Source organism: Triticum aestivum, chromosome 6B (genome assembly GCF_018294505.1).
Source record: "Triticum aestivum cultivar Chinese Spring chromosome 6B, IWGSC CS RefSeq v2.1, whole genome shotgun sequence".
Taxonomy (NCBI): Eukaryota; Viridiplantae; Streptophyta; class Magnoliopsida; order Poales; family Poaceae; genus Triticum; species Triticum aestivum.
Window position 1 is genome coordinate 403,537,061 of NC_057810.1, and position 72,089 is coordinate 403,609,149.

The following is a 72,089-nucleotide window of genomic DNA, read 5'->3' on the forward strand; positions in this document are numbered from 1 at the left end:
CTCTTGTTGGGTCCCGATAGCTCCTCAGAGATGGATCCAGAGACAGATGACCAGTCCTATTCCCCCACTGAGGTGTATGCTCTAACTTGGCACGGTTATACTGCTCATATCATGCATACGGTGTCTTGCATTGCATAGTTTAGACATCATATACACAATATTCAACACCATGTTCTTAGTTTAGACATCATATCGAATGCCCTCTGTTTAGCATATAAATCACATATGTGAATTAAATGATGCGATCCTGATTACTTAGATAACAAGTAGGTGAATTATGTCATGCGATCCTGTTTAGTTATTCATCATATCTTTGAATTATGTTATGCTATGCTATCCAGATTATATAGACATCATATATGTGAAATTATGTCATGCTATCCGTTTTAGTTAAACAATATACATGTCAACTATTTCATGCCCTCTTTTTTCCAGACTATCTATTGCCTTTGTCTCTCATACAATGTGTGTACATTCAACTATGTTTCCTGTTTATCAGCCATTTGAATTGGAGCAGGTGATGCCAGTACCTAGCGGAATAAAAACACGGTCTTCAAATAAAACAGTGCTACCTCTTGGTGGAGATAGCACCCCGGTTGTACATGCACAAGAACCAGCCCTACCACACATAACCCAAACTCTCGCAGATTGTACCCCTACTACGACGGACAGAGAACCAGCTTCACCCAATCTAACCCCAACCCCAGCCGATAGTAACCCAGTTCCTGTTGACACAGCACCATCTCCACCACAGAGCTCCCAAACAAGAGCAGTTAGTAAGGCATCTCCAGTGCCCAAAGGGCCAGTAATATCACGGCGAACCCCAACTCCACCAGTTAGTACGCCTATTCCTGTGGAGGAAGCACAACCAGCCAGACGTAGTTTAGAATCTATCGCATTTGATGTTGTTAAATCGTATGTGCGTATCTTCCCATCTTGGAAATATTATACTGAAGATGAATGAAAATGCCAGTTGCAGGTGTTTGTCCAGGAGTTATGTGTAAGTAATGTTATTCATGGCAATTACTTTGCTTCGTCCTATACATCCTACCTCCATGATGGTTATAATACAGCAAATTTTCCCATTTTTCTCTATAGAGAAGGACCGATTTGGAAACTCAGGATGAGGTAACCTGTGCTAATACCTCTGCTATCTTCAACAATGCTTGGTGGTAGTATCGGAATTACCTGAAGAAAACGTACTTCACCGGCAAAGAAACTCATTAAATTCCCTTACGTTCTCCCGAGACACAGTTACTGGACGATGACTGGGAACGCCTTGTTCTGTACTGGCCCCGAACCAAGAATGTGGTAAGGTCTATGAGCTCATTTTCTATTTTTAAGTATTTTATTCTTGCGTCTTACTGTACTCTGTTCATGTAGAACAAGTGCCTAAATCTGAAGAACAAGTGTTCTATTTCAAGATTCCATTGCTATCATAGTTGAAAAAAGCGCTAGGCGTTAATTGTGTGTTTTGCCACTGCCTTGTGCTTTACTGATCAAAGCGCATGCTTATGCGCAGTTATGCATAGATTATGCGTAGTTATGCGTAATGCGTTTTGCCAACGCCTAGAGCCTAGGGGCGCTTAACCGCTCGCTTAGGCGCGCCTTTTTTAACTATGATTGCTTTGCTCTTGTATCACTGTATTTACTCATACAAACTTATTTTTAAATTGAAGGATCCAATCGAAACTCCAATGGCACAGCAGGTATGTTCACGCATGTTTCTTTAACAGGTTTGCTCTTATCAATAGCTTTGTTGATTTCAATTTCAATTGTGTATACAGTTGACTTTCATATCATGCACATTACTAGCATCACAACAGAGTCAATAGTGTTGTTGTACATGTAGACCCGTGGTACCCATATGAAATCTTGTTGTGCCGTGTAGTTTCCCACGCTTTGTCTTCTTTCACTGTTGCTTTGTCTTGAACTGATATGATTTGAACCGTGTCTCTATTTTGATTTGGCAAGACAATGCAGTGACCATAGGACATAGATATATGTTTGTTTGATGCTTTTATTATGTACTAGTACTTGGCAGTAGAAGACTTGGTAGTTTAATCCTGTCCACCTTACTAATGAACTGGTTCACCGAAATGAGTTTCATATACTAGTACATGCTAAACTTGTTATTTGGCTGCTTATTTCTTCTTTTAGAATGCTGACAAAATATTGGGGAAGAGTGCCTTATTAAGCAATGGTAAAGGAAGTAATGCAGATAAGGTTCAGGATAGTGACACATCCTTGTTGGTCTCCAACAAAGCTGATAAAACATCTAAGGAAGACTACCTTGAAGACAGCGAGACAACCCCAAAGTCCTGTCTTGGTTTAATGTTCGAGTTACTGGCCACTACCGCATGCACAAGCTATTCAAACTCACTGTCTGAATCAGTTCGGTTTCTTGAGTCTCAACTACAAGATGAAAGACATCGATCAGCTGTGCTGCGACAAGAAGCGGAAGGACTGCGGAAGTCCCTGGAGCATTCAGATGCATACTTTCCGGTGCAACAACAAGCGTTGGAGGATTTTAGCGCCAAACATGAAAAAGCTAATCAGCTTGCTAAGCTTATTGCCAGCATGGTGGATACCCAGGATAACGTTTCTTGAGCTCTTCTAAAGTTGTTTCAGTTATGCTCTTGTTTTTCTGCCGTGTTTATTTGCACTGGTGGCCAATTTTGACGGCCAGTGTATGTAATATGCTTCTTTGTTCCTTATATTTGCACTGGTGGGGAACTTTGATGCCAAGTGGATGTAATATGTGTAATAGAGGTAATAGGCTAGCCTTAATTGCTTGCTTATTTATTTCCTTATTGTCTTGTTTAGTTGTTTGCTTGTAGTCACTATAGTTCTTTTTCTGTGTTTTTCTAGTGGCCACAATAGCCTATTTTTGGTAACTAGGCCAAAATAATCTTGGCAACACACGGACTGTTGTAACCATGGGCCTCCTGCAGGCCGTATAATCCATGGGCCTTCGTTCGGCCGTAGGATCCATTGGCCTTCTATACGGGCCGTAGGATCGATCGACCTTCTATATGGGCCTTAGGGTCCATAGGCCTTCTACGGGCCGTAGTGTCCATGGGTCTTCTATGGGCCGTACAATCCATGGGACTTCTATGGGCCATATTATCTATGGGCCTCATACGGGCCGTAGGATCCATGGGCCTTCTACGGGGCGTATCATCATTTTGCCAATCATGGGCTGTACTATTCGTGGACCATAACGGGCCGTTAATAGGCCGTATTTGATAACTCTATGAAAACAACCCAACGGGTTTTTTTTGACATGAAAACGGCTCAATGTATTAACGGTCCGCAAACGGGCCGACTGTAACGACAGGCTGAATTTGGCCCACAAGCAGAAAATGACATTAACGGGCCGTATGTAACCGAATGCTGCAAATGAGCCCAAGAATCAATGGGCCCTGAGAAGGCCGAAAGATAACTTGGGCTGGAAACAGCCCAATGGAGTAACGGGCCGTTAATGGGTATAAAGTGATACACTGTTCATTACGGGTCAGTTTCACCACGGGCCGTTAATAGGCCAAGAGTTACAAAGGTCCTCATATGGGCCGAAAGAAGTCATGGGCCACACATGGGCCGGAAGTTAAAACGGGCTGAATCATATTGGACGGCCGAGATGACGCTACTAGGCCTAATTCGGATAGGGCGTAACGGGCCCTGGGTTAGCGGGTTGTAAATGGGCTATATGCGAACAGGCCGTTAACAGGCTTTCCATGGGCTGGGCCGCCACCTTTTGACCAAGTCAAACGGGCCGGCCTTTTCACAGGAATGGGCCTCTGTTGGGCCGTGCCACGTGTCGTCGTATCATAGGCGACTTCGGTCCAATGAACGGATGACATCTGTCCCAACGGTGAGCCGACACGTGTTTCCTCTAGCCAATGATGATTTTACACGTGGAAAATCCCCATTGGTCGGGGCTATTAACGGGTTATCGGAGCCAAAACCCGACCCGATAGCTTAACGATGTTCTGTTACGGTGGATGCCACGTGTCGGTCACCCTTGACGAAAGCACTTCTGTGACGCGCGATTTATCGTCATGGAAGGGGACACTTCCGTGATGATAATTTTGATAATGTCATGGAACACTTCTACGATAGCACAGGTATGACTATCTTGATTCTGTCATAAATTTGTCATGGATGTACATGCATGACAAAAAACGCGACCTACTGTGACAAACACGTATCATCACGGAAGTGTATTTTTTTGTAGTGAAGAGTCTCCTGACAAAGAGAGAGACTTTAATGAATTCAGCATGTCGCCAAAAGGCGAGTGCTGGAAGATATCGACAGTGGTGAACTCCATTACCGGAGCCCAACCAGATTCGGCGGGCTCGGGGATGCGTGGTCTAGAACCTATAGCCGGATACAAGTCCTGGGGTCCAGTGACATAGACTTCATTGGGGATGGAGTCTGTGTTCGGCTCTACCGCCGATGAGTATGCGGCCTCCGGGGCGGGGTCCATCCACCCGTCCTAGGACGACACGCTCTGCCCCGGATTTAGGTCCGAAGCTCTTGCAGGTGCGACATCCCGAGTATTGTCCGATAGCAGGTCTAAGCCATGCTCGTCGTGACTGTTCGACGCTCCTGGCGTAGGACCGAATCCGTCGAAGATCAAGTCTCTACGGATATCGGCCGTGTAGTTCAAGTTTCCGAACCTGACCTGATGGCCAGGGGCGTAGCTGTCAATCTGCTCTAGATGGCCAGGCGAATTGGCCCGCAGTGCGAAGCCGCTGAACACAAAGATCTGTCCGAGGAGAAAAGTCTCATCCTGCACCGCATTGTTATTGATGATTGAAGGAGCCATTGAGCCTTGCAACGACAACACAAAGGAACTCTCAATGAAAGCACCAATGTCGGTGTCAAAACCGGTGGATCTCGGGTAGGGGGTCCCGAACTGTGCATCTAAGGCTAATGGTAACAGGAGGCAGGGGACACAATGTTTTACCCAGGTTCAGGCCCTCTCGATGGAGGTAAAACCCTACGTCCTGCTTGATTGATCTTGATGATATGAGTATTACAAGAGTTGATCTACCACGAGATCATAGAGGCTAAACCCTAGGAGCTAGCCTATGATGATTATGATTATTCTTTCCTACAGACCAAACCCTCCGGTTTATATAGACACCGGAGGGGACTAGGGTTACACAGAGTTGGTTACAAAGAAGGAGATCTAACATCCGGATCGCCAAGCTTTTCTTCCACGCAAAGGAGAGTCCCATTCGGACACAGGACGAAGTCTTGAGTCTTGTATCTTCATGGTCCAACAGTCCGACCAAAGTATACAGTCCGGCTGTCCGGATACCCCCTTATCCAGGACTCCCTCAGCGGCACTCGGGCTGGCGGTTCGGCCGGTGGTGGCTGGCGGCTCAAGGGGGTGCAGGTTGAAGATGAACTGCAGGCCCTCCCTAAACTACATGTCAAGTGCCTCTCTACTACCATTGTGTTCAGTTTCGACAGTAAATATTCAGATTCCTCTGTAAATTTCAGTTTCAATAGTTAAGTTCAGAGTCAATAGTTTTTACCTCATTTGTTGTAGTGAGGTGGGTTTTTGGTGACGTAAATTTTACATCTATTTTACATCATCTATTGGAGATGCTATTAGAATCCCACTTGAGGTTGACGATGTCTGTCTTGTGCTACTTCAGCCTTGACGTCTTACGGCTCATCAGAGCTGCTCCAATGACAGAACGATCCATCACAATGGAGCAGTGCCCTAGAAGCCGTCTACAGACTCCTCAGATCTTCCTCCACACCTCTGACAACCACCTCTGCCTCAACTGCTTCAACGACCAACCCAATGATGCCGAGGTCGACACGGCTACGGCAAAGAGGTTGTAGACTTGTTGCATCACTTATTACTTTACATTCATGTCGATCCATTAGGGCTATTTTGGTTCAATGGAAAAACATAGCAATAGGGAATTTTCCAATGGCACTCTACTATTCAACTATTCATGCATTTTGTTGAAAGGGATGAAGCAAAACATCCACCTCGACCTACTTTTCAAAGTCCTATGCATGAAAACAAGACCAAGTGCAGTGGCAGAATAACATTCTAACTGCGCACGCTTTCAAATGGTTTCACTTTATTTTGGACATGTTTCTTTGCATTCCTCTGCTCTTCCAATTCCTGTAAACCAAACACCCAAGTTGACAGAAATCCTGTCTTTACAAATGCTCTGTTTACCATGTGCATTCCTATCCTATTCTGGTGTTTTTCCTATCCCTACGTTTTTAGAATCATGCAAGCCAAATGATCCCTTACAGAATTACTTCAGTTACAGGTAGGTGTTGAAGGGAACTTTGTGTGGTTTGTCCTACTCCTGCCACGACGTCGTCCACCTCACCAGAGCTGCTCCAAAGATAGAAGCATCCACCAAACCATACATCACGACTCCTGACCATCTTTCACCGCCTCAGATCTCTTTCCCTGCCGCCGGCACCCACCGCAACGGCATCACCATCATCGACTCAGCAGATGAATCTGAGGAGTACACGGGTCCACAAGAGAGGTTGCACTCCTTTGTTTGTGCTTATGTTATGCGTTGCTTAAAATTACCTGCTACTTTATCATCCTATTCACCTCTTGGACTCCGAGTCAGGTCCAAATTAATGTTCAAACTTGAGTTCTAAATTAGTTGTGGGGACATATCGAGGCAGCAATGAGTAGTATGTCTGTCTAATATCTGGTTCACCTAGGGTACGCCTATGTTGTTCATCTTGGGTGGGAAACAAATAGTAAAGCAATCATCATCTGTCTTTTTATTAAAGTAAAGCAATCGTCAGCCTGCTATCATTATTTTGGATCCATCCACTGGTTGTTACCATCACTCTAAATTCTGCATGCTCTCCTTACATAATCTCACCATATTTTTTCGTATGCATGTCAGAAATTTTACACAGTCATGCTGAACATGTAGAGAAAAAGAGAAGAGTTTTGCGTGGCAATACAATGTCATGCAGACATCGCTCCATGGTGGGTTCAGTGGCAAACCCTTCCCACCCCTCTCCGGATTGTAATCCAGAGGAAGATATCTGTTCTGAGGCGGATTCAGACGCCGCTGACCACTCCTATTTACCCCCCAAGGTGTTTGCTTTACATTGGCATGATGATGTTTGTCATATCATGCATATGTTGCCTTGCAGTGCCTACTTTTGACATCATATATGTCATCTGCTTAGTTTAGACATGTTATGTAATGCCACCTGTTTAGTTTCTATATCATATATGGGAATTATGCAGTCTCATGTCTTTTAGCCAGCAATAATATATGTGAAATGTGCAATGTCATCCTGTTTAACCAGGCATCATATATTTGAATGATATCTTGCCCATCATTTTGTTCATTAAATTTCCATTTGTCGACAATGTTTGTACATTAAACTACTCTTCCTGTGAATCAACCATTTGGGTGGGAGATGGAAAAATCTGGAGTGAAAACAAGGCCTTCAGAGCAGACAGTGCTACCTGTCGAAGCAGATCTGTTGTTGGGTCCCGATAGATCCTCAGAGATGGATTCAGAGATAGATGACCAGTCCTATTCCCCCACCGAGGTGTATGCTCTAACTTGGCACGGCTATACTGCTCATATCATGCATATGGTGTCTTGCATTGCATAGTTTAGACATCATATACACAATATTCAACACCATGTTCTTAGTTCAGACATCATATCAAATGCCCTCTGTTTAGCATATAAATCACATATGTGAATTAAATGATGTGATCCTGATTACTTAGAACATGTAGGTGAATTATGTCATGCGATCCTGTTTAGTTATTCATCATATCTTTGAATTATGTTATGCTATGCTATCCAGTTTAGATAGACATCATATATGTGAAATTATGTCATGCTATCCGTTTTAGTTAAATAATATACATGTCAACTATTTCATGCCCTCTTTTTTCCACACTATCTATTGCATCTGTCTCTTATACAATGTCTGTACATTCAACTATGTTTCCTGTTTATCAGCCATTTGAATTGGAGCGGGTGATGCCAGTATCTAGCGGACTAAAAACACGGTCTTCAAATAAAACAGTGCTACCTCTTGGTGGAGATAGCACCCTACTTGTATATGCACGAGAACCAGCCCTACCACACATAACCCAAACTCTCATAGATTGTACCCCTACTGTGATGGACACAGAACTAGCTTCACCCAATCTAACCCCAACCCTAGCAGATAGTAAACCAGTTCCTGTTGACACAACACCATCTCCACCATAGAGCTCCCAAACAAGAGTAGTTAGTAATGCAGCTCCGGTGCCCAAAGGGCCAGTACTACCACGGCGAACCCCAACTCCACAAGTTAGTACGCCTATTCATGTGGAGGAAGCACAACCAGCTAGTCGTAGTTTAGCATCTATCGCATTTGATGTTATTAAATCGTATGTGCGTATCTTCCCATCTTGGAAATATTATACTGAAGATGAAGGAAAATGCCAATTACATGTGTTTGTCCAGGAGTTATGTGTAAGTAATGTTATTCATGGCAATTTCTTTGCTTTGTCCCATACATCCTACCTCCATGATGGTTATAAACAACAAATTTTCCCATTTTTCTCTATAGAGTAGGACCGATTTGGAAAACTCAAGATGAGGTAACCTGTGCTAATACCTCTGCTATCTTCAAGAATGCTTGGTGGCAGTATCAAAATTACCTGAAGAAAACGTACTTCACCGACAAAGAAACTCATAAAATTCCCTTACGTTCTCCTGAGACACATTTACTGGACCATGACTGGGAACGCCTTGTTCTGTACTGGTCCTGAACCAAGAATGTGGTAAGGTCTATGAGCTCATTTTCTATTTTTAAGTACTATATTCTTGCGCCTTACTTTACTCTGTTCATGTAGAACAAGTGCCTAAACCTGAACAACAACTGTTCTAATTTAAGATTCCATTGTTATCATAGTTCCAAAAAGCGCTAGGCGTTAATTGTGCGTTTTGCCACCGCCTTGCGCTTTATTGACCAAAGCGCATGCTTATGCGCAATTATGCACAGATTAAGCGTAGTTATGCGCAATGCGTTTTGCCAACGCCTAGAGCCTATGCGCTCCTTTTTTTAACTATGATTGCTATCATGCATACTGCTTTGCTCTTGTATCACTGTATTTACTCATACAAACTTATTTTTAAATTGAAGGATCCAATCGAAACTCCAATGGCACAGCAGGTATGTTCACGCATGTTTCTTTAACAGGTTTGCTCTTATAAATAGCTCTGTTGATTTCAATTTCAATTGTGTATACAACTGACTTCTCATATCATGCACATTACTAGCATCACAATAGAGCCAATAGTGTTGTTGTACATGTAGACCCGTGGTACCCATCTGAAATCTTGTTGTGTCGTGTAGTTTCCCACACTTTGTATTCTTTCACTTCTGCTTTGTCTTGAACTGATATGATTTGAACCGTGTCTCTATTTTGATTTGGCAAGACAATGAAGTGACCATAGGACATAGATATATGTTTGTTTGATGCTTTTATTATGTACTAGTACTTGGCAATAGAAGACTTGGTAGTTTAATCTTGTCCACCTTACTAATGAACTGGTTCACCAAAATGAGTTTCATATACTAGTACATGCTAAACCTGTTATGTGTCTGCTTGTTTCTTCTTTTAGGATGCTGACAGAATATTGGGGAAGAGTGCCTTATTAAGCAATGGTAAAGGAAGTAATGGAGATAACGTTCAGGATAGTGACACATCCTTGTTGGTCTCCAACCAAGCTGATAAAATAGCTAAGGAAGACTATCTTGAAGACAGTGAGACAACCCCAAAGTCCTGTCTTGGTTTAGTGTTCGAGTTACTCGCCACTACCGCTTGCACAAGCTATTCAAACTCACTGTCTGAATCAGTTCGGTTTCTTGAGTCTCAACTACAAGCTGAAAGACATCGATCAGCTATGCTGCGACAAGAAGCGGAAGGACTGCGGAAGTCCCTGGAGCATTCAGATGCATACTTTCTGGTGCAATAGCAAGCATTGGAGGATTTTAGCGTCAAACAGGACAAAGCTAATAAGCTTGCTAAGCTTGTTGCCAGCATGGTGGATACCCAGGATAACATTTCTTGAGCTCTTCTGAAGTTGTTTCAGTTATGCTCTTGTTTTGCTGCCGCGTTTATTTGCACTGGTGGCCAATTTTGATGGCGAGTGTATGTAATATGCTGCTTTGTTCCCTATATTTGCACCGGTGGCGAACTTTGATGCCCAGTGGATGTAATATGTGTAATAGTGGTAATAGGATAGCGTTAATTGCTTACTTATTTATTTCCTTATTTTCTTGTTTAATTGTTTGCTTGTAGTCACTGCAGTTCTTTTTCTGTGTTTTTCTAGTGGCCACAATAGCCTATTTTTGGTAACTAGGCCAAAATAATCATGGCAACACACGGACTGTTGTAACCATGGGCCTCCTGCGGGCCGTATGATCCATGGGCCTTCTATGGGCCGTAGGATCCATTGGCCTTCTATACAGGCCGTAGGATCCATGGGCCTTCTATGGGCCGTACGATCCATGGGCCTTCTACAGGGCGTATGATCCATGGGCCTTATACGGGCTGTAGGTTCTATGGGCCTTCTACGGGGCGTATCATCATTTCACCAATCATGGGCCATACTATTCGTGGACCATAACGGGCCGTTAATAGGTCGTATTTGATAACTCTATGAAAACAACCCAACGTTTTTTTACATGAAAGCGGCCCAACATATTAAAGGTCCACAAACGGGCTGACTGTAACGACGTGCTGAATTTGGCCCACAAGCAGAAAATGATAGTGACGGGCCGGAAGTAACCGAATGCTGGAAATGAGCCCAGGAATAAATGGGCCCTGAGAAGGCCAAAAGATAGCTTGGGCTGGAAACGGCCCAATGGAATAATGGCCGTTAATGGGTATAAAGTGATACACTGTTCATTACGAACCAGTTTCACCATGGTCCGTTAATGGGCCAAGATTTATAAAGGGCCTCATATGGGCCGAAAAAAGTCATGGGCCATACATGGGCCGGAAGTTAAAACAGGCTGGAATCACATTGGATGGCCTAGATGACGCCACTGGGCCTAATTCGGAGAGGTCGTAATGGGCCCTGGGTTAGCGGGTTGTAAATGGGCTATATGCGAATAGGTCGTTAACAGGCTTTCCTTGGGCCGGCCCGCCACCTTTTGACCAAGTCAAACGGGCCAACCTTTTCACAGGAATGGGCCTCTATTGAGCTGTGCCACGTGTCGACGTATCATAGGAGCCTTGGGTCCAATGAGTGGATGACATCTGTCCCAATGGTGAGCCGACACGTGTTTCCTCCAGCTAATGATGATTTTACACGTGGAAATCCCCATTGGTCAGGGCTGTTAACGGGTTATCGGATCCAAAACCATACCCGATAGCTTAATGACGTTCCTTTATGGTGGATGCCACGTGTCGGTCACCCTTGATGAAAGCACTTCTATGACACACGATTTATCGTCATGGAAGTGGACACTTCTGTGATGATAATTTTGGTAATGTCATGGAACACTTCTACGACAGCACAAGTATGACTATCTTGATTCTGTCATAAAATCGTCATGGATGTACATGCATGACAGAAAACGTGACCTACTGTGACAAACACGTATCATCACAGAAGTGTATTTTTTTTGTAGTGCCCCCGGGCGCGCCTCCCTAGCTTGTCGCCACCTCGTGTGCCCCCTGCACTCCATTTGCTTGTAGTACACTCCTTTTGGTCAGTAAAAATTCATTATATAATCTCCCAAAGGTTTTGACCATCGTACCACGGCAAAATCCTTTGTTCTTGTTTTCAGCATTTTTTCTGACAGATCTAGATCTCTATGACGTCCCCAAGTGCTCCGAAGGACAAGTTTTTTGAGAAGGTCCTCAACCCCTACCTTGCGAAGGTGCTGCAACACCCTCAAACCATCAAGATGCATGAGGGGGTGCTGCACATCCACGATGTTCAAGGGCCAAGGAAGGCCGGAAGCGTGGAGACATGGCTTGAAGCAATGAAGCAGTAGGTTTTCAAGTGCCAAGGGATGGTGGAACATGGACTCAACGCCAATCACTCCATGATCATAGAATTTACCCGTGACCACAAGTTGGACGCCAAGAATATAGGAGAGACCATCTTCAAGCTCCACGACAATATCGAGCATCTCCAAGCCCAGATCTATGACCTGCAAAACCAAAACTATGAGTATGAATACATATTTAAAGGGACGAGTTTGGCTACAGATTTGAGGATCCCGGAGACCCGTTCATATTTTTATGATGGTGAGCCTATGCCCTAGAAGATGGAGGACAGGCCTACAACATCATCAACTTCATCACCACTACCTCTGAAGAAAGAGATCTAAATACATGGGTATGGGCACTCCCCTTGGCAACTTCCAAGCATGGGGGAGGGGCCCCGGTATCGTATCATTATCACATCTTCACCTTTATCATTTTTCTTAGTTCGATCCTTTTGGTTATATCTCGGTTTAGTAGAATAAAAGTTTCAGTATGATCTAGTCTTTGAGCTTTGCTTTGTGTTCCATCTATGTAATCGAGTCCATGAGTTATATAATAAACAGTAGTTTTGAGTTGAGGGCTTTTCTTTCTTGCTATGATCTTCAGAAAAGAAAAAGAAGTAAAGAAGTAAAAAGATCATATAATGATCTTATGAAGAGTGATGACTTCACATATAAGAAGTACGATGAATAAAATTTGTTGAGAGTTGGCAGGCATAGTTTTTTGTTCATTGTTGCAATTAATAGGAAGTAATAAAGAAAGAGAGGTTTCACATATAAATATATTATCTTGGACATTTTTTGTGACTGTGACATGTCAAAAAGTTGATGTTGGAAAAGGAAGGCAACATAATTGGTTATGTTTTCTTATATCCGAATAGAAGTTATATTATCATGGTTCCTCTAACATGTTGAGCTTGCTTTCCCTCTTATGCTAGACAAGTCTTTTGCACCAAGTAGAGATACTACTTTTGCATCCAAACATCCCTTAAACCAGTAGGTTATCATAAAGTATTATTGTTGACATTACCCATGAGGTAAAAGGTTGGGAGGCGAAACTATATTCCCCTATCTTTCTTTGTGTCCGATTGAGACATTGAACCCATAAATATCGCGTGAGTGTTAGCAATTATAAAAGATTAGATGATAGTTGAGTATGTGGACTTGCTATACAAAAGCTCTTACATTGACTCTTTCTGATATTATGATAAATTCCAATTGCTTCAATGACTGAGATCATAGTTTGTTAGTTTTCAATGGAGTTTCTGATTCATACATTACCTTGTGAACGAATTGTCACTTTAGCATACGAAATGTTATGACAATATATGTTGTTGTTCTAAATATGATCATGATGCCCTCATGTCCGTATTTTATTTTATCGACACCTCTATCTCTAAACATGTGCAAATATTTATCGATTTCGGCTTTCGTCTGAGGACAAGCGAGGTCTAAGCTTGGTGGAGTTGAGACGTCCATTTTGCATCATGATTTTATATTGATATTTATTGCATTACGGGCTGTTATTACACATTATGGTACAATACTTATGCCTTTTCTCTCTTATTTTACAAGATTTACATGAAGAGCGAGAATGTCGGCAGCTGGAATTCTGGACCGGAAAGGAGCAAATCCGAGGGACCTATTCTGCACAACTCCAAAAGTCCTGAAAATTTACGAAGAATTATTTTGGAATATATAAAAACTATTGGGCGAAGAAAATACCAGAGGGGCCCCACTAGGAGGCCACAAGCCTGGGGGCGCACCCTACCCCCCTAGGCGCGCCCTTAGCGCTCGTGGGCCGCCTGGCAGGTCTCCGGTGCCCATCTTCTACTATATGAAGGGTTTTGACCTGGACAAACTCATAAGGAAGCTTTCGGGATGAAGCGACGTCGTCTCGAGGAGGAACCTGGGCAGAAGCAATCTAGGGCTCCGGCAAAGCTGTTATGTCGGGGAAACTTCCCTCCTGGAGGGGGGAAACCGAAGCCATCGTCATCACCAACGATCCTCACATCGAGAGGGGGTCAATCTCCATCAACAACTTCACCAGCACCATCTCCTCTCAAACCCTAGTTCATCTCTTGTATCCGATCTTTGTCTCAAAACCTCATATTGGTACCTGTGGGTTGCTAGTAGTGTTGATTACTCCTTGAAGTTGATGCTAGTTGGTTTATTCGGTGGGAGATCGTATGTTCAGATCCTTAATGATATTTAATACTCCTCTGATATGAACATGAGTATGCTTTGTGAGTAGTTACGTTTGTTCTTGAGGACATGGAAGAAGTCTTGTTATAAGTAATCATGTGAATTTGGTATTTGTTCGATATTTTGATAAGATGTATGTTGTCTCTCCTCTAGTGGTGTTATGTGAACGTCGACTACATGACACTTCACCATGATTTGGCCCTAGGGGAAGGCATTGGGAAGTTATAAGTAGATGTTGGGTTGCTAGAGTGACAGAAGCTTAAACCCTAGTTTATGTGTTCCTTCGTAAGGGGCTGATTCGGATCCGCATGTCTCATGCTATGGTTAGATTTATCTTAATTCTTCTTTTGTAGTTGCAGATGCTTGCGAGAGGGGTTAATTATAAGTGGGAGGCTTGTACCAATAAGGGGAGCACCCAAGCACCGATCCACCCACATATCAAATTATCAAAGTAACGAACACGAATCATATGAGCATGATGAAAACTAACTTGACAATAATTCACATGTGTCCTCGGGAGCGCTTTGCTTTATGTAAAAGTTTGTCCAGGCTTGTTTTTTTGAACCTGTGACCATAGAACAATTGTTCTATAGTATTTTCATTAACATAAAGCATAAGTACAATGGAAATTACAAGGGGTGGATCACCCTTTACCAGTTTTAGGTAACAACAAATCAAATTAGATGTTCTGTTCAATCCAGAGGTCTATCTTGTCTACTTTGGCTTGCTTTTACCTGAGCTTCATATTCTGTAGTCCTTCCTGTAGATAATATTTCCATGATTTTAAGTGAGGCGGTGCAGCTCTGAAAATTTCATCATTCCTAACCATCCAGATACTCCAGCATCCCATAATAATGACATCCATTGCAATGTCCTTAGGCAGCTTATTCTTACTCAGCAAAATTTCATCACATGTAGAGATTCCTCTCTTCCTGGTGGGGAGCAGGCTATTCCAACAGCTAAGTGAGAAAGGGCCGTTCTAGAACAGGTGAATTAGTGTCTCTTCTGTTGAATCAGCACATAGAGCACAATTGTAATCTGGTAAGTGCAGGTTTCTGCATTGTAACAGATTCCTGGTGCTAACTCTATCATGCAGTAGCATCCAGAAAAAAAATCTTGTGTCTGAGTCTGCAGGCCTTTTTCCATTGTTGGCTAAAGATGGAGTGAGCTTCAGTCTACTCCGACATGTTCTTGTACATCTGCATTGATGAGAATTTTGTTCATGCCCATGGGTATCTCCATTGACCCTCCTCATCTGTCTGTGTTCTGCTATGAATATGGTCTTGAAGTAGGATTGGGCCACTTTGTCGCACCTTTGTTACACTTACTACTTGTTACCCGTTACGAATTATCTTATCACAAAACAATCTCTTATCGATAATTTTAGTGCTTGCAGAGAATACCTTGCTGAAAACTGCTTGTCATTTCCTTCTGCTCCTTCTTGGGTTCAACACTCTTACTTATCGAGAGGAGTATGATAGATCCCCTATACTTGTGGGTCATCACCAACTAGTCCTTTGGTCATCTTTGATTTGGGAATGAGTGCATTTCTGACTAGGACGCAGTGCTTGTTTTCTCTGCGATAGATGACAGGCTCGTCCCTGCACCGCAATTAGGAATTAAACGTATGAATCAACTTCTTTTAGATTGCGTTGGTCATTCTACCTAGTTACTACCACTGTAGGAATACCTGGAACACGGGTGGCTAGACAGCGGGAGGTAGGAACATCCATCTGATTTTGTGTAGTTCTACTAAAATTGAGGTATGCGCTTCGGATTGCACAGATAGAAACGATATGGAGGTAGATGATAACCCACAAGCATAGGGGATCAATTGTAGCTTTTTCGATAAATAAGAGTGTCAAACCCAATGAGGAGCTAATAGTAGGATTTATATTCCCTTCAAGTTCTATCAACCACCGATACAACTCTACACACACTTAACATTCACTTTACCTAGAACATGTATGAAACTATTTTGTAGGTGTGATGCTAGAACTACTTTGTAAGAATAAAACTACGGGCACTTTGCGAGGTAATAATATTTAGTTGTTTAGTAGAAAGATTTTTATAACACAAGAGAAGTATTTTGTGCATAGGCAATCGATAACAAGACCGATAATCATTATTGCAAGGGAGAGGCATGAGCTAACATACTTTTCGTACTTGGATAATATGCACTCGTGATTGGAACTCTAGCAAGCATCCGCAACTACTAAAGATCATTAAGGTAAAAACCAACCATAACATTAAGTACCAAGTCCTCTTTACTCCCATACGCAACAATCCACTTGCTCGGGTATAATCTTCTGCCCCTCTCGCCACCCACCATCACTACAAAAAAAGACACATGCGTGACATTTTGGCCCGAACGAAAAAATATGTCATGGTTATGACACTTCTATGACAATAATTCTGACAAAAGCCTATATCATCATAGATGTGGTGTGCTCCTACTTCTATGACAAAAAACCATTACAGAAAATGGGCTTTTCATCCTTGGCGGGTCGTGGTAGAAGTGAGGGCGAGGAAATTTTGGCGGAGTTCCCGGTTAAGGTCGGTGGTCGGGGCCAAGTGATGCACTATGATTTGTGCGTTTCTCTCGTACGTAGGCGCGTGTGTGTGCGAGGTGTTGGATCTAACTGAACCCAAGGGAGAGGCGTTCGCTTACTGAACTCGAGCGATTGCACTAGCTACGTTAATGAACAGTAGTGATCGATCCCTTGGCCGTTAACTGAACCCAAGCGATTCCTTCGCTGCTAACTAAATCCGAGCGATTCCTTTGTTGTTGCTGCTAACTGAACCCGAGCGATCGATCTCTCTTGCTTACTGAAGCTGATCGAGCCCCCGTGCGAGATGCAACCAACCGGTGTGTTGGGTTGCCTCTCGATGAACAAGGACCGTTGCTACCGCGCACGCGATACATAGAATGAGTCGAGACGTGGTGAGTCGAGCCGATTGGTTGGATGTGGATGAATAGTTCCTGACGGGGGTTGGATGAACATGACCCCATTTGTAGTAGACGATTGCCGATGGATGAACAGGACCCCGAGGAGGCCGCCGCACCCCAGCCGATTGAGGGTGGATGAATAGGACCCCATGGATGTTGGATGAACAGTAGCCGGTTGATGCTGGATGAACAGTAGTCGGTTGAGGCTGGATGAACAGTAGCTGGTGGAGGCTGGAGGAAGCCGACAATGGATGTAGTAGCCCGTGGAGGCTGGAGCGAGGTAGTAGAAGGTGGATGAACAGGACCACGTTTCGATCATAGGCACTCAAACAGAAGTCTGTGTCCACAGTTTTGCGGTACACCACACCTCCCGATCAACAGGACCCCATTTCGACCGTAGGCACTCGAACAGAACTTTGTTTCCTCCTTTGCAGTACGCCAGACCCTTCCCGATGAACAAGACCCCATTTTGACAATACGCGGTCGAACAGCAGGCCGTTTCCTCCATTCTGCGGTACACCACACCTTGTTTCCGTTGTTTCGTCCAAGCCGCCTGGCTCCCGATGAACAGGATGTATCCTGACCCAGTCAGTTGCCTCCCGATGAACACGACGTAGTTTCTGATACATCTCCAACGTATCTATAATTCTTGATTGTTCCATGCTATCATATTATCTGTTTTGGATGTTTAATGGGCTTTATTATACACTTTTATATTAATTTGGGGACTAACCTATTAACCAGAGGCCCAGTCCAAATTGTTGTTTTTTTTGCCTATTTCAGTGTTTCGTAGAAAAGGAATATCGAACGGAGTCCAAATGGAATGAAACCTTTGGGAGAGTGATTTTTGGAACAAACGTGATCTAGAGGACTTGGAGTGGACGTAAAGAAAGAAGCGAGGAGGCCACAAGGCATGGAGGCGTGCCTGCCCCCTGGGCGCACCCCCACCCTCGTGGGCCCCTCACAGCTCCACCGACCTACTTCTTCCTCCTATATATACCCATATACCCTAAAAACATCCGAGAGCACAATAGATCGGGAGTTCCGCCGCCGCAAGCCTTGGTAGCCACCAAAAACAATCAGGACCCTGTTCTGGCACCCTGCCGGAGGGGGGATCCCCCACCGGTGGCCATCTTCATCATCCCGACGCTCTCCATGACGAGGAGGGAGTAGTTCACCCTCGGGGCTAAGGGTATGTACCAGTAGCTATGTGTTTGATCTCTCTCTCTCTCTTTCTCTCTCTCTCGTGTTCTTGATTCTGCACGATCTTGACGTATCGCGAGCTTTGCTATTATAGTTGGATCTTATGATGTTTCTCCCCCTCTACTCTCTTGTAATGTATTGAGTTTTCCGTTTGAAGTTATCTTATCAGATTGAGTCTTTAAGGATTTGAGAACACTTGATGTATGTCTTGCATGTACTTATATGTGGTGACAATGAGATATTGACATGATCTACTTGATGTACGTTTTGGTGAACTTGCTGGTTCAGTGACCTTGTGAACTTATGCATAGGGGTTGGCACACGTTTTCGTCTCTACTCTCCGGTAGAAATTTGGGGCACTCTATGAAGTACTTTGTGTTGGTTGAATAGATGAATCTGAGATTGTGTGATGCATATCGTATAATCATGCCCACAGATACTTGAGGTCACATTGGAGTATCTAGGTAACATTACAGTTTTGGTTGATTTGTGTCTTAAGGTGTTATTCTAGTACGAACTCTATGATAGATCGAACGGAAAGAATAGCTTCATGTTATTTTTCTACGGACTCTTGAATAGATCGATCATAAAGGATAACTTTTAGGTGGTTTCGTACCCTACAATAATCTCTTCGTTTGTTCTCTGCTATTAGTGACTTTGGAGTGACTCTTTGTTCCATGTTGAGGGATAGTGATATGATCCAGTTATGTTATTATTGTTGAGAGAACTTGCACTAGTGAAAGTATGAACCCTAGGCCTTGTTTCCTAGCATTGCAATACCATTTACGCTCACTTTTATCGCTTGCTACCTTGCTGTTTTTATAATTTCAGATTACAAAAACCTATATCTATCATCCATATTGCACTTGTATCACCATCACTTCGCCGAACTAGTGCGCCTATACAATTTACCATTGTATTGGGTGTGTTGGGGACACAAGAGACTCTTTGTTATTTGGTTGCAGGGTTGTTTGAGAGAGACCATATTCATCCTACGCCTTCCACGGATTGATAAACCTTAGGTCATCCACTTAAGGGAAATTTTCTACTATCCTACAAACCTCTGCACTTGGAGGCAAAACAACGTCTACAATAAGGTGGTTGGCGTAGTAGACATTAAGCAATTTCTGGCGCCATTGCCGGGGAGGTTAGTGCTTGAAGGTATATCTTTAGATCTTGCAATCGAATCTTTTTGTTTCTTGTTTTATCACTAGTTTAGTCTATAAAATAAAATTACAAAAAAATGGAATTAAGGTTGCCTCATATGCTTCATCTTTTTAATTTCTTTTGTGAAAATGATGGGAAGGAAAATTGTGCTCAAGTACTAGAAGAAGAATTACATAGAATTCTTGGCATAAAATATGTGAATGATGAGCATGATTGCAATGTTGTTAGTATGAATTCTTTGAATACCCATGATGCTAATGATATGCAAAACCACATGCTTGGGTATGCTATGTTTGATGAAGATGATATGTTTAGTCCCCCAAGTTTTGATGAGAATATTTATTATGATGAAAGCATGCCTCCTATTTATGATGATTATATTGATGAAAGTGGGTTTGGAAGAGTGTCAACTTTAGGAAGTGATGATCCCACTATTTTGGAGGATGTTGAATATTATTGTGATAATTATGAAAGTGGATTTGGAGAGGTCATGACTTCATTTAGTGTTGAATCCACTATTTAGGAAGAGGTTCCAATTGATTATGAGAACAAAGTTGCTATCTATGTTGATTATTGTGATGACTTGTATGATATTAAGAATAATGATAACCATGAAACTTATCATCATGATTTTAGTTTTCAATTGGATTATGCCTCACATGATAATTGTTTTGTTGAGTTTGCTCCCACTACTATTCATGAGAAGAAATTTGCTTATGTGGAGAGTAGTAAATTTTATATGCTTGTAGATCATGAAAAAACTGCTTTATGTGATCGTTATATTGTTGAATTCATTCATTATTCTACTGAAAATTATTATGAGGGAGGAATATATGCTTGTAGGAATTGCAATAATATCAAGTTTCCTCTCTATGTGCTTAAAGTTTTGAAGTTATGCTTGTTTAGCCTTCCTATGCTAGTTGATTATTGTTCCCATAAATTGTTTGCTCAAAAAATCCCTATGCATAGGAAGTGGGTTGAATTAAATGTGCTAGTCATATTATTCATGATTCTCTCTTTATGTTTCAATTCTTATCTTTTATGTGAGCATCATTGAAATCATCATGCCTAGCTAGGGGCGTTAAACTTTAGCGCTTGTTGGGAGGCAACCCAATTTTATTTTTTGTTCTTTGGTTTTTTCTACTGTTTAGTAATAAATAATTCATATAGCCTCTGTTTAGATGTGGTTTTATGTTTTAATTAGTGTTTGTGCCAAGTAGAACCTTTGGGAAGACTTGGGTGAAGTCTATGCGATCTTGCTGGAAAAAATAGAAACTTTTGCGCTCACCAGATTAGCTGCCTTTTTTTTACTGGAGAGTGATTTCAGGATGATTCTTTTTGCAGATGATTAATAGACAAATTCCTCAAGTTCACCTATTTATTTCATAATTTTTGGAGTTACAGAAGTATTCGAATGATACAGATTACTACATACTGTTCTGTTTTTGACAGATTCTGTTTTCTATGTGTTGTTTACTTATTTTGATGAATCTATGAGTAATATCGGAGGGTATGAACCATAGAGAAGTTGGAATAAGGTAGATATTACACCAATATGAAATTATAATGAGTTCATAACCGTACCTAAGTGGTGATTTATTTTCTTATACTAACGGAGTTTACGAGTTTTCTGTTAAGTTTTGTGTTGTGAAGTTTTCAAGTTTTGGGTAAAGATTCGATTGACTATGGAATAAGGAGTGGTAAGAGCCTAAACTTGGGGATGACCAAGGCACCCCAAGGTAATATTCAAGGACAACCAAGAGCCTAAGCTTGGGGATGCCCCGGATGGCATCCCCTCTTTCGTCTCCATTCATCGGTAACTTTACTTGGAGCGATATTTTTATTCACCACATGATATGTGTTTTGCTTGGAGCATCATTTTATTTTCTTTTGTTTTGCTTGATGTTTAAATAAAATACCAAGATCTAAAATTCTTAAATGTTAGAGAGTCTTCACATAGTTGCATAATTATTCAACTACTCATTGATCTTCACTTATATCTTTCGGAGTAGTTTGTCATTTGCTCCAGCGCTTCACTTATATCTTTTAGAGCACGATGGTGGTTTTATTTTGAAGAATTAGATGAACTCTCATGATTCACTTATATTATTTTGGGAGTCTTTAGAATAACATGGTAATTTGCTTTGGTTATGAATTCAGTCCTAATATGATAGGCATCCAAGAGGGATATAATTAGAACTTTCATATAAAGTGCATTGAACACTATGATAAATTTGATACTTGATAATTGTTTTGAGATATAAAGGTGGTAATCCTAGATTCATGCTAGTTGGGTAATTATGAAATTGAGAAATACTTGTGTTAAAGTTGGCAAGTCCCATAGCATGCACGTATGGTGAACGTTGTGTGACAAATTTGAAGCTTGGGGTGTTCTTTGATTGCCTTCCTTATGAGTGGAGGTCGGGATCGCACGACGGTTAACTCCTACCAACCCTTCCCCTAGGAGCATGCATAGTAGTACTTTGCTTCAAGGGCTAATAAATTCTTTGCAATAAGTATATGAGTTCTTTATGACTAATGTGAGTCCATGGATTATACGCACTCTTACCCTTCCGCAATTTGCTAGCCTCTACGGTACCGTGCATTGCCCTTTCTCACCTTGAGAGTTGGTGCAAACTTTGTCAGTGCATCCAAACCCCGTGATACGATACACTCTATCACACATAAACCTCTTTATATCTTCCTCAAAACAGCCACCATACCTACCTAGTATGGCATTTTCATAGCCATTCCGAAATATATTGCCATGTAACTTTCCACCATTCCGTTTATTATGACACACTCCATCATTGTCATATTGCTTTGCATGATCATGTAGTTGACATCGTATTTGTGGCAAAGCCACCTTTATATTTCTTTCATACATGTCTCTCTTGATCATTGCACATCCCGGTACACCGTCGGAGGCATTCATATAGAGTCATATCTTTGTTCCAGATATCGAGTTGTAATATCGAGCTTAAGTGAATAAAGTGTGATGATCATCATTATTAGAGCATTCTCCCATGTGAGGAAAGGATGATGGAACCAATGATTCCCTCACAAGTTGGGATGAGTCTTCGGACTTTATGAAAAATAAAACCAAATAAAAAAAGGCCAAAGAAGCCCACCAAAAAAAGAGAAAATTAAAAAATGAGAGAAAAAGAGAGAAGTGGCAATGTTACTATCCCTTTTCCACATTTATGCTTCAAAATAGCACCATGATCTTCATGATAGAGAGTTTCTTATTTTGTCACTTTCATGTACTAGTGGGAATTTTTCATTATAGAACTTGGCTTGTATATTCCAATGATGGGCTTCCTCAAAATGCCCTAGGTCTTCATGAGCGGGCAAGTTGGATATCACACCCACTTAGTTTCTCTTTGATGAGCTTTCATACATTTATAGCTCTAGTGCATCCGTTGCATGGCAATCCCTACTCCTCGTATTGACATCAACTGATGGGCATCTCCATAGCCCGTTGATTAGCCGCGTCAATGTGAGACTTTCTCCTTTTTTGTTTTCTCACATAATCCCTATCATGATACTCTACTCCACCCATAGTGCTATGTCCATGGCATACGCTCATGTATTGCGCGAGGGTTGAAAAGCTAAAGCGCGTTAAAAAATATAAACCAATTGCTTGGCTGAAACCGGGGTTGTGCATGATGGGAGCATTTTGTGTGACGAAAATGAAGCATGGCCAAACTATATAGTTTTGTAGGGATACGATTTCTTTGGCTATGTTATTTTGATAAGACATAAACCGCTTGGTTAGCATGCTTGAAGTATTACTATTTTTATGTCAATATTAAACTTTTTTTGAATCTTATGGATCTGAATATTCATGCCACAATAAAGAAGATTACATTGATAAATATGTTAGGTAGCATTCCGCATCAAAAATTCTGGTTTTATCATTTACCTACTCGAGGACGAGCAGGAATTAAGCTTGGGGATGCTTGATACGTCTCCAACGTATCTATAATTTTTGATTGTTCCATGCTATTATATTATTTGTTTTGGATGTTTAATGGGATTTATTATACAATTTTATATTATTTTGGGACTAACCTATTAACCGGAGGCCCAGTCAAAATTTCTGTTTTTTTCCTATTTCAACGTTTCGCAGAAAAGGAATATCAAACAGAGTCCAAACGAAATGAAACCTTCGGGAGAGTGATTTTTGGAACAAACGTGATCCAGAGGACTTGGAGTGGATGTCAAGAAAGAAGCAAGGAGGCCACTAGGCAGGGAGGCGCTCCTGCCCCCCTGGGCGCACCCCCACCCTCGTGGGCCCCTCGCAGCTCCACCGACCTACTTCCTCCTCTTATATATATACCCATATACCCTAAAAACATCCAAGAGCACAATAGATCGGGAGTTCTACTGCCGCAAGCCTCGGTCACCACCAAAACCAATCGGAACCTTGTTCCGGCACCCTGCTAGAGGGGGGATCCCTCATCGGTGGCCATCTTCATCATCCCGGCTCTCTCCATGATGAGGAGGGAGTAGTTCACCCTCGGGGCTGAGGGTATGTACCAGTAGCTATGTGTTTGATCTCTCTCTCTCTCATGTTCTTGATTCTTCCCGATCTTGATGTATCGCGAGCTTTGGTATTATAGTTGGATCTTATGATGTTTCTCCCCCTCTACTCTCTTGTAATGGATTGAGTTTTCCCTTTGAAGTTATCTTATCCGATTGAGTCTTTAAGGATTTGAGAACACCGGATGTATGTCTTGCATATACTTATCTGTGGTGACAATGGGATATTGACATGATCTACTTGATGTACGTTTTGGTGAACTTGCTGGTTCAGTGACCTTGTGAACTTATGCATAGGGGTTGGCACACGTTTTCGTCTTGACTCTCCGGTAGAAATTTGGGGCACTCTATGAAATACTTTGTGTTGGTTGAATAGATGAATCTGAGATTGTGTGATGCATATCGTATAATCATGCCCACGGATACTTGAGGTGACATTGGAGTATCTAGGTAACATTACGGTATTGGTTGATTTGTGTCTTAAGGTGTTATTCTAGTACGAACTCTATGATAGATCGAACGGAAAGAATAGCTTCGTGTTATTTTTCTACGGACTCTTGAATAGATCGATCATAAAGGATAACTTTTAGGTGGTTTCGTACGCTACAATAGTCTCTTCGTTTGTTCTCCGATATTAGTGACTTTGGAGTGACTCTTTCTTACATGTTGAGGGATAGTGATTTGATCCAGTTATGTTATTATTGTTGAGAGAACTTGCACTAGTGAAAGTATGAACCCTAGGCCTTGTTTCCTAGCATTGCAATACCATTTACGCTCACTTTTATCGCTTGCTACCTTGCTGTTTTTATAATTTCAGATTACAAAAACCTATATCTATGATCCATATTGCCCTTGTATCACCATCACTTCGCCGAACTAGTGCGCCTATACAATTTACCATTGTATTGGGTGTGTTGGGGACACAAGAGGCTCTTTGTTATTTGGTTGCAGGGTTGTTTGAGAGAGACCATATTCATCCTACGCCTTCCACGGATTGATAAACCTTAGGTCATCCACTTAAGGGAAATTTGCCACTGTCCTACAAACCTCTGCACTTGGAGGCCCAACAACGTCTACAAGAAGAAGGTTGCATAGTAGACATCAGTTTCCTCCATTCCGACCCAGCTCGTTAGCTGCCGATGAACACGAAACCGCCTCTATACGCGTTCGAGACCCCCCCCGCCCCGTATGTATGTACGTAGCATATTTACTTTCTTGCAGCAGGGCTGTACATACGTGTACATGATATAGACGGGACTACATGACATGCTACGTCAGCGGTTCTACTACAACACCTGGCGCGCCTTACTCGGCGACGGGTCATCGCAACAGAGACCGATCGACCGCTATACGTACACGTTCGTGACCAAACAGATAACTCTACGTACGCTTCGACCTGGTGGGCCCCAGCTACCAGGGGGTAATGAGTCACTTCCTTGCGTGCGAAGATAAAGCTGGTGGGTCCCTAATACGTCCATTTTGCATCATGCTTTTATATCAATATTTATTGCATTATGGGCTGTTATTACACATTATATCTCAATACTTATGGCTATTCTCTCTTATTTTATAAGGTTTACCTTGAAGAGGGGGAATGCTGGTAGTTGGAATTCTGTCTGGAAAAGGAGCAAACATTGGAAACCTATTCTGCACTGCTCCAAAAATCCCGAAACTCCACGAAACATGTTTTTGGAATTAATAAGAATTATTGAGAGGAAGAAATACATCAGGGGGCCCACACCCTGGCCAGGAGGGTGGGGGGCGCGCCCCCTGTCTCCTAGGCCCCCTGGTGGCCCCCCGGTGTCCATCTTCTGCTATATGAGGGCTTTTACGGGACGAAACTCTGCCGCCACGAGGCGAAACCTTGGCGGAACCAATCTAGGGCTCCGGCGGAGCTGTTCTGCCGGGGACACTTCCCTCCGGGAGGGGGAAATCATCACCAACGTCATCACCAACGATCCTCTCATCGGGAGGGGGTCAATCTCCATCAACATCTTCACCAGCACCATCTCCTCTCAAAACCCTAGTTCATCTCTTGTATCCAATATTGTATCAAACCACAAATTGGTACATGTGGGTTGCTAGTAGTGTTGATTACTCCTTGTAGTTGATGCTAATTGGTTTACTTGGTGGAAGATCATATGTTCAGATCCTTCATGCATATTATTACTCCTCTGATTATGAACATGTATATGCTTTGTGAGTAGTTACGTTTGTTCCTAAGGACATGGGTGAAGTCTTGCTATTAGTAGTCATGTGAATTTGGTATTCGTTCGATATTTTGATGAGATGTATGTTGTCTTTTCCTCTAGTGGTGTTATGTGAACGTCGACTACATGACACTTCACCATTATTTGGGCCTAGAGGAAGGAATTTGGAAGTAATAAGTAGATGATGGGTTGCTAGAGTGACAGAAGCTTAAACCCTAGTTTATGCGTTGCTTCGTTAGGGGCTGATTTGGATCCATATGTTTAATGCTGTGGTTAGGTTTACCTTAATACTTCTTTTGTAGTTGAGGATGCTTGAAATAGGGGTTAATCATAAGTGGGATGCTTGTCCAAGTAAGGGCAGTACCCAAGCGCCGGTCCACCCACATATCAAATTATCAAAGTACCGAACGCGAATCATATGAGCGTGATGAAAACTAGCTTGACGATAATTCCCATGTGTCCTTGGGAGCTCCTTTCTCATTATTAGAAATTGTCCAGGATTATCCTTTGGTATATAAAGGATTGGGCCACCTTGATGCACTCTATTTACTTGTTACTCGTTACTATTTATCTTATCACAAAACTATCTATTACCTACAATTTCAGTGCTTGCAGTGAAAACCTTACTGAAAACCACTTATCATTTCCTTCTGCTCCTTGTTGGGTTCGACACTCTTACTTATCGAAAGGACTACGATAGATCCCCTACACTTGTGGGTCATCAAGACTCTTTTCTGGCGCCGTTGCCAGGGAGTGTAGCTCTTTTGGTGAGTGGAACTTGGTATGGAATCATTTATATAGTGTGCTCAAATTTTCTGTTACTTGTCACTATGGAAACTAATCCTTTGAGGGGCTTGTTCAGGGTATCTTCACCCCGACCAGAAGAGAAAAGAGTTGCTCCTCAACCTACTGAACTTTTTGAAAATATTTACTTTGAGATTCCTTCAGGTATGATAGAGAAATTGCTAGTTATTGCAGGAGATGGAACATTGCATCCCGATTTACACCTTATCTTTGTGGATGAAGTTTGTGGATTATTTAAGCTTGCAGGTATTCCGGATGATGTTGTCAAAAGGAAGGTCTTCCTTTTATCTTTGAAGGGAGATGCATTGACATGGTATAGGCTATGTGATGATACGAGATCTTGGAATTATAAACGATTGAAGTTGGAATTTCACCAGAAGTTCTATCCTATGCATCTTGTTCATCGTGATCGTAATTACATATATAATTTCTGGCCTCGTGAAGGAGAAAGCATTGCTCAAGCTTGGGGGAGGCTTAAGTCAATGTTGTATTCATGCGCCAATCATGATCTCTCCTGGGAAATGATTATTCAAATTTTTTATGCTCGGCTTTCTTTTAATGATCGCAACCTGCTCGATACTTCCTGTGCTGGTTCTTATATGCTGAAGACTATTGATTTCAAATAGGACTTATTGGAAAGAATTAAACACAACTCTGAAGATTGGGGTTCCGACGATGGTAAGGAGTCAGGTATGACACCTAAGTTCGATTGTGTTATATCTTTTATGGATACCGATGCTTTTCGTGGATTTAGCACTAAGTACGGACTTGACTCTGAGATATTAGCTTCTTTTTGTGAATCTTTTGCTACTCACATTGATCTCCCTAAGAAGAAATGGTTTAAATATAATCCTCCCGTTGAAGTGAAAGTAGTTGCACCTATTACAGTTGAAGAAAAGACTGTCACCTTTAGTGATCCTATTGTTCCTACTACTTATGTTGAGAAACATCCTTTTCCTGTTAGGATAAAGGATCATGCTAAAACTTCGACTGTTGTTTGTAAGAGTAATACTAGGACTTACTACACCTCCTGAGCAAATCAAAGTTGAACCTAGTATTGCTATGGTTAAAGATCTCTTGGATGATGATTTAGATGCGCATGTTATTTATTTCTGTGGTGAGACTGCTAATATTGCTAGACCTGATACTAAGATACATAGACCTGTCATAGGCATGCCTGTTATTTCTGTTAAAATAGGAGATCATTGTTATCATGGCTTATATGATATGGGTGCTAACGCTAGTGCAATACCTTATGATTTATATAAAGAAATTATGCATGACATTGCACCTGTTGAATTGGAAGACATTGATGTTACTATTAAGCTTGCTAATAGGGACACCATTAAACCAGTTGGGATAGTTCGAGATGTTGAAGTCTTGTGTGGGAAGGTTAAATATCCTGCTGATTTTCTTGTTCTTGGTTCCCCACAAGATGATTTTTTTCCATTAGTTTTGGTAGATCCTTCTTGAATACAACTAGTTCTAGGATTGATTGTGAAAAGGATACTGTTACAATTGGCTTAGAGGGTATGTATCATGAGTTTAATTTTACTAAGTTTTGTAGACAACCTCGTGACAGAGAATCACCTAGTAAGGATGAGATTATTGGTCTTGCTTCCATTGCCGTGCCTCCTACTGATCCGTTAGAACAATATTTGCTAGACCATGAAAACGATATGTTTATGAAGGAAAGAAGGGAAATAGATGAAGTGTTCCTTAAGCAGGAACCTATGCTGAAACATAACCTTCCCATTGAAATTCTTGGGGATCCCCCTCCACCCAAAGGTGATCCTGTATTTGAACTCAAACCATAACCTGATAATCTTAGGTATGCTTATCTTGATGAAAAGAAAATATATCCTATTATTATTAGTGCTAACCTTTCAGAGCAAGAAGAAGAAAGATTATTGAAAACTCTGAAGAAGCACTGAGCTGCTATTGGATATACTCTCGATGATCTTAAGGGCATTAGTCCACATTATGCCAACACAAAATTTCAGTGGAGAAAGATGCCAAACCAGTTAGTGATCCTCAACGATGACTGAATCCCAAGATGAAAGAAGTGGTAAGAAAGGGGATACTAAAGCTCCTTGAGGCAGGTATAATTTATCCCGTTGCTGATAGTGATTGGGTAAGCCCTGTCCATTGTGTTCCTAAAAAGGGAGGTATTACCGTTGTTCCTAATGATAAAGATCAATTGATCCTGCAAAGAATTATCACAGGTTATAGGATGGTAATTGATTTCCGTAAATTAAATAAAGCTACTAAGAAAGATCATTACCCTTTACCTTTTATTGATCAAATGCTAGAAAGACTATCCAAACGCACTCATTTCTGCTTTCTAGATGGTTATTCCGGTTTCTCTCAAATACCTGTGTCAGCTGGGGATCAATCAAAAACTACTTTTACTTGCCCTTTCAGTACTTTTGCTTATAGACGTATGCCTTTTGGTTTATGTAATGCACCTGCTACCTTTCAACGATATATGATGGCTATATTCTTTGATTTTTGTGAAAAGATTTGTGAGGTATTCATGGATGATTTCTCCGTTATGGATCCTCTTTTGATGATTGCTTGAGCAACCTTGACCGAGTTTTGCAGAGATGCGAAGACACTAGTCTCGTCCTAAATTGGGGAAAGTGTCACTTTATGGTTAATGAAGGCATTGTCTTGGGGCACAAGATTTCCGAGAGAGGTATTGAAGTTGATAAAGCTAAAGTTGATGCTATTGAAAAGATGCCATGTCCCAAGGACATAAAAGGTATAAGAAGTTTCCTTGGTCATGCCGATTTTTATAGGAGGTTCATTAAGGACTTTTCTAAAATCTCTAGGCCTCTGACTAATTTATTGCAAAAAGATATTCCTTTTGTCTTTGATGATGATTGTGTAGAAGCATTTGAAATACTTAAGAAAGCTTTGATCACTGCACCTATTGTTCAGCCACCTGATTGGAATTTACCTTTTGAAATTATGTGTGATGCTAGTGATTATGCTGTAGGTGCTGTTCTAGGGCAAAGAGTTGATAAGAAATTAAATCTTATCCAGTATGCTAGTAAGACCCTTGATACTGCCCAGAGAAATTATGCTACTACTGAAAACGATTCTTAGTAGTTGTGTTTGCATGTGATAAGTTTAGACCTTATATTGTTGATTCCAAAGTTACTATTCACATCGATCATTCTGCTATTAAATATCTTATGGAAAAGAAAGATGCTAAGCCTAGACTCATTAGAAGGGTTCTCTTGCTCCAAGAATTTGATTTGCATATTATTGATAGAAAGGGAGCTGAGAACCCCGTTGCAGACAAATTGTCTAGGTTAGAGAATGTTCTTGATGACCCACTGCCTATTGATGATAGCTTTCCTGATGAACAATTACCGGTGGTTAATGCTTCTCGTACTGCTCCTTGGTATGCTGATTATGCTAATTATATTGTTGCTAAATTTATACCCCCTAGTTTCACATACCAGCAAAAGAAAAATCTCTTTTATGATTTAAGACATTACTTCTGGGATGACCCACACCTTTATAAAGGAGTAGATGGTGTTATTAGACGTTGTGTGACTGAGCATGAACAGGAACAGATTCTACGTAAGTGTCACTCCGAATCCTATGGAGGACACCACGCTGGAGATAGAACTGCACACAAGGTACTACAATCTGGTTTTTACTGGCCTACTCTCTTCAAAGATGCTCGTAAGTTTGTCTTATCTTGTGATGAATGTCAAAGAATAGGTAACATTAGTAGACGTCAAGAAATGTCTATGAATTACTCTCTTGTTATTGAACCGTTTGATGTTTGGGGCTTTGATTATATGGGACCTTTACCTGCCTCTATTGGTTATACACATATTTTAGTTGTTGTTGATTACGTTACTAAGTGGGTAGAACCTATTCCAACTAGTAGTGCTAATCATAAAACTTCTATTAAAATGCTTAAAGAAGTTATTTTTCCGAGGTTTGGAGTCCGTAGATATCTTATGACTGATGGTGGTTCACATTTTATTCATGGTGCTTTCCGTAAGATGCTTGCTAAGTATGATGTTAATCATATAATCGCATCTCCTTATCATCCGCAGTCTAGTGGTCAAGCAGAGTTGAGCAATAGAGAGCTCAAACTAATTTTGCAAAAGACTGCGAATAGATCTAGAAAGAATTGGTCCAAAAAACTTGATGATGCATTATGGCCTATAGAACTGCATACAAAAATCCTATGGGTATGTCTCCTTATAAGTTGGTTTATGGAAAAGCATGCCATTTACCTCTTGAACTTGAACATAAAGCATATTGGGCTATTAAAGAGCTCAACTATGACTTCAAACTTGCCGGTGAGAAGAGGCTATTTGATATTAGCTCACTTGATGAATGGAGAACCCAAGCCTATGAGAATGCCAAGCTATTCAAAGAAAAAGTCAAACACTGACATGACAAAAGGATTCAAAAGCGTGAGTTTAAGGTAGGTGACTATGTGTTATTATTCAACTCTCGTTTAAGACTTTTTGCAGGAAAACTTCTCTCTAAATGGGAAGGTCCCTACATTATCGAGGAGGTCTATCGTTATGGTGCCATAAAAATCAACAACTTCGAAGGCACAAGTCCGAGGGTGGTAAACGGTCAAAGAATTAAACATTATATTTCAGGTAATCCTATCAATGTTGAAACTAATATTATTGAAACCGTAACCCCGGAAGAATACATAAGGGACACTTCACAGAATGTTCTAGACTCCGAAAAGGAATAGGTATGTGGTACGGTAAGTAAACCGACTCCAAAACAACTCCAATGGCAATTTTTATCAGTTTTGGAATATTTAAGAATTTTTGGAAGAAAGAAGTAGTCCGAGAGGGACACGAGGCCTCCACGAGAGTGGAGGGCGCGCCCACCCTTACAGGGCACGCCCCTGTCTCGTGGACACCACGTGTGCCTCCCGGACTCCGTTTTCTTGCACATTACGTATTTTGGTCGGTAAAAATTCATAATATATACTCCCGAAGGTTTTGACCACCGTATCACGCAAATATCCTCTGTTTTCGTTTCGAGCTGTTTCTGTTTCAGATCTAGAGCATCATGTCATCTCCAAGCGCTCCCAATGACAAGTTTTTCAAGAGGGTTATCAACCCCTATCTCGTGGAGGTGCTGCAACATTTTCAAACCATTGAGATGCGTGAGGGGTTGCTGCACATCGAGATGTGGAGGGACCAAGGCGTACCAGGAGCATGGAGACAAAGCTCGAAGCTGTGGAGCAGCAAGTTTTCAAGTGCCAAGGGATGGTGGAGCGTGGACTCAACGCCAACCAGATGATGATCACAGAGTTCACCAACAACCACAATTTAGATGCCAAGGTCATTGGGGAGACCATCTTCAAGCTTCAAGAGAAAATCGAGCACCTCCAAGCCCAGATCTATGACCTGCAAAACCAGAACTGTGAGTATGAATATAGATTCAAGAGGATGAGTTTGGCTGCAGATTTAAGGATCTCGGAGACTCGATCATCCTTCTATGATGGTGAGCCTATGCCTTGGAAGATGGACGACAAGCCTACATAATCAACAACACCTCCATCACCTCCGAGGACATAATCACATGGGTATGGGCACTTCCCTTGGCAACTGCCAAGCTTGGGGGAGGTGCCCCGGTATCGTATCACCATCACGCTCCTATCTTTACCGTTTTATTTAGTTTGATCCTTTTAGTAGTATCTTGATCTAGTAGATTGAAGTTTTGATATCAAGTAGTTTGAGTTTTGCTTTGTGATCTCTTTATGTATTCGAGTCCGTGAGCTATCTATAATAAAGATTAGTGTTGAGTCAAGGGCTTTGCTATGTTGCTATGATCTTGAGAATGTAGAAAGAATAAAAGAGTTCATATTGATCTTATGGTTAGTGATGACTTCACACATAGAAAGTATGAGGCATAAAAGTTGTTGAGAGTTGATAAACGTAGTTTTGGTCATCATTGCAATTAATAGGAAGTCATAAGGAAAGAGAGGTTCACATGTAAATATATTATCATGGACATGTTTTATGATTGGGAACACTCATTAAGTATGACATGCTAAAAGGGTTGACGTTGGACAAGGAAGACAACATAATGGTTTATGTTTTCTCACATCTCAGTTAAAGTATATTGTCATTGACCTCCCAAACTTGTTGAGCTTGCCTTTCCCCCTCATGCTAGCCAAATTCCTTACACCAAGTACAGATACTACTTGTGCTTCCAAATATCCTTAAACCCAGTTTTGCCATGAGAGTCCACCATACCTACCTATGGATTGAGTAACACCCTTCAAGTAAGTTTTCATGTTGCAGGCAATAAAAATTGCTATCTAAATATGTATGACTTATTAGTGCAGAGAAAATAAGCTTTATACGATCTTGTTGTGGAAGTAATAAAAGCGACGGACTGCATAATAAAGGTCCACATACAAGGGGCAATATAAAGTGACGTTCTTTTGCATTAAGATTTTGTGCATCCAACCCTAAACGCACATGACAACCTCTGCTTCCCTCTGCGAAGGGCCTATCTTTTACTTTATGTTTTTACTTTATGCTTGAGTCAAGGTGATCCTCACCTTTCCCTTTTTCATTTTATCCTTTGGCAAGCTCCTCGTGCTTGAAAGATCATGATATATATATCCAATTGGATGTAAGTTAGCATGGGCTATTATTGTTGATATCACCTAAAGGTGAATACATTGGGAGGCAACACAATAAGCCCCTATCTTTCTCAGTGTCCGGCTGAAACTCTATAACCACAAGTACTACGCGAGCGTTAGCAATTGTAGAAGACTACTTGATAGTTGAGTATGTGGATTTGCTAAAAAGCTCTATTGTTGACTCTTTCTGATGTTATGATAAATTGCAATTGCTTTAGTGACTGAGATTATAGTTTGTTAGTTCTCAATGAAGTTTCTGAACCATACTTGACATTGTGAATTGATCATTACTTGAGCATAAGAAATCATATGATAAAATCTATATATGTTGCTGTTATAAGAATGATCATGATGCCCTCATGTCCATATTTTATTTTTATCGACACCTCTATCTTTAAACATGTGGACATATTTTTTCATTTCGGCTTCCGCTTGAGGACAAGCGAGGTCTAAGCTTGGGGGAGTTGATACGTCCATTTTGCATCATGCTCTTATATCGATATTTACTGCATTATGGGCTGTTATTACACATTATATCTCAATACTTATGGCTACTCTCTCTTATTTTACAAGGTTTACCGTGAAGAGGGGGAATGCCGGCAGCTGGAATTCTGGCTGGAAAAGGAGCAAACATTGGAAACCTATTCTGCATTGCTCCAAAAATCCTGGAACTCCACGAAACATGTTTTTGGAACTAATAAGAATTATTGAGCAGAAGAAATACATCAGGGGCCCACACCCTGGTCAGGAGGGTGGGGGGCGTGCCCACCCCTACTGGGCGCGCCCCCTGTCTCCTGGGCCCCCTGGTGGCCCCCAGGGGTCCATCTTCTGCTATATGAGGGCTTTTACCCTGGAAAAATCATGAGCAAGCTTACGGGACAAAACTCCGCCGCCACGAGGCAGAACCTTGGCGGAACCAATCTAGGGCTCCCGCGGAGCTGTTCTGCCGGGGACACTTCCCTCCGGGAGGGGGAAATCATCACCAACGTCATCACCAACGATCCTCTCATCAGGAGGGGGTCAATTTCCATCAACATCTTCACTAGCACCATCTCCTCTCAAAACCCTAGTTCATCTCTTGTATCCAATCTTGTATCAAACCACAAATTGGTACCTGTGGGTTGCTAGTAGTGTTGATTACTCCTTGTAGTTGATGCTGATTGGTTTACTTGGTGGAAGATCATATTTTCGGATCCTTCATGCATATTATTACTCCTCTGATTATGAACATGAATATTCTTTGTGAGTAGTTACATTTGTTCCTGAGGACATGGGTGAAGTCTTGCTATTAGTAGTCATGTGAATTTGGTATTCGTTCGATATTTTGATGAGATGTATGTTGTCTTTTCCTCTAGTGGTGTTATGTGAACGTCGACTACATGACACTTCACCATTATTTGGGCCTAGAGGAAGGCATTGGGAAGTAATAAGTAGATGATGGGTTGCTAGAGTGACAGAAGCTTAAACCCTAGTTTATGTGTTGCTTCGTTAGGGGCTGATTTGGATCCATATGTTTAATGTTGTGGTTAGGTTTACCTTAATACTTCTTTTGTAGTTGCGGATTCTTGCAATAGGGGTTAATCATAAGTGGGATGCTTGTCCAAGTAAGGGCAATACCCAAGCACCGGTCCACCCACATATCAAATTATCAAAGTACCGAACGCGAATCATATGAGCGTGATGAAAACTAGCTTGACGATAATTCCCATGTGTCCTCGGGAGCTGCTTTCTCATTATTAGAAATTTTCTAGGCTTATCCTTTGTTACATAAAGGATTGGGCCACCTTGCTGCACTTTATTTACTTTATTTACTTGTTCTCGTTACTATTTATCTTATCACAAAACTATCTATTACCTACAATTTCAGTGCTTGCAGAGAAAACCTTATTGAAAACCACTTATCTTTTCCTTCTGCTCCTCGTTGGGTTCGACACTCTTACTAATCGAAAGGACTACGATAGATCCCCTACACTTGTGGGTCATTAGTCCTAGCTGTTAGGGGGGACATTTTTTCGTGAAATACAGAGGCCCTTCCATTGGGTCCAAGCTGTTAGGTGGAGGAATCATTATTTTGCGCGTAGTAAGGAGGCACTTCCTTGCATGCGGCCATGGACCCAGCTATTAGCCTCTCCATGTACAATCCTCTTCTAATGGCTATCGTTCATTGACCGTATTGACGACGCCGAACCATCCGAGAGCACCAAGGTGGTGGACGACGGCGTGACCTAGGAAGGGAACGACCCGAAGCCAGGGAATAGGCGGCAGTGGATGCCCACGCGGAGGGGGGTACGAGGGTTGGCTGGTTTGGCTGCAGTTTGAGGCTGCCTTCATCGGAGAATAATATGGGGTGTGGGTGAGTGGAGGGAAGGCATGGCCAGCGGTGGGAGTAGGGTGGGGCAGTGAGGCCTGCGCGGCAGCACGGCCGGCCCCTGCGGCAGGAGCAGGTGGTCCTGCCAGCACTGGTTTGGGCGACTGGTGCAAGGATATCAGAGATTGAAGAAGCAGCAGTACCGTTCGATTAACATCCAATGGTTACTGCTTCTAGAATCATTTTGTGACGCCCCAAGATGGACGCTCCAGACTCCTTCCATGTTTTTCGTGTCGCCATGTGTTTTATTTGTGTGCTGCATTCATCATGGCATGATTCACATTGCATCGACACTCTGTTGCCGTCATTGTTTTCGAATCTGCATCCGCTCGTAGTTGTCTCTGTTGACCTACTCTCAGATCAACTGGACCCCTCTCTTCTCTCTTGTATTCTCCATGGTCTTTTGTCATGCCCCTTGTCTTTGTCGACCTCTCTCAGACCCCCCCTCACAACCTAGTCCGAAACTTCCCCGAACCCGATCCGGGCTCGTGACCATTGGGTCTGGATCATCCCCAAACTTCCCCTAAATATCTTCGGTTCTTTGTTAGACTGTCCTAGCCTATTTTTTCCAGGTCGTTCGATTATGATCGGAGGGACGAGATATCGCCTAACCTAATCCCACTGATATATATATATATATAAACCGATCAACCCTAGACTAGTCTCCTGTCCCATCCATCCTTTCCCATCACTCCGCCACCAACCCGCCCGGTCTCCTCCTCGTCTTCCCCACCTAGCCAACCACCATCCATCTCAGATCCACCCCCTCCAACCGCAGCCTCCGAACACCTCCTGTGATTCCCGCACACGCAACCAACCCCGAGCGCCGCCCTCACCCTCGAGCTCCACCGGAATCGCGCCTCTGGATCCTCTGCTTCGAGCACCTCCATGGAGCCAAGCTCCCGCGCCTCCTCTTGTTCTTCCCGAGGGCCGGTAGGGCTCACCAGCCTCCTCTAATTTGTCCCCGCCGTCGTTCGTTGACCGAACCAGCAACAACGTTGCCGCTCCTCCTCCGCAACCCCGAGCGCCCCTCGTGAGCCCCTGCTTCCTCGCGCTCCATCGCCGTCCCGCTTGTCCCAGCCTCCTTTATGCTCCAGCTGCGCCGGAGCTTCCCCAGCCATGCGCCTCCTCCCTCATCCCAGCGGAGCCCCGTCCTCCCGCGCCTGTCCCATGCGTCGGGCGCGACGCTGGCAAGCAGCAGCAGCAACCAGGCCGTCCCGCCTCCTTTTCCTCGTGCTCTTTCTCTTTCTGGTTGTCCCTCTTCTCTCTCCCATCTCAAATTCTCACATCTATCTCTGTTCTCTCTATCTCTGTTGACAGGAGCACCCCCACGCCATGGCCTCGCTGAGCTCTGCCCGCGTCGGCGCCTCAAGACGCCACCGTTCGCTCCAGATCTGGCCCCTCCGTCGGATCCCATTGTCCCAGCCCCGTTCCAGCCTGTCCCCGCCGAGGCCGCCTCGCCGGAGGCCCTGCATCGCGTTGCTGCTCCCCTTCTTTACCAGCTGTTGTCTTGTTTGTCCACAGACGCATGCGCCTGCGTTGACTTGTGCGAGCCCAGCAGCAGCCAGGCCCAGCCACGCCAGATCCGGCCTGTCCGGCCCCCTCCTCATCCGTTGGGCTAAAGCCCATGGTGAGCCACCCAAAGCCCAGCACCCAGCAGATTTGTCCCTATGTGTGTTTTTTTCCGCAGGGCAAATGTTAGCATTATCCAGGATTTCCAGTTTTGCAGAAAAAACCCCTAGTTCATGCATTTAATTACTCACAAACCATGCATCTAATTAAAATGATTTAAATATGTAAAATTCTTAGAATTTCATCTAGTTTAATATTTGGAACTCTCATCCATGTTTAAAATGTTTAACTTGATGTTTGCATTAATTTGCTTAAATAACATGTTAAAATGGTTTATTTCATAACTTAATAACCGTGCATCGGTTTTTAATAAACTTTATATGTAAATGGGGTATAAAAATGCATAGATTAACATGGTGGCATTACTTTGCATGTTAAACAACTCTAAAATATGGTTTAGGGCAGAACAGTACCAAATTCGAATATTGCATATGAGGATTTTCTGGAATTGTTGTTTGTTGTTTCCGGCCTCATTTGAACTTGCCTAGATAGGTAGTTTTATTATGCCTCACCTCTTGACATGTTTAACAACATTTAATATTGTTGAGTAGCTTAAACGAGAGCGAACTAAATACTTGGATATGGTGTTTCGTCAATATGTAACTCGTTGCATATTGAGCTCCACTTAATTTGTAGTATTGTTTGTTGCACTTTGCCATGCCATGACTCATTAAACAGTACATGCATCATACTTGGTTGCACATCCTGCCATGTTTATGTGATGGTTGTTTACCATGATATTTTCTTCTTTTCGGTTGCTCTTCTCCTTGATAGTTCCGGTTATGTTGCGATCGTGAGGATTCGTTCGACTACGCTTGGTTTGTCTTCGCCCGTTCGTCTTCTTCATGGACTCGTTCTTCTTCCTAGCGGTATTTCAGGCAAGATGACCGTCACCCTGGATCTCACTACTATATTTGCTATGCTAGTTGTCTCGATGCTATCACTATGTCGCGCTTCCTACCACTTGTTTATCAAGCCTCCCAAATTGCCATGACAACCTCTAACCTTTTTCACCCTTCCTAGCAAACCGTTTTTTGGCTATGTTACCGCTTTGCTCAACCCTGCTTATAGCGTTGCTAGTTGCAGGTGCAGTTGTAGGTTGTTCCATGTTGGGACATAGATATCTTGGTATATCACAATATCTCTTATTTAATTAATGCATCTATATACTTGGTAAAGGGTGAAAGGCTCGGCCTTATACCTGGTGTTTTGTTCCACTCTTGCTGCCCTAGTTTCCGTCATACTGGAATTATGTTCCTTGATTTGCGTCCCTAACACGGTGAGGGGTATGGGACCCTCTTGACAGTTTGCTTTGAATAAAACTCTTCCAGCAAGGCCCAACATTGGTTTTACCATTTGCCTAATAACAACTAAAACGTAAATAGGGGATTTTCTCTGGACCCCTAGTATTCTTAATCAACCCCCCGGGCCAGTGCTCCTCTGAGTGTTGGCCCGAAATGGGTAGACTGCGGGGCCACCTCGGGGCAACTCGAGGGCTGGTTTTACTCATAGGATGACCTATCCGGTGTGCCCCAAGAATGAGATACCCGCGGCTCCTATCGGGATTTGTCGGCACATTCGGGCGGTCTTGCTGGTTTTGTTTACCATTGTCGAAATGTCTTGTGCACCGGGATCCTGAGTCTGATCGGATGTCCCGCGATGGAGGATTGTCTCCGCGGGTCGTGAGCTTATAATGGGCTAAGTTGGGACACCCCTGCAGGGTTTGATCTTTCAAAAGCCGTGGCCGCGGTTATGTGGCAGATGGGAGTTTTTAATATCCGGTTGTAGCGAACTTGACACTAGACTCGAATTAAAATACACCAACTGCGTGTGTAACCGTGATGGTCTCTTTTCGGGTGAGTTCGAGAAGAGAACACGGCGGGGTTGTGTTTGAACATAAGTAGTTTAGGATCACTTATTGATCATTACTAGTTTGCGACCGTTTGCATGGCTTCTCATCTTATTCTTGTACACGTAAGTTAGCCACCATATCATTGCTTAGTCGCTTGCTGCAACCTCACCACTTATCCATTCCATACCCATTAAGCTTTGCTAGTCTTGATACCCATGGTAATGGGATTGCTGAGTCCTTGTGGCTCACAGATTGCTACAACAATAGTTGTAGGTACAGGTAATGCGATGCTCTAACACGAGTGTGATGCTTGATTGCTTTTGGAGTTCTTCTTCGATCAAGGGAAATAGGTTCCGGGTCGGGGAGCCTGGGCTAGCTGGGTGGATGTCGTTCTTCTTTTTCGTTTGATTTCATCCGTAGTCGGATCCTCCACTTCTCCTTGATGAATGCTATGTATTGATGAACTGTTGTATTCATGTTGTAGCTTGTGGCGAGTGTAAGCCTTTATCTTGTATTCTCATCTATTCAATACATGGTATGTTGTAATGATATCCACCTTGCTATGCGCTCGAAATGCGGTTGTGCCCCAATCATGAGTTCATCACGTGATTGGGATAGAATCACATGTTGGGCGCTACAACTTGGTATTAGAGCCTTACCAACCTTAGGAGCCCCCTTGATTGATCGAACCGCTGTCGTTGTTGAGTCTAGAACAAAACTATTTTGAGTCTAGTTATATTGGAGATTATGAATTCTTTTACTCCTTATCCCCTTTGTCACTCTGGTAAGGACTCCCGACGTAGGTGTTTACTCCACTCGTCTATCCTTTTTCACTCAAATATTTTTTTAGGATCACGCGGGTATCTTGGGATCGTTCCAATATTATTGTGATGAGAACATTGTTCTTGGTGCCTCCTGACATTTAGGGGTTGTGGCAGTGTCTCGGGGAGTTGAGCTCCGAGGTGTTGTCGTCACAATTTTATCGTTGAAGTTCTGGTACATCTGAGCTCACCGACATCGAAAATCTCTTATATGCAGTTAGTGGTGAGATAACTGCGACGCCACCCAATACTGGGGAGGGAGTTCGGGAGTATTGCCACAACTCGTATATCGGATGCTTTTCGAAGGTCAAGGTACACGATTTTCGGAGTTTTCTTAGTTATGTGTTGACGGATGGATACAGTTGGAGTGTAGGATTTGTTAGTTGTGTGAGATATTTGTGCCTCCCTGTATCCCCAACACCAGATTGCATAACCAAAAAGTTTTGGGAGTTAATAGGTGGGAATTCAAGTAGTAACCCAGAATTTCTTTTCCACAGATGTATGATTTGAGGTTGGGGTCCAACGTCTAGCGGTTCGCTTTTCACGGTCGATTTACAGTGCTCGCGAGGCATCTTAAAGAATCCTTGGCTATGCTGATTCGGGGATGTCTCGTTTGTCATTCATGATGTCCGCTGTACGTCGTTCCCATGGGGCCTCATCGCGAACACTTTGGGCGGAATCTCTATCATATGTTTGTTTCCGGCTTATTCCGCAAGACAATCCTTTGTTTCGTTTTGAGTTGTGGTATCTGAGTTGCTTCAAAGTCAAGTGTTGATTCCATACCTTTCCTAAGCGGTGTTCTCGTATTTCTATGTGAATACTAATCCTTCTTGATCATCGAGATTGTCTTGACAATTCTTTTCCAACCGGCATGCTTCTCTTCAAGTTAATCCTATCCTTTCAATATTTGGTGGATCAATTCTCAGTTCTTTGCAACCGTGTTTCTTTCATCCGTCCCAAGTTTCCTTTGTTTCCCACCATCCCACCTTTAACTTCAAGGACTCATATATCTTTATCAAGTATCCATTTTATTCATGAGAAGTCGCTCCATTTTTTTCGTTCAATGTTCGTATCTGGTGTTTCCTCGTGAAGATGCTTAGGAGCTTCAAGTTCATCATTCTTCATTCTCGTATTCCTTTCCGATGGATTCAATTCAAGCTTTCGGTGTCAATCATATCCCTATCCTTGTTTCAAATGTTTTCACATGTCGGTGCTCCTCATAGTCATTCCCTACTTGCTATTCAATTGTTTCGGAGTGCTGAAGATATCTTTGAAGATTCATGTTTCCACTCTGCATCAATTCAAGCTATTTCGAGGTTGTTATCTCATTCAAGCCATTTAATTCAACCGGTGGAATCTCTCTTTCCAAAAATCATTCAACGGTGTATCTTTGAGTGAGCCATAACCCACATGTCTTTTTCCAGGATCTTACCTGACTCTTCTAATTTTTTTCCGGAGCTATTTTTAAATTCTTTTCAAAGTTTGATGTAAGAATGGATCTCCATCAGTCGTATGCTTTCTCCAAGACTGCTTTTAAATTATATTCATCTTTGGCTCAACCTTTTATCTTTTCAATCATCCAGAGTGTCTCAACAATTTGGTGGTGTTCCTCCTCGTCATTCTTAGCTTTGAAGACCGAAGAAGAATTTTCCTAAATCTTGATCCGTTCTCTTGAAGATTCGTGGTTCTAGCTTCATGCTATCCTCTCAAATCATTTCCAATCACGAGAATTCTTTTCATACCCATCTGAAGCATTTCTGGAGTCTTTTCGTTTTGATTCTCCGGAGGCCATCATTTCAAAAGATTTCTTCATTATCATCTTTCAACTTCATTTCTGCAATTTGTCTCAATTCGTGCCTCTTTGTTTGTCCCCATATTCTACCAGTGCTTCGTTCAAGTATTCTCTAGTCATCTCGTGATCTCTTCGTTCTATTGTATCTAAATTCCCTCAAGTATCTTTATTCGTTTTCTAATTCTTCCCGGCGATTCGTTCTCTTCTCTTCAATCGTTTTTAATTCTTACGGTGGTTCGTTCAAGTTTTCTCTTCCTTGTTATCATATCAACTTATTCGTTGTTTCCAGTTCTATTGGTGATTCGTTGAATACTTTCCCAAGTTTGCACTATGTCTCTCCTTAATCCTTTTCAACGGGAATAAGTAGTATGCCAAATCCATTGATTGTCATCAATTTAACTTAATGAAGGATAAGCATACAATAAATCTTATTGTTATTTCCTCTAGGTGATTCAATTCTTTTCTTCTGGGGATTGTTCATGATGAAGTAATTCTTGGTTCTAGTGTTTCATCTTTTCCTTTTCCAGAGTTCCGAGCTTTCTCGGTTATATCATCGCGAAGCTCCATCTAAATCATTGCAAGGCTTCACCTTGTGTTTTCAACTTGTCTTTCTTTTTATCATCCTTTTATTACCGGAGTTCTTCATGGAGGCTCTACATGGTGGTTCGTCAAGGATTCTTTTCATTCTTCATTTGTTCTTCAAGATTTCTCTCAAAGTTATGACCCGCCAAACTATACTCAAAATTAAACATGGTGCTCAACACATGTTTTGTTTTGAGGCGTTAAAGCATTCTTCATCTTGCATTCCAAAGTGCAATTCTCTCTACCTTATCTTTTGAGATGTTGTTATATCATTCTCGACAATTTCCATTCATGTTTTGTGATTCACATGTTGTCAAAGAATGAGGTATATTAAATCCATCAATCTCTTCGCTGGAGTTATCTTGCTATAGATTTCACTTAAAGCCTAAAAAGTTTTTCATCTCTTTGGTGCTCTCAACCAAATCTATGGTTTCCGTTAGTGTCCGTTTGTCACCTCATGTTGTTGAGATGTTTCCATAAGCCCACTACAAGCTTATTCTTTTCGCTGTTGGTTTTCCAACAACTTCGTTCAATCCTTCTTTGCAAGGATGCTTTCCAAGTTCATTTGTGGCAGAAGTTGTCATTTTCTTCTCCGTCCCTTTATCCCAACAATCTAGCTCCTATTCTTTCGTTCCGGAGGCATTGTGATGTTGCTCTCTTCACCCATCACCTCGTTTTGTCAAGATCATGTTATTTTCTTGCTTATCCATTTAACCGGAGTGTTGTGTTCTCATTCAAGTTCTTTTCATCTTATAAAGTTTTGCCTCTCTTTTCAACCGGAGTGCTGTCTGAAATCATCCTTACCCCTTGTGCCATCCTTTCAATAGTTCTGGAGTAGTGTGTTATTGATTTCATCAAGTATCATCCCATCGTCTCCAGTTCATGTTAAGTTCCTTCCATTTCTAGTCGGAGTGTTGTCCGAATTATTTTGTTCTTATTACTTCTCCATCTTGTTTTAACCAGAGTGGTTTCAAAATCTATCTTGTCCCCTAAGCTCTTGGTTCTCATCATATTCCTTGTTTCTCTTGTCCAACGGACTATTTGCAATCGTGTTCGTCTCTGTTGTATTCTTTCTTTCAAGTTTTTGCAATCTCTAAGGTTCTTTGGTTTCACTCGTTTGTCGAAGAAGCAACTTTGTTTTACCTCTTCCTTTTCCACTTCTCTTCGTTGCCATCCCTAGGATCTTGGGTTGAGATCTTCTGTTAGTGTGGGAGAGTTGTGACGCCCTGAGACCGACGCTCCAGACGCCTTCCATGTTTTTCGTGTCGCCGTGTGTTTTATTTGTGTGCTGCATTCATCATGGCATCATTCGCATTGCATCGGCACTCCGTTGCCATCATTGTTTTCAAAATTTGCAACCGCTCGTAGTTGTCGTTTGTACCTTATCTCTGTTGACCTCCTCTCAGATCAACCAGACCCCTCTCTTCTCTCTTGTCTTCTCCGTGGTCTTTTGTCAAGCCCCTTGTCTTTGTCGACCTCTCTCAGATCCCCCTCGCAACCTAGTCTGAAACTTCCCCGAACCCGATCCGGGCTGTCGTCACCGTTGGATCCGAATCATCCCCAAACATCCCATAAATATCTTCGGTTCTTTGTTAGACTGTCCTAGCCTATTTTTCCCAGGTCATCCGATTACGATCGGAGGGACGAGATATCCCCTAACGTAATCCCACTGCTATATATATAAATCGATCAACCATAGCCTAGTCTCCTGTCCCATCCATCCTTTCCCATCGCACCGCCACCAACTCGCCTGGTCTCCTCCTCTTCTTCCCCACCTAGCCAACCACCATCCTTCTCAGATCCACCCCCTCCAACCGCATCCTCGAACCACCTCCCGTGATTCCGGCACACGCAGCCAACCCCGAGTGCCGCCCTCACCGTTGAGCCCCACCGGAATCGCGCCCCTGGATCCTCTGCTTCGAGCACCTCCATGGAGCCAAGCTCCCGCGCCTCCTCTTGTTCTTCCCGAGGGTCAGTAGAGCTCACCAGCCTCCTCTGCCACGTCCCCGCTGCCGTTTGTTGACCGAACTAGCAGCAACGTCGTCGCTCCTCCTCCGCAACCCCGAGCGCCCCTCGTGAGCCCCTGCTTCCTCGCGCTCCGTCGCCGTCCCGCTCGTCCCAGCCACCTCCACGCTCCAGCCGCGCCGGAGCTTCCCCAGCCGTGTGCCTCCTCCCTCATCCCAACGGAACCCAGTCCTCCCGCGCTTGTCCCATGCGTCCGCGCGACACCGGCAAGCAGTAGCAACAACCTGGCCGTCCCGCCTCCTTTTCCCTGTGCTCTTTCTCTTTCTGGTTGTCCCTCTTCTCTCTCCCGTCTCAAATTCTCACATCTCTCTCTGTTCTCTCTTTCTCTGTCGACAGGAGCACCCCCGCGCCATGGCCTCGCTGAGCTCTGCCTGCGTCGGCGCCTCAAGCCGCCATCGTTCGCTCTAGATCGGGCCCCTCCATCGGATCCCGTCGTGCCAGTCCCATTTCGGCCGGTCCCCGCCGAGGCTGCTTCGCTGGAGCCCCCGCATCGCGCTGCTGCTCCCCTGCTTTACCTGTTGCTACCTTCTTCGTTCACAAACGCATGCGCGTGCGTTGACTTGTGCGAGCCCTGCAACAGCCAGACCCAACAGCGCTAGATCCGACCTGTCCGGCCTCCTCCTCGTCAGCTGGCTAAAGCCCATGGTGAGCCACCCAAAGCCCAGCACCCAGCAGATTTGGCCCAACGTGTGTCTTTTCCCTCAGGGCAAATTTTAGCATTATCCAGGATTTACAGTTCTACAGAAAAACACCCCTAGTTCATGCATTTAATTACTCACAAACCATACATCGGATTAAAATGATTTAAATACGTAAAATGCTTAGAATTTCATCTAGTTTATTATTTTGCAACTCTCATCCATGTTTAAAATGTTTAACTTGATGTTTGCATTAATTTGCTAAATAACATGTTAAAATGTTTATTATAACTTAATAAACGTGCATCGGGTTTTAATAAACTTTATATGTAAATGGGGTATAAAAATGCATAGATTAACATGGTGGCATTACTTTGCATGTTTAACAACTCTAAAATATGGTTTAGGGAAGAACAGTACCAAATTCGAATATTGCATATGAGGATTTTCCGGAATTGTTGTTTGTAGTTTCCGGCCTCATTTAAACTTGCCTAGATAGGTAGTTTTATTATGCCTCACCTCTTGCCATGTTTAACAACATTTAATATTGTTGAGTAGCTTAAACGAGAGCAAACTAAATACTTGGATGTGGTGTTATGTCAATATGCAACTCGTTGCATATTGAGATCCACTTAATTTGTAGTATTGTTTGTTGCACTTTGCCATGCCATGACTCATTAAACCGGACATGCATCATACTTGGTTGCGCATCGTGCCATGTTTATGTGATGGTTATTTACCATGATGTTTGCTTCTTTTCGGTTGTGCTTCTCCTTGATAGTTCTAGTTATGTTGCGATCACGAGGATTCGTTCGACTACGCTTGGTTCATCTTCGCCCGTTCGTCTTCTTCATGGACTCGTTCTTATTCCTAGCGGGATTTCAGGCAAGATGACCGTCACCCTGGATCTCACTACTATCTTTGCTATGCTAGTTGTCTCGATGCTATCGCTATGTCGCGCTTCCTACCACTTGTTTATCAAGCCTCCTAAATTGCCATGACAGCCTCTAACCTTTTTCACCCTCCCTAGCAAACCGTTGTTTGGCTATGTTACCGCTTTGCTCAGCCCTTCTTATAGCGTTGCTAGTTGCAAGTGCAGTTGTAGGTTGTTCCATGTTGGGATATGGATATCTTGGGATATCACAATATCTCTTATTTAATTAATGCATCTATATACTTGGTAAAGGGTGGAAGGCTTGGCCTTATGCTTGGTTGCTACGTCTTGAGCTTGCGTTGGTTTTCCTTGAAGAGGAAAGGGTGATGCAGCAATAGTAGTGTTAGTATTTCCCTCAGTTTTTGAGAACCAAGGTATCAATCCAGTAGGAGGCTCCTCAAAAGTCCCACGCACCTACGCAAACAAACAAAGAACTTGCAACCAACACAATAAAGGGGTTGTTAATCCCTTCACTGCCACTTGCAAAAGTGAGATCTGATAGAGATAGTATGATAAGATAAATATATTTTTGGTATTTTATAATATAGATTGGAAAAGTAAAGATGCAAATAAAAGTAGATTGAAAGCTTATATGATAAAATATAGACCCGAGGGCGTAGGTTTCACTAGTGGCTTCTCTCAAGATAGCATAAGTATTATGGTGGGTGAACAAATTACTGCCGAGCAATTGATAGAAAAGCGAATAATTATGAGATTATCTAGGCATGATCATGTATATAGGCATCACGTCCGCGATAAGTAGATCGACTCCTGCCTGCATCTACCACTATTACTCCACACATCGACCGCTGTCCAGCATGCATCTAGATTATTAAGTTCATAAGAACAAAGTAACGCATTAAGAAAGATGACATGATGTAGAGGGATAAACTCATACAATATGATATAAACCCAATCTTTTTATCCTTTATGGGAACAATACAATACGTGCCTTGCAACCCCTATTGTCACTGGGTAAGGACACCGCAAGATTGAACCAAAAGCTAAGCACTTCTCCCATGGCAAGAAAGATCAATCTAGTAGGCCAAACAAAACTGATAATTCGAAGAGACTTGCAAAGACAATTCAATCATACATAAAAGAATTCATAGGAGATTCAAATATTTCTTATAGATAAACTTGATCATAAACCCACAATTCATTGGATCTCGACAAACACACCACAAAAAGAGTTTACATCAAATAGATCTCCACAAGAGAGGGTTAGAACATGGTATTGAGATCCAAAAAGAGAGAAGAAGCCATCTAGCTAACAACTATGGACCCGAAGGTCTGTGGTAAACTACTCACAACTCATCGGAGGGGCTATGGTGTTGATGTAGAAGCCCTCCGTGGCCGATTCCCCCTTCGGCGGAGCATCGGCGAAGGCTCCAAGATGGGATCTCACAGATACAGAAGGTTACGACAGTGGAAATTGTTTTTTGTGGGCTCCCTGGATGTTTTCGGGGTACATTGGTATATATAGGAGGAATAAGTAGGTTGGTGGCCGCCCGAGGGGCCCATGAGATAGGGGGCGCACCCTGTAGGGGTGGGCGCGCCCTCCACCCTCGTGTCCACCTCAGCTGCTTCTTGGCTTGCACTCCAAGTCCTCTGGATCACGTTTGTTCCAAAAATCACACTCCCGAAGGTTTCATTCCGTTTGGACTCTGTTTGATATTCCTTTTCTTCAAAATACTGAAATAGGCAAAAAAAACAGCAATACGGGCTAGTCCTCCGGTTAGTAGGTTAGTCCCAAAAATGATATAAAGTGTAAAATAAACCCCATAAACATCCAAAACGGGTAATATAATAGCATGGAACAATCAAAAATTATAGATATGTTGGAGACGTATCACTGGTGTTTTGTTCCACTCTTGCCGCCCTAATTTCCGTCATACCGGTGTTATGTTCCTTGATTTTGCATCCCTAACACGGTGAGGGGTATGGGACCCTCTTGACAGTTTGCTTTGAATAAAACTCTTCCAGCAAGGTCCAACATTGGTTTTACCATTTCCCAAACAACAACTAAAACTTAAATAAGGGATTTTCTCCGGACCCCTAGTACTCTTAATAAACCCCCCTGGGCCAGTGCTCCTTTGAGTGTTGGTCGAAAATGGGCAGACTGCAGGGCCACCTCGGGGCAACTCGATGGCTAGTTTTACTCGTATGCTGACCTATCCGGTGTGACTTGAGAACGAGATACGCGCGGCTCCTATCGGGATTTGTCGGCACATTCAGGCGGTCTTGCTAGTTTTGTTTTACCATTATCGAAATGTCTTGTGCACTGGGATCTCGAGTCTGATCGGATGTCCCACGATGGAGGATTGTCTCCGCGGATCGTGAGCTTATAATGGGCTAAGTTGGGACACCCCTGTAGGGTTTGATCTTTCGAAAGCCGTGCCCATGTTTATGTGGCAGATGGGAGTTTTTAATATCCGGTTGTAGCAAACTTGACACCTGACTCGAATTAAAATACACCAACCGCGTGTGTAACCATGATGGTCTCTTTTCGGGTGAGTTCGAGAAGAGAACACGGTGGGGTTATGTTTGAACGTAAGTAGTTCAGGATTACTTATTGATCATTACTAGTTTGCGACCGTTTGCGTAGCTTCTCATCTTATTCTTGTACTCATAAGTTAGCCACCATATCATTGCTTAGTCGCTTGCTACAACCTCACCACTTATCCATTCCATACCCATTAAGCTTTGCTATTCTTGATACCCATGGTAATGGGATTGCTGAGTTCTCATGGCTCACAGATTACTACAACAACAGTTGCAGGTACAGGTAATGCGATGCTTTGATGCGAGTGTGATGCTTGATTGCTTTTGGAGTTCTTCTTCTTCAATCAAGGGAAATAGGTTCCAGGTCGGGGAGCCTGGGCTAGCAGGGTGGATGTCATTCTTCTTTTTCTTTTGATTTCATCCGTAGTCGGATCCTGCTCTACTACTTGATGAATGCTATGTATTGATGAACTGTTGTATTCATGTTGTAGCTTGTGGCGAGTGTAAGCCTGTCAGGACCCCGACTCAATGCCACATCGATCTAGCATGTAACACCTCATATCACTTTGCGGCCTCACGCACGGTATTCCCACGGGTGTCGCCTTACCTTTGTCCGGGACCGTTTGCGCCTTTTGGCACACGTATATGATGGTGTCGCTAGCATCCATATGATAAGGAGCCCGGGCTGACATGGCTAGTCGTAAACCCAAAGTGGCACAAACTTACAGGGACAGGCATCCATGACCCAGCATCGAACATGTCGGTCATCAGCGAGTGAATCCAGGCTGTAGCATTAGGCTAGCAGGACTCCGGTGAACCGGGCTGTAGCGGGCTAACAGGACTCCGGAATTCATCGCATGACATTTCCCCAAGGGGACAGACACAGGAATGAAGAAAGACACATGCCGGCCAGCCTAAGTGTTCCGGAGCAGTAGCAAGCTACCATGGCTCAGTGGAAACACTAGGAGACATTTCCCGGTAAGAGAGGCTACTAAGGATACACAACTAGATAGTCAGATCCCACACATACCAAGCATTTCAATAACATACACACAATATGCTCGATATGTGCAAATACAACATGGCATCACAACATGACTCTACAACTCAAGTATTATTTAGTAGGCTCCGAGGAGCGAGATATTACAATCATGGGTCTCATGACCCAACATTCAGAGCAAACAAGTCGAGCACAGGCGGAAGCTTAACATGTCTGAGTATAGACATCTACAAAAGAAAAAGGCTGAGAAGCCTGACTGTCTACCAGATCCTGCCGAGGGCACAAGATCGTAGCTGAGGTAACAAGCTAAACGTTGAAGTCCACGCGGAACTACTAGCGAGACTGAAGTCTCTCTACAAAAACATAAAATAGGCAAACGTGAGTACAAATGTACCAAGCAAGACTTACATCAGAACTAACTACATATGCATCATTATCAACAAAGGGGATGGTGGAGTTTAACTGCAGCAAGCCAGCTTTGACACGGTGGCTATCCTGAACTACGACTGCAAGCGACTCTTGAGGTGGCGCACACGAGTCCACATATTCACCAACCAATACACCACTATGGATCCGCTCCCGCCTCCCTACGAGAACGCCATCCATAGCACTCACACTTATCTTGCGCATTTTAGAGTATCCACTTTCACTTGTCTATGAACTGTACAGGCAACCCAGAAGTCCTTTTCCGCGGACACGGCTATTCGAATAGATGATGTTAACCCTGCAGGGGTGTACTTCTTCACACACGCTCTCACCACTTACCGCCGTTTACACGACATGTACTCGGCAACCTTCAAGCGAAAGCCCAACGTGGGTGTCGGCCACGACCTACCTAAACACTCAAGTCTCTAGTCCAAGTTTATCGCCTATTTAGGTTCCAGCCGCGAGGAGATCCGGCCGGAGTTTCGCTCACAGCCCCAAACGTTGTGTGCAGGGTTCCCGAGACACCAAACGGGCGCCCGGTACACCGTGCCACGTGCCTACCGCATCACAGCCCACCCCTCCGGTCAGCGCTGCCCACAGCCTCCAGCATACTACAAACACCAGAAACTACTTGCAACTCCTGGACAGAGGACAAGGGTGATTAAGAAGCCGAGAGGGTCCATTGGTTTCGGGCCCAATGCGTGGTAGTATCTGTTTCATGGATCACAAACACAGAACTCAGTTCCTGAGGACGGCTGCAATGAGACAACCCACCATGTACTCCTACATGGCCTCTCACCGCTACCTTTACCAAATCGTGTTCACACAATTAGCTCTCAACAGTAGGACATGTTCACACACCTCGGATTCATCCCCGATGAATCAGACCTGACTCAACTCTAAGCAGTAGCAGGCATGACAAACAAGCATGAATGAGTAGGCACAACAGGGCTCAAACAAATCCTACTCATGCTAGTGGGTTTCATCTATTTACTGTGGCAATGACAGGTCATGCAAAGGATAAAGGGGTTCAGCTACCGCAGCAAGTGACAGATGAATCAGTGTTGTCCTAATGCAGTAAAAGAGAGCAGGAGCGAGAGAGTGGGATTGTATCAGAATTAACAAGGGGGGTTTGCTTGCCTGGCACTTCTGAAGATAGTATATCTCTTCATTGGTGTCATCGATCACATCGTCGGTACACGTCTTACTGAGAGGGGACAAGCACCGACAAACAAAGAAGAAGCACAATCAATGCAATGCACAATATGATGCATGATCATGACATGGCAATATGCTGTGGTTTGAGCTAATGCAACTAACAACAAGTTAAATGACGTTGGTTTGAACCCTAGGTTCAAATTCAAACTCCACATGAGGCATTTCAAATGCCGTTAATTCAATTTGTTGCATACAGCAGATTTAAGTTGCTCAAACATGCATGAAAATGGTATAGATGGATAGATTGGATTTTTCTGATCATTTTTCATATTTAAATCTTTGCAATTGGAGTTACAGATTAATTTCTATGAATTTTTGAAGTTTGCAAGATTTCCTGGAATTTCCTATATAAGAATAAATCCAAAAAAGGATTTACTGCATCAGCATGACGTAGGTATGACGTCAGCAGGTCAACTGGGTCGGCCAGGTCAAACCTGACCTATGGGACCCATACGTTAGTGTCTAGGCTAATTAACAGGGAGTGTTAGTGCTAATTTAATCCTAACTAAAAGTGTTAGTGGGGGCATGAGCCCACATGTCAGTGTTTAGTTAATTAACTAAATTAATTACTTTTAACTAATCTAACTCCTAAATAAACAGTGCCTGGCCCACACGTTCGTGAGCCAGAGCGGGTCAAAGTGCGGTCAAACCCGGGTCAAACTCACCGGAGTTGACCCGCGGCTCGTCGCCGGCGACGCCAGCGACGGCGGAGGGCGTCGGAAACGCTCCTCCGGCGACCAAATCGGCGACTGAGGGGCTTTACACATTGCTGGTGCTCTTCCGCATCCAAATGGACCAGAGTTAGTGGCAGGGGTGGCCGGAGTCGATCGCGGTATCAACCTCGGCGGCGGCCGGAGTTCGGGCGAGGTTGGGAATGGTGCTGTGGGGCACGGAGGGGCGAACGGCTGGGTGCTACGGCCTCCTGGCGATGTGCTGAGCACGGTGACATGCTCGGTTTCTAGGTTACGCGTCTGGGGCCACGACGGCGACATGGCCGGCGGCGAGAAGCTCTCGGCCGCGGTGGGAGATGGGGCTAGGGGGCGAGAACGGAGGGTGCGAGCACAGGAGAAGCAGCAGGGGCTCAGAGCGGATCCATTCGAGGCGGAGACGAGGCCGGGGGAGCGTCGGATGCAGCGCAGGTTCGCCGGAGATCTGGGCGGCCGAAGGTTGAAGACGATGCCGTGGACGATGCTGCAGGGCTTCCGGCGGGGCGCGGCTCAGTGGAGAGGAAGGGGGCGTCCCGGCGGAGCTCCTAGGCATGTCGGAGAGGCGAGGCGGAGGAGGTGGCTGCGGTGGTGGCGAGCGGCATCGGCGGTTGCGCTCGGGCGCGAGAGGGAGAGAAAATAGAGGAGGGGAGAGGCACGGGAGAGAGTGAGGGGGGTCAGGGCGTCCAGGGCGGCGACATGGAGATCATCCAGGTGTCCAAGGGCGTGGGCGGCAAGCAGGTGGCGTCATGGCGAGCTCGTGCTCGCTGGCGTCACCTCTGTGCCTGCCTGGTGAGGAAGAAGCAGCTGGCTGGCATGGGCCAGCACAGTGCTGGGCCTGCCAGGTGGGCCGGCCAGGTAAGTGGCCCAGGTAGGTGTTCTCTCTCTCTCTTCCTAAATTGTTTTCTGTTTTCTATTATTCTGCAACTTTGTGACTTTATTAAAAATACTAGACCAAACCCAAAAATCATGAAACTGATCAATGCCACTGTTTGAAATATAACCAATAGCAAACATTTTAGTTTATGATTATTTGAGCATTTAAACTATTTATTAGCATTTAAATGCCCAAATGCAAATATTTTATGATTTAATTCAAAAATCCAGAAATGACCTATAAATATGTTCATCATTTTTGGCAGAGGTTTTCACCTTTATCAGAAATCATGAACATTTTCAAAGGCATTTTGGGTTTATCGAAAATGATTTTATTTGAGCCTATTTGAATTCATTTGGTGCTAGGGTTTAAACAATCCCCATTTCAGGTTTAACTGAAATTTAAACATGATGCAACACATGACTAGCTAGCTCAGAGCAAACCAGAAGCTAGGGATGTGACAACTCACCCCCACTAAACAAGAATCTCGTCCCGAGATTCAAGCGTAGGGTAAGATGAAAGGGGAGCGCAAACTAACAGAATCTACATGATCCAGGTTGCACTTCAAATGAACGTTGATTCGATCACCATCATTATCTTGATGTCTTGCTCCGAGAACTCCAACTGACATGCCAACGAGAGGAGAAGAAAACTCTAGAAGGATCGATCTTCTCGAAGGTCGAACAACTCAGGGTTAACTCACGGAATGAGACATAGCAACATCTCCCGAGCTGAAGACGAAGCACACCTCTAGAGGAATGGAGTGGAACAGATGACGGAGGTTTACCAGGTAGACTACAATTCCACCTTTAAGAGGGTGTTGAACGGTTGTCAATGTAGCAAGGAGTTGAATTGCCTTGATACCATAACGAGACATCTTAGAGGAGGTGACTCGTAGAATATATCCCCCTTAAGTGGCAAAAAGAATTACCTTTGATTTAAAGATCATTGAAACTCTTTATACCAGCCTAAGGCAATTCTTGAGCGATCGTTTGGAGGGGTTCGGTAGAATGGTATACTCGGACCAGAATGGATGATGTGGATTACCTTGTTGAAGACAATGTCATAGATGATTTTGTTTATCATCGGAAAGGGATGAGACCCATGGTAAGACCACTTTTGAAAATGATCCTGATCAGTAATTACTAAGAAGGGTAATCCAGAGTATGGTGGCACGATGGCGGTGCAAGATGGGAACAAAATGCAAATGATGGGAATGATTATAGTAACTGGGGAGAGGCTCAACAGTAGAGAGTTATTCCACTATTGGAATGGTTATAGCATAACCGAGGAAATCTGGGGCAATCCCAGTTAGTGTCGCTGATAACACCTACAGCTTATACGTGCTCTCAAGAACTTGAGCATTTCCATATCCATCAAGGTTTACCAATATCCGTGTCAAGGATCCGGGCAACACAACTTACTACCATGATGAATGGTGATGGAGGATGCAGATGCAAAGGAAGATAACACCTTCTCAGATTTCACCTTAGCGAGACCAAGGGGACAAAATCTGGATGATTGATCAAGAGACATTTAGCACTCCGCTTCTAATGTTCTCCTTGATGTGCTAGCGTAATCCATTCATAGATATGGTTTGATATCTAGAACATCAAGTAAAAGGTTGGACTTCGGGATCTCAAAAATCCATAAGGGTCAACTAGGGAGTAAATCCCACGAAATCCTTATGGGGAGGTAGCCAACTTCCTCAACCAAGATACTATAATAATAGGCCTTTCGGCTAGGTGTGTTAGCCACGACATCCACTTTACCGGTTACAGTGAGACCATTATTTTCGTTCTTGGGAAACGTTCCAACCATCATATCTGCCCGAGATTCAGATCTGGTTGGTGTTAGGATATTCCAGACTCATCAAGTCTAGAAAGAAAAATGAAAGTTTGCAACACAAATCGACGAGATGACGTTGCGTGATTCTCGGGGAATGAACTACGGTAGCAAGCTCCAAAACATGAGCTATTTCTGCTACAACATGTGAACACGTTGTCCGAGACAAGCATGACCACACAGTAGTCTTATAATAAAATACTACCGAGTTTAGGAGGGGAACCATCATCGAGGATATTGAAGTCCTTGCATAAGTCTTGCTCTTAAGAAGGAACTTCTTCTCCTTGAACAAATCAATCAGTGGCTTGGTGTGCTACGGAATACATATGGAGTGGAGGTAATTAATCTACCAAACCATAGTATACTTTGCACATGTGTGACTAACTTGGGATGATTCCAAAGGAAGCAACATTGACTTTATCGAACTCACGGCGGCAACTTACACCAAGTATCGTGAATTAGAGGAAGCCACTTCTTTCATCCGAACATATACCTCATGAACGGAACACGAAGATAATGCTTACACAAGTTTCCAATGCTAGCCTGATGTTCATCATGAATTATGGAGGAGATAAAATGTTGCTGATGGGCTCAACAACAACTCATCAGAATTTCCATATCACTGGAATTCCGCCATTATGTGAACAAGGTGATAGTATTGGTCAGACCAAAATATGGAATGGTGTATGCTCGAGGGATCAACCACGAGTAAGACAACATTACGAACACCGTTGGTTCTGATTTGACTTGACGATAGCCCATACTCAAATCAAAGTTTTGACAAGACAATAGATTCAACAACTGATCATGAGGACCAATCAATGAAGATATCATCTTTCTTCAACACACACTGAAAAGATATCCCTTAAAATGAACTAAGTCGGACAAGCTTTTATCTTCCAACTCTCCAAGTTGTTGTTTAGCTTAACCAACTTGCTCAGGGTATCCGACACAGATTCTTAGAGAAAGGGTGGTTTCGAAAACCAACTTGATCACGAACTCTACATAGCGGCCAGGTGACAACCTGGTGATACTTCCGAGAAGAAATTCGGAAAATCACGAACCACCGGTATGTTACTAAGATCGAGAACAATCTCGCTTCCCAGAGCAAGACGATATTATCAAATAAGCAAGGATTGGCACTATCCTAACTCATTGATAGGAGAGTGCACCAGAAATAAGGACTAGGTAGCACAATCAACCTTAGGGTGACGATTCGATAATCAACACGCTAAGAATGAGGTTATCGTCCATTTAACTACCAAGCAATGGAGTTGCTAGCAGTATTGATTTCACACACCACGATTCACTTGTCGGCATTCCGGTTACAATAACACAGGAACCGAGGAATGAACAATGATGGCAAGAAGTATCACTGTATCAAGAGTTCATAGGATGGTGTGCAATTCCTATAATAATCCCAATATAAAAGATGGTAATACTCCAAGGTAGAACAGAACAAAAGCTGGATTAGCAATTTGATCTGCGGAGCACAACTTCTTAGACCCAACCCTGGATATGGATCAGGTTCTGGAGTTTGTTTCTCCTAGTCATTCTAGAATAGAATGTCTTGACGGACCACAAGAGTAATAAGCATCGATAACACAGATGCACCATTACTCCTGACTATCAATTGATAGACGATGGTCGGAATACAAATGAAGAGGGACAACTCAAGGGGACATATATCCTTTTCGAGTTGTGGAGACATGAATTAGTATGCCGAACAAATTCAACATTTTTCTTCCGGATAACCCATGCAGAGAGGTAGGATTGGCAGAGTCACAATATAGAATGGGGAACTCATCAAGGGCACTCCTGTTGTGATCTTTTGGTTCAATGAGGAACTGCTGCCATAAGTAGTTCATGGTATTTGGAAGAACGATATACCACAAACCTCGAGAACTATCGCAAGGGTTACTAATAACCTAAAGGGACGAGCAAACACTATCAACATGAAGTAAGTAGGGTGAGTCTTGGGTTCAAAACCCAGGAATAGAATACCTACTAGCTAAATTGCATCACGGGATGCTTTCGAGAATGTTGGCCAGAATGATCACACTAGGAACATATAACATGGCTAAATTACTAGGTGATACTCTAGACACCTAGGGTCATAATAATAACTCCAACATATATGTTAAGGCAACAAAGTACGTCAACTCACCGATTTGTGTGATTAATCTGACCAAGGGCACATCGGGAATAGGAGGAAGGGATTTGCAAATGCATCAGACTATTTAGAAACCTGGGATGACTCGGACAACATAACGGCTGTAAATGCTCAAAAGATTGGAGACATGCTACAAAAATGGTGGCATAGCCACTCAGAAGCAAAATATCAAGGTTTCAAGATCAATAGTTAACATACAGAAGATAGTAGGAACTAAACTCAAGCTTAGAACCATCAATCCTATAGGTCTACGGATTAGTAACACGTCATCCTGATAGATAGATGAGAAGGCCTAGTTCTTAATCCCCGTAGAAGAGAAGAGGATGACTCAGATCAGAAGGCCATGAGGTATAAGGAGTAAAAAGAGCCTTACGTTCCATCCCACAATCAATTCCCTTACATAACTAAAGCATTTCTGGACACAACTTCGACCAGTTTGGCTTGGTAATCCTACAGGCAGTCAAGCTCTGATACCAAAACTGTCAGGACCCCGACTTAATGACACATCGATCTAGCATGTAACACCTCATATCACTTTGCGGCCTCACGCACGGTATTCCCATGGGTGTCGCCTTACCTTTGTCCGGGACCGTTTGCGCCTTTTGGCACACGTATATGATGGTGTCGCTAGCATCCATATGATAAGGACCCCGGGCTGACATGGCTAGTCGTAAACCCAAAGTGGCACAAACTTACAGGGACAGGCATCCATGACCCAGCATCGAACGTGTCGGTCATCAGCGAGTGAATCCAGGCTGTAGCACTGGGCTAGCAGGACTCCGGTGAACCGGGCTATAGCGGGCTAACAGGACTCCGGAATTCATCGCGTGACATTTCCCCAAGGGGACAGACACAGGAACGAAGAAGGACACATGCCGGCCAGCCTAAGTGTTCCGGAGCAGTAGCAAGCTACCATGGCTCAGTGGAAACACTAGGAGACATTTCCCGGTAAGAGAGGCTACTAAGGATAAACAACTAGATAGTCAGATCCCACACATACCAAGCATTTCAATAACATACACACAATATGCTCGATATGTGCAAATACAACATGGCATCACAACATGACTCTACAACTCAAGTATTATTCAGTAGGCTCCGAGGAGCGAGATATTACAATCATGGGTCTCATGACCCAACATTCAGAGCAAACAAGTCGAGCACAGGCGGAAGCTTAACATGTCTGAGTATAGACATCTACAAAAGAAAAAGGCTGAGAAGCCTGACTGTCTACCAGATCCTGCCGAGGGCACAAGATCGTAGCTGAGGTAACAAGCTAAACGTCGAAGTCCACACGGAACTACTAGCGAGACTGAAGTCTCTCTGCAAAAGCATAAAATAGGCAAACGTGAGTACAAATGTACCCAGCAAGACTTACATCAGAACTAACTACATATGCATCATTATTAACAAAGGGGATGGTGGAGTTTAGCTGCAGCAAGCCAGCTTTGACACGATGGCTATCCTGAACTACGACTGCAAGCGACTCTTGAGGTGGCGCACACGAGTCCACATATTCACCAACCAATACACCACTATGGATCCGCTCCCGCCTCCCTACGAGAACGCCATCCATAGCACTCACACTTATCTTGCGCATTTTAGAGTATCCACTTTCACTTGTCTATGAACTGTACAGTCAACCCAGAAGTCCTTTTCCGCGGACACGGCTATTCGAATAGATGATGTTAACCCTGCAGGGGTGTACTTCTTCACACACGCTCTCACCACTTACCGCCATTTACATGACATGTACTCGGCTACCTTCAAGCGGAAGCCCAACGTGGGTGTCGGCCACGACCTACCTGAACACTCAAGTCTCTAGTCCAGGTTTATCGCCTATTCGGGTTCCATCCGCGAGGAGATCCGGCTGGAGTTTCGCTCACAGCCCCAAATGATGTGTGCAGGGTTCCCGAGACACCAAACGGGCGCCCGGTACACCGTGCCACGTGCCTACCACATCACAGCCCACCCCTCCGGTCAGCGCTGCCCACGGCCTCCAGCATACTACAAACACCAGAAACTACTTGCAACTCCTGGACACAGGACAAGGGTGATTAAGAAGCCGAGAGGGTCCATTGGTTTCAGGCCCAATGCGTGGTAGTATCTGTTTCATGGATCACAAACACAGAACTCAGTTCCTGAGGATGGCTGCAATGAGACAACCCTCCATGTACTCTTACATGGCCTCTCACCGCTACCTTTACCAAATCGTGTTCACACAATTAGCTCTCAACAGTACGACATGTTCACACACCTCTGATTCATCCCCGATGAATCAGACCTGACTCAACTCTAAGCAGTAGCAGGCATGACAAACAAGCATGAATGAGTAGGCACAATAGGGCTCAAACAACTCCTACTCATGCTAGTGGGTTTCATCTATTTACTTTGGTAATGACAGGTCATGCAAAGGATAAAGCGGTTCAGCTACCGCAACAAGTAATAGATGAATCAGTGTTGTCCTAATGCAGTAAAAGAGAGCAGGAGCGAGAGAGTGGGATTGTATCGAAATGAACAAGGGGGGTTTGCTTGCCTGACACTTCTGAAGATAGTATATCTCTTCATTGGTGTCATCGATCACATCGTCGGTACACGTCTTACTGAGAGGGGACAAGCACCGACAAACAAAGAAGAAGCACAATCAATGCAATGCACAATATGATGCATGATCATGACATGGCAATATGCTGTGGTTTGAGCTAATGCAACTAACAGCAAGTTAAATGACGTTGGTTTGAACCCTAGGTTCAAATTCAAACTCCACATGAGGCATTTCAAATGCCATTAATTCAATTTGTTGCATACAGCAGATTTAAGTTGCTCAAACATGCATGAAAATGGTACAGATGGATAGATTGGATTTTTCTGATCATTTTTCATATTTAAATCTTTGCAATTGGAGTTACAGATTAATTTCTATGAATTTTTGAAGTTTGCAAGATTTCCTGGAATTTCCTATATAAGAATAAATCCAGAAAAGGATTTACTGCATCAGCATGACGTAGGTATGATGTCAGCAGGTCAACTGGGTCGGCCAGGTCAAACCTGACCTATGGGACCCATACGTTAGTGTCTAGGCTAATTAACAGGGAGTGTTAGTGCTAATTTAATCCTAACTAAAAGTGTTAGTGGGGGCATGAGCCCACATGTCAGTGTTTAGTTAATTAACTAAATTAATTAGTGTTAACTAATCTAACTCCTAAATAAACAGTGCCTGGCCCACACGTCAGTGAGCCAGAGCGGGTCAAAGTGCGGTCAAACCCGGGTCAAACTCGCCGGAGTTGACCCGCGGCTCGTCGCCGGCGACGCCAGCGACGGCGGAGGGCGTCGGAAACGCTCCTCCGGCGACCAAATCGGCGACTGAGGGGCTCTACGCGTTGCTGGTGCTCTTCCGCATCCAACTGGACCGGAGTTAGCGGCAGGGGTGGCCGGAGTCGATCGCGGCATCGACCTCGGCGGCCGGAGTTCGGGCGAGGTTGGGAATGGTGCTGTGGGGCACGACGGGGCAAACTGCTGGGTGCTACGGCCTCCTGGCAATGTGTTGAGCACGGTGACGCGCTTGTTTTCGAGCTTACGTGTCTGGGGCCACGACGGCGACATGGCCGGCGGCGAGAAGCTCTCGGCCGCGGTGGGAGATGGGGCTAGGGGGCGAGAACGGAGGGGGCGAGCACAGGAGAAGCAGCAGGGACTCACAGCGGATCCATTCGAGGCGGAGACGAGGCCGGGGGAGCGTCGGAGGCAGCGCAGGGTCGCCGGAGATCTGGGCGGCCGAAGGTTGAAGACGATGCCGTGGACGACGCTGCAGGGCTTCCGGCGGGGCGCGGCTCAGTGGAGAGGAAGGGGGCGTCACGGCGGAGCTCCTAGGCATGTCGGAGAGGTGAAGGGGAGGCGGTGGCTGCGATGGTGGCGAGCGGCATCGGCGGTTGTGCTCAGGCGCAAGAGGGAGAGAAAACAGAGGAGGGCAGAGGCACGGGAGAGACTGAGGGGGGGCGGGTCAGGGGGTCCAGGGCGGCGACGTGGAGATCATCCAGGTGTCCAGGGGCGTGGGCGGCAAGCAGGTGGCGTCGTGGCGAGCTCGTGCTCGCCGGCGTCACCTCTGTGCCTGCCTGGTGAGGAAGAAGCAGCTGGCTGGCATGGGCCAGCACAGTGCTGGGCCTGCCAGGTGGGCCGGCCAGGTAAGTGGCCCAGGTAGGTGTTCTCTCTCTCTCTTCCTAAATTGTTTTCTGTTTTCTATTATTCTGCAACTTTGTGACTTTATTAAAAATTCTAGACCAAACCCAAAAATCATGAAACTGATCAATGCCACTGTTTGAAATATAACCAACAGCAAACATTTTAGTTTATGATTATTTGAGCATTTAAACTATTTATTAGCATTTAAATGCCCAAATGCAAATATTTTATGATTTAATTCAAAAATCCAGAAATGACCTATAAATATGTTCATCATTTTTGGCAGAGGTTTTCACCTTTATCAGAAATCATGAACATTTTCAAAGGCATTTTGGGTTTATTGAAAATGATTTTATTTGAGCCTATTTGAATTCATTTGGTGCTAGGGTTTAAACAATCCCCATTTCAGGTTTAACTGATATTTAAACATGATGCAACACATGACTAGCTAGCTCAGAGCAAACCAGAAGCTAGGGATGTGACAAAGCCTTTATCTTGTATTCTCATCTATTCATTACATGGTATGTTGTAATGATATCCAACTTGCTATGCGCTCAAAATGTGGTTGTGCCTCAATCATGAGTTCATCACGTGATTGGGATAGAATCACATGTTGGGCGCTACACGCTTGTTGACTAAGTTGACAAAGCCCTGCGTACGTGTCAACTTAGTAGGCCAATAGGTCTATCTTCGAACCGGTGTGCCCTAGATGTCAGGTGGAGGAATAATTTTTTTCGCGTAATAATGAGGCAGTTGCTTGCGTGCGACCATGGACCATGGGGGTCCCTACTGTCAGCCTCTCCACGTACATCCCTATTATGATGGTTGTCGTTTGTTGAATGTTAACCATGTTGAGCACGCTGCGCCTAGAGCATCAATGCAGTGGACGATGGTGAGGCCTAGGAATGGAACGACTGGAGCCGTCAAAGACACATTAGTGGATGCCCACGCTGAGTGGAGTATGACAGTTGACTGGTGCAACGGCGGCGTGAGGATGCCGTCACCGGAGAATAACAGGAGGTGCATGACGATAGCTTAGAATCTGTGTTGATATTTCCCCAAAGAGGAGGGATGATGCAGCATAACTACGGTAAGTATTTCCCTCAGTTATGAAACCAAGGTTATCAATCCAGTAGGAGAACCAAGCAACACTATGTAAACGGTACCTGCACACAAAGAACAAATACTTGCAACCCAACACGCAAGAGGGGTTGTTAATCCCTCTATGGTAAAAAGATAGATTAAATTGTATGAGATTGGATAAATAGATCTAGCAAAACACACAAAAAATAAGTAAAGAGAAAGTGTAGCAAGGTATTTTTCGGTTTTTGGAATAATAGATCTGAAAACAATATGATAAAAGATAGACCCGGGGGCCGTAGATTTCACTAGTGGTTTCTCTCGAGAAAATAACATAGCGGGGGTAAACAAATTACTGTTGTGCAATTGATAGAGGAGCAAACAATTATGACGATGTCCAAGGCAATGATCATGTATATAGGCATCATGTCCAAGATTAGTAGATTGACTCGTGCCTGCATCCACTACTATTACTCCACACATCGACCACTACCCAACATGCATCTAGTTTATTAAGTTCATGGAGAAACGAAGTAATGCAATAAGAATGATGACATGATGTAGATAATATATATTCATGTAGGAATAGACCCCATCTTTTTATCCTTAATAGCAACAATACATGCGTGCCTCGCTACCTCTTCTGTCACTGGGTGAGGACACTGCAAGATCGAACCCATGACAAAGCACCTCTTCCCATTGCAAGAAAAATCAATCTAGTTGGCCTAACTAAACAGAAGATTCGGAGAAGAAATACGAGGCTTTAACAATCATGCATATAGGAGATCAAAGAAACTCAAATTATATTCATAGATAGATCTGATTATAAACTCGCACTTCATCGAATCCCAACAAACACACCCCAAAAAATCATTACATCAAATAGATCTCCAGGAACATCGAGGAGAACATTGTATTGAGAATCAAAAAGAGAGAACAAGCCATCTAGCTCCTTCCTATGGACCCTTAGGTCGATGGTGAACTACTCACGCATCATCGGAGGAGCACCAATGAGGATGATGAACCCCTCCGTGATCGTGTTCCCCTCTGGCAGAGTGCCAGAATAGGGCTCTAGATTGGATCTAGTGGTTCTGAAACTTGCGGCGGCTGGAATTATGTTTTGATAGCTCGCCTAGGTTTTCTCTAATATTTGGGAATTTATAGAGCTGAGAGGCAGTGGAAAGGACTCCCGTGGGCCCCACCAGCCACCTGGGCGTGCCAAGGGCCTCTGGCGCGCCCAGGTGGGTTGTGGGCCCACGAGCCTCCCATCTGGTGCTTCCTTGGCTCCCAAGTTGTCTTTTGGTCCAAAAACAATCTCCAAAAAGTTTTGTTGCGTTTGGACTCTGTTTGATATGGATACTCTGCAAAGTAAAAAACAAGCAAAAAACTGCAACCGGCACTAGCACTATGTCAATAGGTTAGTCCCAAAAAATGATTTAAAGTTGCTATAAAATGAATGTAAAGCATTCAAGAATGATAATATAACAGCATGGAACAATAAAAACATTATAGATACGTTGGAGACGTATCAACATCCCAAGCTTAATTCATGCTCGTCCTCGAGTAGGTAAATGATAAAAACAGAATTTTTAATGTGGAATGCCGCCTAACATGTTCATCGCATATTCTTTTCTTTTGTAGCATGGACATTTGGACTTTTAGATGGTTCGAAGCAATAGTCTATATTTGACATGAAGACTTTAATACTCAAGCATATCAACAAGCAACCATGTTTTTCAAAATATCAACACTAAAGAAAGTTATCGCTAGCCCATCATGCTCAATCATTGATCCATTCATGAAACACACTCAAATATTAGCTACATCCAATGCACAAGTATGATCATAGTTCTCCCTAGTTGGTTCTTTATAAGAGAAGATGGAGGCTCAAATAAAAATAGAAATTGCATAAAAGTAAATAGATAGGCCCTTCGCAGAGGGAAGCAGAGATTTGTAGTGGTGCCAGAGCTCAAAGCTTAAATTGAGAGATAAATTTTTTTAGGCATGCTTTTCCCGTCAAAGAAAATGATGAGTAGTTCCCAATACTTTCCATGCTAGATACATCATAGGCAGAAACATAAAATAAAGTTTATTCCTTTTTCCACCATTCTTTCACAATCCATGGCTAGCTGTGTCCACGGGTGCCTTCCATACCAACACTTTCCAAGGAATTTATTATTTCACAACATAAAGTACATTTCTTTTTCATTTTGGGATTGGGCATCCCTATTACTGCCATACTCTCATGCATTGACAAGTGAATAAACACTCATCTTGAGAATAACTCATCTAGCATGGAAAATATTGGCCACCCCCTGCCGCTTCATGAGCGGTACGGGCACACAAAAAGGAAATTCATTTTCAAAATTAGAGATGGCACATACAAATTTACTTGGAATGTCATGGAAATACCGCATATAGGTAGGTATGGTGGACTCATATGGCATAATTGGGTTTAAGGATTTTGGATGCACAAGTAGTATTCCCACTTATTACAAGGAAAGGCTAGCAAATAGATTGAGAACCAACCAACCAAGAAACAAAAATTCACATAAAAGAGCATTAAGCATCTAACACCGAATAATGCATCACAAGTAGGATGTTCATTGCATAACTATTGACTTTCGTGCTTGCATAGGGAATCACAAACCTTAACACCAATATTCTTACTAAATCATAATTACTCACCAACATGACTCGTATATTACTATCATCATATCTCAAAACTATTACAAAGAATCAAGTTTATTTTATCCAATGATCTTCATGAAAGTTTTTATTATACCCCTCTTGAATATCTATCACTTTGGGACTAATTTCATATATTGCAATTGCTTTTGACAAGCTCAAACTAATTTAAGTGAAGAACATGAGCATAAAAAATTTCATCTCTCAAAATAATATAAGTGAAGCATGAGAGTTTTTCTTCAAAAATTTACTAGCTCTCAAATTAATTTAACTGAAACATGAGAGTATTTCTTCAAAAATTAAAGCACCACCGTGCTCAGAAAGATATAAGTGAAGCACTAGAGCAATTCCATAGCTCAAAATTTTTAAGTGAAGCACATAGAGCAATTCTAACAAATCATAGGATAATTATGGCTATCTCAAATAGGTGTGTCCATCAAGGATAATTGCGACAAACTAAAAAGCAAAGCAAGAAAAGACTCATATAATACAAGACGCTCCATGCAAAACTCATGATATGTAATGAATAAAAATATGGCTCCAAGTAAAATTACCAATGGTTGTTAGATGAAAGAGGGGATTCCTTTCGGGGCATCCCCAAGCTTAGTTGTTTGGTTCTCCTGGAATATTAATTTGGGGGTGCCATGGGCATCCCCTATCTTAGGCTCTTTTCACTCCTTATTCCTTCATCCATCGTGATCTCACCCAAAACTTGAAAACTTCAATCACACAAAACTTAACAAAACCTTCGTGAGATTCGTTAGTATAAGAAAACCAAGCTTTGCTTTAAGTACTATTGCAAACCCATTCATATTTTGTTATTGCATTGTACGTACTATATTCTAACTTTACCATGGCTTATACCCCTCGATACAATCCATAGATTCATCAAAATAAGCACACAATGCAACAAAAACAGAATATGTCAAAAACAGAACAATCTGTAAAGACTCAAATTTTACTCATACTTATGTAACTCGAAAAATTCTGAAAAATTAGAACAACAGAGGCAATTTGTATAACAATCTTGTGTAAAAAAAATCAGAATTGTTCGTCGAATTTTAACAATTCTGTTATTGGACGCAAATGTTTCTATTTTTCAACGATCACATCAACTATCACCCTACATGATCCTAAAGGCTTTACTTGGCACAAACTCTAATTAAAACATGAAAAAACACAATTATAGTAGTATCATAATTGTGGAAACACTCAAGAGAAGAAAGGGAAAGGTAAAAATAAATTTTATTCATTGGGTTGCCTCCCAATAAGCGCTATCATTTTATGCCCCTAGCTAGGCATTGATAATTTTAATAATGCACACATGAAAGAGAAGGATTGAAACACGAAGTGAGGATCATAAAGCATGTGAAAATCACTTTTAAGTCTAACATACTTCCTATGAATAGGAATTTTATAGGCAAACAAATTATCAATGCAAAAAATATCTAGCATATGCAAGGAAGAAGAAAGAAACAATAACAATCTCAACATAATGAGAGGTAATTTAGTAACATGAAAATCTCGACAACCATATTTTCCTCTTTCATGATAATTACATGTAGGATCATAATCAAATTCAACAATATAACTATCACATAAAATATTTCTACATGATCCGCATTCATGCAAAGTTGACACTCTTCCAAAATACTTGGATTATCATCAAATAAAGTCATGACCTCTCCAAGCCCACTTAAATCAAAAATTGCATAAGATTGAACACTATCCAAATATGTGGGATTATTATTACCTAAAGTTGACGCTCTTGCAAACCCATTTTCAATAATATTACAAGCATATTCGTCATGAGCACTACAGGAATCAGCTACTTTGCCGTCCGCTACGGCGGACGGCAAAGGCCCGAACGGCGGACGGCAAAGGCCTTTGCCGTCAGCCACGGACGGCAAAAGGCTCCGGGAAAGTAGGCTTCGGTAAACAGCTACTTTGTCGTCTGCTACTGACGGCAAAATTTCTAGGATCTTTGCCGTCCGCCGTATGATGTCATCTATACGTCACTACATGGCAGGTTCTTTGCCGTCCGCCACTGACGGCAAAGTCTTTGCCGTCTGCCACTGTAGGCAAACTGACCTAAATCTAGCACTAACCTAAATCACTAACCTAAATCTAGCACTAACCTAAATCTAGCACTAACCTAAACCTATCAATAACCTAATTAAACCTAAACAGCAAAGAAAAACAGTAGAAAAAAAAAGCTCACCTTGGCTCCTCTCGATGGAGGATGGAGGGGGCGGCACGGCCGCAGGGGCGGCGGCGAGCCTGGCTCCGGGGCGGCGGCGAGCCTGGCTCCTGGGCGGCGGCGAGCTCCGGGGCGCGAGGCAGACAGGACGGCGAGCTCTGGGGCGCAGGGGCGGCGAGCTCCGGGGCGCAGGGGCGGCGAGCTCCGGGGCGCAGGGACGGCGAGCTCCGAGGCGCAGGGGCGGCGAGCTCCGGGGCGCGAGCCTGGCTCCGGCGCAGGCGACGGGACGCCGGGGCGGTGGCGGGTGATGGGGGCGACGGGGCGACGGGGCGAGGGGAGGTGGGGCAAGGGGGCGGCGGTGGGTGGCGGGGGAGGCGGGGCAAGGGGGCAGGGCGGTGGGTGGCGGGGGAGGCGGCGGGTGGCGGTGGTCGTCTTGGAGGAGAGGGAACAGAGAGAGATGGGCGTGGTGGGGCGCCGTTAGTAACCTAAACGTTTGCCGTCCGCCCCCCTTTGCCGTCCGCTTACTTGCTCTTTGCCATCTGCTGGCAGACGGCAAAGAGGGGGGTGTTAAGTTTTTTTTAACCAGCTCGTCAGTGGGTCCCCCCCCTCCCTCTTTGCCGTCCGCTAGCCGACGGCAAAGAATCTTTGCCGTCCGCTAGCGGACGGCAAAGAACTGGCTGATGGCAAAGAAGGTCTTTGCCATCAGCCAGTTCTTTGCCGTCAGCTTTTGGGTAGCTGATGGCAAAGAGCTTCTTTGCCGTCCGCTAGCAGACGGCAAAGAGCTGGCAGATGGCAAAGTAGCTGATTCCAGTAGTGGAGGTTTAAATAAATTTTTAAGATCATAAGAATCATTATCACCCCAATCATGATCATTGTAGTAAGTAGTGGACATAGCAATATTAGCATCCCCAAGCTTCGGGTTTTGCATATTATTAGCACAAATGACATTAGTAGAATTTATAATAACATCATTGCAATCATGCTTTTCATCCAAAGAGCTATCATGCATCAATCTATAAATGTCTCCTTTTAACACTTCATCACAATTTTTAGATTCATGAATCTCAAGCAAAACTTCATAAAGATAATCTAGTGAACTCAATTCACTAGCAATTGGTTCATCATAATTGGATCTTCTGAAAAGATTAGCAAGTGGATGAAGATCCATATCAATAGATTTTTAGCAAGCGAAGATGCAAGCAAATAGAAGACACATGGCAAAACAAGCAAAGATAGCAAACAAGCAAAAAGGCAAAAGAAAAGAAGTAAAATAAAAAGGCAAATATTTTTGTGTTTTTTTTGAAAATGTTTTAGAAGTGGGGGAGATGAAAATTAGAGGCAAATGACAAATAAAGTAATTGCAAGGAGATGAGATTTGTGTGGATACCTGATAGACGTTGATGATGTCTCCTCAACAACGGCGCCAGAAATTGTTTTGACGATAGCTTGAATCTACGCCGGTATTTCCCCAAGGAGGATGGGATGATGCAACACAACCACCATAAGTATTTCCCTCGGTTATGAAGCCAAGGTTATAAATCTAGTAGGAGAACCAAGCAACACTATATGTAAACAGTACCTACACACAAAGAACAAATACTTGAAACCTAACACGCAAGAGGGGTTGTCAATCCCTCTACTGTAAAAAGATAGATTAAATTGTATGAGATTGGATAAATAGATCTAGCAAAAATAAAAAATAAAATAAGTAAAGAAAAAGTGCAGCAAGGTATTTTTGGGTTTTTGGAATAATAGATATGAAAACAATATGATAAAAGATAGACATGGGGGCCGTAGATTTCACTAGTGACTTCTCTCGAGAAAATAACATACATTCGGTAAACAAATTATTGTTGGGCTATTAATAGAAGTGCAAATAATTATGATGATATCCAAGGCAATGATCATGTATATAGGCATCACGTCCAAAGATTAGTAGACCGACTCCTGGCAGCATCTACTACTAATACTCCACACATCGACCGCTATCTAGCATGCATATACTGTATTAAGTTCATGGAGAAACGGAGTAATGCAATAAGAATGATGACATGATGTAGACAAGATCTATTCATGTAGGAATAGACCCCATCTTTTTATCCTTAATAACAACGATACATGTGTGCCTCGCTATCCCTTCTGTCATTGGGTGAGAACACCGCAAGATCGAACCCATCACAAAGAACCTCTTCTCATTGCAAGAAAAATCAATCTAGTTGGTCTAACTAAACCAAAGATTCAGAGAAGAAATACGAGGCTATAATAGTCATGCATATAAGAGATCAAAGAAAACTCAAATAGTATTCATAGATAGATCTGATCATAAACTAGCACTTCATCGGATCCCAGCAAACACACTTCAAAAAGCCATTACATCAAATAGATCTCCAAGAACATCGAGGAGAACATTGTATTGAGAATCGAAAAGAGAGAAGATGCCATCTACCTACTGCCTACGGACCCGTAGGTCTACGGTGAACTACTCACGCATCATCGCAGGAGCACCAATGAGGATGGTGAGCCCCTCCGTGATCGTTTTCCCCTCTGGCAGAGTGCCAGAATAGGGCTCTAGATTGGATCTCGTGGTTCTAGAACTTGCGGTGGCTGGAATTGTGTTTTGATCACTCCCCTAGGGTTTTTGGAATATTTTGGAATTTATAGAGCTGAGAGGTGGTGGAAAGGACTCCCATGGGCCCCACCAACCACCTTGAGGCGCTAGGGGCCTCTGGCGCGCCTTGGTGGGTTGTGGGCCCCACAGCCTCCCCTCTGGTGCTTCCTTGGCTCCCAAGTTGTCTTCTGGTCCAAAATAAATCTCCAAAAGTTTTGTTGCGTTTGGACTCCGTTTGAATATGGATATTCTGTGAAGTCAAAAACAAGGAAAAAACTACTGGCACTGGGCACTATGTCACTAGGTTAGTCCCAAAAAATGATATAAAGTTGCTATAAAATGAATGTAAAACATCCAAGAATGTAAATAAATCTCCAAAAATTATAGATACGTTAGAGACGTATCAGTGCGGGTGGGTAGAGGGATGGCCAGGCCATCGAATGGAGTAGGGTGGGCCGATGAAGCCTGTGCGGTATCACAGCCGGCCACAAGAGGAGGGAGCAGGTGGTCCCGCCGGCGCTGGTTTATGCGGCTAGAGCAGGAAGATCAGAGATTCAACAAGCACGTCAGCCATTGGATGGACATCCGACAATCATTGCTGCTAGAATCACGTGTTGATTATAAGTTGACAAAGCCTTGTGTAAACAAGCCAACCACGAAATCTATGGCATGTGCAGCCCATTTGCTATTATTATTTTTAACTTACAGTCCATTTGCTAATTCATATGGAACTTATTACAGCCCATTTTCCATTTTTAGAATTGCTGCCATTATCTGGTCAGTACGAGGGTTAAAAATTTGAACTAAAAAATATGCAAAATTTAAAAAATTTGCATATTTTGCTGGGGTATGAAATATTTTTAATCCAAAAATAGGAGCCATACTTAAACTAATTTAAAAATAAAGTAATACTATGTTATGTTAAAATCCAATGAAATACAAAATATCAGTGTAGAATAAAAACAAAAAAATGAAACTAATTGCCGATTTGTTATTTTTTGGGAATTTGCAGCCCATTTCATATTACTTTTAAGATTTACTGCCCATATTCTGGCCAGACCGGAATGCACCCCTCCTCGTCTTGAAAGATTTGCAACCCAGTAAGCGGAGAAAATGAATAGGCCTAGGTTGGGTATTCTTCAAAAAGAAATGGTGGGCTACCTATTTTCTCAAAGAAAAAACTGCTGGGCTGGTCATGTTATTAGACGGGCCACAGAGACTGAACAACCTACTTTATACCCTACCCTGTCTGAACAAATCCTCAAAAAATAATGTGTTGCACAATTTTGTTGTTAATTGACAATATATTGTACAATTTTGTCGTTAGTTGACTATACGTTGAAAATGAGTTGGGGCCCTGATCTCAACAGGGTGGATTAGAGTAAAAAAATCGAGGGGTGCATCTGAGTAGTAAAGAGGCACTTGCTTGTGTTTGGGAGTGGACTTGGTGGGTCCGTACTGTCATACTCACAACTACAGTCCTCTCCCGATTCACTATGTTGACAAGGCCGGACGGCGGCGCCGCTGTGAGCGCACCAAGGCGGAGGACGACAATGAGGCCTCGGACGGGAATGAACAGGAGCCGAGGAAGATGCAGAAGTGTGGCCATAGGCAGAGGGGAGTACGAGGGTTCACTGGTTCTGGTGCGGGGTGGGTTGCCATCGCCGGAGAAGAGTAGGATGTCGGGGGGAGTAGAGGGATGGCCTTGCTAGCATTTCAGGGTACAACAGGGAGGCGGTGCGTGCACGACAGTGCAACCAGCCATAGAAGGCGGGAACATGCGCTCCTGCTGATGCAGGTTTGGTTTTGGCGACTGGACCGGTGAGACCCAAAAACTCATTATGCTAGATTATAATAATTAATTTTATATGGCTACAACTTATTGTAAAGTGTTGCAGAGCACCTTTTTCTTCTTGAGGTTTTTATAGACAATTTTCTTCTTAAGGTGTGAAGCCAAGCACATTCAGAAGCCCTGGGATAAAGTGGTTGCGCCAATGTGTTAGGCTGGGTTGGGCATTCTTATCGACAAATAATATGGACCGGACATATTTACCACGTTGACTATGATTTGCATGGGTCTGCTGGTTGCAGGAAAAAAATGGTGGGAGAAAAAAGACTGATCGCTATCTTTGCCTAGGAATAATATCGACTGAATGTGACA